The sequence below is a fragment of the Diospyros lotus genome, chromosome 2, assembly GCF_014633365.1.
Source record: "Diospyros lotus cultivar Yz01 chromosome 2, ASM1463336v1, whole genome shotgun sequence".
NCBI classification, from domain to species: domain Eukaryota; kingdom Viridiplantae; phylum Streptophyta; class Magnoliopsida; order Ericales; family Ebenaceae; genus Diospyros; species Diospyros lotus.
In genome coordinates, this window is record NC_068339.1 from 30,916,144 (window position 1) to 30,988,232 (window position 72,089).

A 72,089-nucleotide genomic window follows, 5' to 3' on the forward strand; every position below is an offset into this window, starting at 1 on the left:
ACAAGTTAAAATCAAAGCCTTGAAGAGAGAAAAAGAATGAAGCACAATCACTGTAAATACAAGTGAGAGTAACAGTAAGCTCAAATTATTTCATTCCTGTCCATTAGCCTTATCTTGATCTCCTTGATATGTATATATAAGCATCCCAAGAATCTTGCACAAAACTAGCCGTTATTGAGCTATTGGAGAATGAGAAACTAGCCATTGGAGATTGAAAAACTAGCCATTGTAAGTTTCTGTGAAACACATAATCGACAGATCAAATGGGTTAGTCGACTATTTCTTCAAATAAAACTAGGCATAGTCGACAGATAAGAAAGCATAGTCAACTATTTCTCAACCAAAACTTCTCATAGTCGACAGATCCTTTTACATAGCCGACAAATAAAAAATACAAGGAAAATTTTGAAATTCATGAACAAAAATAGTCAACAGATGAAAAGCTATAGTCGACTATCCTTACATGATAGTCGACAGATACAAGATATAGTCGACAGACTGAACAAGCATAGTCAACTTCCATACCGGGCTGGTGAGCCAGGGAAGTTTCACTAGGGCATATCATTGTTTATGTTATTGCATCATGTATTCATGTATCATGTTTCTAAACCCTCACTAAAAGATTCATCTTCTAATTGGGTTATACCCCTGGAACATTCAAACGTTCCAATTAGGATTTGTAACTTTGGCAAGGGGATGATTGAGATGTGACAGCACGTGATGACGTGGTCGATGGGTTCAACGAGTTATTCTGGTATATGCACATTCGTGATGATTCAGAATATATTTTTAGTCATGTTTAGAAGATTATACTATATTGATGATCATGTATAATTGATGCGATTTAATAGATTGTATTTAAGTATTTAAGTATTTGATGATATGATGGTACATATTCTTATGTTATGATTAATTGGATTCAAATATGTACCATATCAGGTTTCGATTTTAAGCTTCCGCATTTATGATGATTACCTATCGTAGCTTATTGATTCTTGTTTAGTATATATGCTGGGAAGGTAGAACGGGATTGTCAGGAAATAATTTATATATAAAAAAAATATTCCCGAAATTCTTAAGTTATTTAATGCTCGGAAAAGCAGGGCGTTACAGTGTTATAGAACCATATCATCCTAAGAGGGTTTTACAGTAGTTTGGGTATGTGTAGACTATTCCTCCACCTCTATTATCGCCTGTTGAAACTATGCGGGGTGCGGGTACGACATCATATCGGATAATTTATACATTTATTGATGATACTTGGAATTGGTGGAATATTCAATTATTGCCACCACATCGACGAGCTTTCCCAGATCCAATAGCAGTGTGCAAAAGCGTGGGGCCTACAGACATGATGATTAAGCAGTTGCGAGAAACGTGCGCATTAAATGGGCCGCATATAAGACGTGCTGCATGAAACAGCGTGATATGAAATGATTTGGTGGGAAGCTAAAAAGATGTAGTAATAGTTGGAGTGGCTGGTACGTGTCAGTTCCCAGTCCAAAGATCGCACTGCGAGCTGGGGGGCTTAATGTTACGGGTATTTCCTGCTCTATTTCGTGTTGGGTGGACTTAATTCAGTGGGCCGGCCCAACTGCTTAAGATCCAGTAAATCTCGAGTTGAGCTCATTAAAGCGAGCTCACATGCTGTTGGAGCCCAGGCTTATACGGTAAGACCAAGCGAGCTCTCGGTAATGCCTCTAACTTATCAACGTATTCGGGCGAGCTCTCAACGATCTTTGTATTTTGTTGGCTCAGCTGATTAGCTCGCATAATAGAATGGACGTATGCCACGGTATATCAATAGGCCAGGGGTCGCCCTAGATGGACTATTCAGACCCATTTTCTCGACCCATTTAACTAGCCCATGTCGGTCCTATCCTGGCCCCTTTGCTACAACATCATTACAGCTGCGTCTGGATTTTCGCGCGTTCACCTCAAATCCCATTCTCATTAATGAATGATCACATCCACATTAATAAGGGTCTCGTCGATGCGTTGCTGCTGCATGGACATCCCCGCTGACGTCGACTATTCCATCCCATCATCTATATACGTACAGTGCATGCAAGAGAGCACGTCCTTTTATATATCAGCCAGCTATTTTGAGAGCCAAGGTATGTTTTTTCCACTGACGAATACCATACATACTTACTTACTCGCTCACTGACTTGGGCATCGGAGTACTTTGCAGGGACGAGCCGGTGGGTCAATAGGTTGAATCAAGTATCCCGTTTTCTCCCTCTCAAATCCACCACACCAGTACAGGCCAACGAATCATCGTCGGCCAATTCCGAATGTCGACAAGAATATATTAATTAACTTGCAAATCATAATATATAGAATAAATACCTGATCTGGTGATAATGCATCAATCTGCTCCCTAACAGATTGTAAAAAATTAGTATTACGAACAGGCATCAAACGGAGAGCCCGTGGTTGCTCGTCATTGTAAGTTGTTGTAGAAAATAATAATAGTTGCTATAAAAAATAATTATTAAATTTATTTTAATTATGACTACAAAAAATAAAAACTTGATTGCGAATAGATTTTCTCTTATAAATTATGCCTTTTCACTTAAACATCAAAATTACTAAGTTGCGCGTGGTTTCTTATTTTGGAAACGACACTTGAGCCCCCATACTGTTGTGTCCAGGTTTCAGAAATTCGTTGACACGACCAAAAGAACGAACGTTGGAAGCGGAATCTCTTGCCGACAACAAAATCAAACGGGAAATGGTGTTATTTTAAAAAACGTGAGGGGTATTAGGGGCGTCGGCTGAAATTGCAGAGGATGTAACGGCCAATACGGGACGGAGCAGCTTTATCTCATCTAGCACGTGACGACAACAAGGATTACGCGGACTATTCAATGCAAGATTGCTAACATTTCACTTTATTAATTATGATAATAATAATATTATTATTTTAATCTTTTCTTTTCAAAATATCAAGATTATTATTGATAAATATATTTTACAGAATTATAAAATCCTAAGAAAGCATCAACTTGTATATATATATATATAAACATAGTTTCTGGAAAGTTAAAAACTTTAAAAATTGTGATTAATAATGTGAAGTGTATCCGAGACAGTGAGAGCGACGGATTTTGTCCTCTCTGTAAATGAATATATTTCTTTTCATTTGTACGTAATATGTGTCCGTGACCGTGAGGATGAGTCAGTGTTGAAATTTCTTTCTGCAGCAGAGAACCCCCAGAAAACCAAAAATTGCTGAAGAAACAACGGAAAGAAAATATAATTATTGAAGGGTTTTCGTTCTTTTCCAGGCTCTCACTCCTTTCGATTGTTGGTGCGGCTTTATCTCTCTCTCCCCTCTCCTCTCTTCTCTTCTCTCTCAGAGCAATAATAATACTCATACCGTATGATCTTTCCGTCGTGATAAGAATTTCAAAGGAACGCGTGGCTTCTGGATGGGCTGTCAATCCATTTTCTAGATCTGTAAGGTTAGGGGCTGGAAGATCATTTCTTTCAATTTCTGCAGGAAAAATCAATAATTTGAGGGGAGAGAGAGAGAGAGAGAGAGAGTTTTTGTGCTTGGGGCGGCGATTTCCGGTGGGGTTTGGGGAGAATAGTAGAGAAAAATGAAGCTCAGAAAGTCAGTGGTGGTGTTGCTGTTGGTGACCGTTCTTGCGCCTATTGTTCTCTACACCGACACACTCGGCAGAAGCTTCAAGACTCCCTCATGTAATAATAATAGTAATAATATATTCTCTCTCTCTTCTGCAGATTTTGGTGATGTTTGTTGCCTAATTCGTGCCTTTTCTTTTCTTACCTGTTACAGCTGAAAACGAGTTTATAGAAGATGTTTCCACTTTTGTAAGTCTAATTTCTCCTGAAATTACATTTAATCTCATCATAAAAAAACCCAAGTAGAGAATGAACAAAAAGAAAACCAAGAAAGTAACGTTTAATTTATTCCCCTTTGTTTTGTGCAGATGCTGGGTGGAGATGTCGGACACCTGAATCTGCTTCCCCTGGTATTTACTAACTCCCTTTCTTCCTTCTTTCTCCTAGTCTGGGCGTGTGATTTCCCTGTGAAAGTTCAGATCTTTTGTTGTTTCCATACGTTGATGGATTCTTCATTATCTGATATCTGCATTCTTGCCCCGTGTGTGCGTAGGAGCAATCTTCATCCATGAGAGAACCATTGGGAGTCATTTACAGGGAAAACTCTTCTGGCGTCTCTCTTTCTGATTCCGATGCTTCAGCTGGGGAAAGCTCACGCAGGATCAGACAACTGACTCAAGGTTCATCTCTTTCTTTCTTTTAATTGATTCCTTGAATATATTTATGTGAATCTAGTAAAGTAAGTAGGGTCTGTTTTTCTTTCTCTGTTTTCTCTTCATTCCTTTCCCAAGTTTGTAGCAGTCCCTTTTGATTAGTTTTGCTAATTCAGAACTGCAATGAATTGCCAGAAGCAACAGAACACCAATCCACAGTATCATTCACAAGCCATGGCAGTAAAGAGCATCACCCTGAGGATCAAAACCCCATAAGGCAGGTGACCGAAGGAGGACAGGAAGCATTTCGTAGCTACATAACTTCACAGAATCCCAGATCAGGTAGCAAAAATGAAAGCAGGGAACAGCAAAATAACAACGGAAAATTGGGGATGTCTAAGGATGCCTCCAGCAATGGCACCATGAGCACGGTAATATTTTATTGCTTGTGCCATTTTGGTCTGCTCCACCATTAACTTCTTCCATGCTGGCAATGTGCTGTAGTAGCTGGCTTTATTAACTGCATTTTAGGTTAGAATTTTATTTATCTATTCGTGTATCCTTACTAATTGAATAGTTTTCTGTTCTTCGATTGACTTTGTTGATTGTTTGGTTGGGTTGCCTTGCCTTTTCCTTTGCCTTGCCTTGCATTTCTAGTATTCTTGTGGTAATTATCTATTCATTGTGTGATGGTCCTCTTGGAATGCAATGAATATCCCTTTGTAATAGTTGGATATAGCTGACCTAGCATGCCTGGAGTCTGGACTCTTGCCTAGTATTTATAAGTAAGATGTTATCTCTATTAGATTCAGTATCATTGCAATCCAGATCTTCTGGAATTTGAAGTCTTTTTTTTTTTTTATTTTTAAATTTTGTAACCTGAAATTTGAAAATGTGGCAGCACAGACCATTCTGAACTTGAATACTTATTTACCTCGTCTGATGCAAAAGTTAATCCAGACTTTGAGCTGAACTTCTTAACAAGAAATTTTACAACAATATTCAAGTGGCAGGAGTATGCCAATGAAGAAAATTGAGATCATGCAGGAGTATTCAATATTGTGAAATTCAAGCTCATGCAAAGTGCAAACTTATAATTGAACAAATAAGAACCAGAAGCATAAATTACTTGTACACAGTCCAATGCTTTGAATCGAACAAATGTATAAAATACATCCCTTTTTGTAAGCAACTCTTTGCTGGTCCTTTCATGACCCAATTTAACTTTTGGATGTATTTAACCTGTTTTTTCATTAAATTTTCAACATCCACTTCATGATTTGATCTTTAACAATATATCATTTGCCTACATTTTGACAATGAAACTTGGTACAATTGGAAATGAAAGAGATATGATTTTCATATCTTGAACAGAATCATTGTATTTTGTTGTTATTTTTATAGGTCAAGTCAATCTAGTGGAATTAAAGCTTATGATGATGCTGATATTATCTTTTTTACTCTGCCTTAGGAAATAAAACGTGAAAGGCAATCTGCTAAAACCTCCATAAAAGTTTCTATTGGAGAACCCATAAAGGGAAAAATTGAAAACCTGAATGATCAACCAGTTATGCCAGATGCCCTTGTTAGGCGTCTTAAAGATCAGCTTATCCGTGGAAGGCTTTACCTTTCGCTAACGGCTACAAGGAACAATCCTCACTTTGTAAGGGAGCTGAGGCTGCGGATGAAGGAAGTCCAGCGAGCACTGGGGGATGCAACCAAGGACTCTGAGCTACCAAGGAAGTAAGTTTACCTTATCACCATGTAGTGTTCCTCATACTTTTCGTCCACCATAGCTTTTTGGCAAACAGAACATGATGTGTACTTTGGGTCTTTTTTCTTTATCTTTTTTTATATTGATAGTAACCCTTTTTTATTTATTTTATTTTATTTTATTTTTTTTTGGGGGGGTGGCGTTTGGATCAACTTCTATCTCTTAACTTCTTACCTGTCTTCTCTTTCACCCCTAATAGTACTGGACTTGATTTATAGTTCACATGAGAAGTTGAAGGCAATGGAGCAAACCTTGGCCAAAGGAAAGCAAATTCAAGATGACTGCACTGCTGCAGTAAAGAAGCTTCGTGCTATGCTTCACTTGACAGAAGAACAGCTCAGAGTGCACAAGAAGCAGACCCTATTTTTGACACACTTGACTGCAAAAACACTGCCTAAAGGTCTTCACTGTCTTCCCTTGCGGCTTTCAACTGAGTACTTTAGTTTAAATTCTTCGGAACGGAACTTCCCCAATCAAGAGAAACTAGAAGACCCCAGGTTGTACCATTATGCTATATTCACAGATAATATATTAGCAGCAGCAGTTGTTGTGAATTCTACTGTTTCTCATGCAAAGGTATGTGATATGTTCACTCATAAAATTTCACATGTTCTACTGTTTCTCATATTAGTTAAAGGAGACAATTCTGGCAAATATTGGAATTCTGCTATCCTTCTCAACAAACACTTGAATTCCAATATATTAACAACCCAATCCTCTTTATTCTGACATTGCATTTGTTCCTTGGCAGCACCCTTCAAACCACGTTTTCCATATTGTCACTGATAGGCTCAATTATGCAGCAATGAGGATGTGGTTCCTGGCAAACCCACCAGGCAAAGCTACCATACAGGTTCAGAACATTGAGGAATTTACCTGGTTGAATTCAAGTTACAGTCCAGTTCTGAAGCAGTTGAATTCTCCAGCCCTGATTGATTATTACTTCAAAGCTCGTCATGCTGATTCTGATGCAAGTATGAAGTTCCGGAACCCTAAGTACCTCTCTATGATGAATCATCTACGCTTTTACCTTCCAGAAATCTTCCCAAAGCTCAACAAAGTGCTGTTCTTAGATGATGATATAGTGGTGCAGAAGGATCTGACTGGGCTTTGGTCTCTTGACCTTAAGGGGAAGGTCAATGGTGCAGTTGAGACTTGTGGAGAAAGCTTCCATCGGTTTGATCGTTATCTCAACTTCTCAAATCCTCTCATTTCAAAAAAATTTGATCCCCATGCTTGTGGATGGGCGTATGGAATGAATATCTTTGATTTGGAAGAATGGAAGCGGCAGAACATCACAGAGGTGTACCACTCCTGGCAAAATCTGGTAATACAAACACATTTGAACTGCCAATTTGATATGCACATCTCTTTTGCTTCACATAATTAATAGAACTGTAAGGTCAATCACAAGAAGGCAATACATTTTCGAACTGAGAATGGGACTACTTGTTATCTTTCCATACAACCACATAAAAGTGTTAACTATACATCCAACCAAAAATGTGTGTTAGTGTTACCGTCCCTAGAGATAGATCTGGTGATGGGACGAAATACTCTGGTTTTAGAATTAGAATAAGGGGTTGGGAAAGGTGTTTTCTTGCGTCTACCAATGATGCTGATTCCTTGGAGAGAGCTTGCAATCTCTTGAGATAAGTCCTCAGAAACTACGCATAAATTTTTCTCATAATTCCATTGAATAAGTCAAATCTCTAAATACAAGCTTGGTGGGGTAACCACCTCCTAAAAACAAGGAATACAGGGAAAGTGGAAGAGTAACCTCCTCAACTGCGACATAAAACAAGGAATACAGGGAAAGTGGAGGAGTAACCTCCTCAATTGCAACATAATAACTAATCAGCAAATAAATTCAAAATAAACACTAACTTAACAGAAAATACAATAATTAATTAATGATAACTAATTCAAAAAATTTAATTTCTGAATTTTCTATGTGTAAACCAATGGTACACTAGAGGTTTGCTAACATTACTTCCCTTCTCCAAATCATGCTTGTCCTCAAGTGTGAAGTGTGGAAAACGCTGCTGCATAGATGAAACAGTCTCCCATGAAGCCTCAGCTGGAGAAGTGTGCTACCAATGGATTAATACTTGAGGAATGCTGTGAACTAGGCGTCGGTCAAGAACATAAAATTTAATTTCTGAATTTTCCATGTGTAAACTGATGGTACACCAGAGGTTTGCTAACACTACTTCCCCCCTCCAAATCACGCTTGTCCTCAAGTGTGAAGTGTGGAAAACGCTGCTGCATAGATGAAACAGTCTCCCATGAAGCCTCAGCTGGAGAAGTGTGCTGCCAATGGATTAATACTTGAGGAATGCTGTGAACTAGGCGTCGGTCAAGAACAATGAGAGGTTGGGGAGATGGGACTGCTAGTAAACCTGAAGGAAGAGTAGCAATTGCTGGACAATCACCCTCACAAAATGCTTTTAGACAAGAGACATGGAACACTGGATGAAGTTTAGTGTTTGGTGGGAGCTCTAGTTTATAAGCCATAGCTCCAATACGTTGCAAGATAGTGAATGGGCCATAAAACTTAGGTAGTAGCTTGTGATGACGACGATTGGCCACAGAGAATTGCCTATATGGCTGCAACTTTAAGAGGACTTTATCTCCTACTTGAAACTCCATATTATGATGCTGGGAATCGTAAATAACCATCTTGTGTTGGGCTTGCAGGAAATTCTGTTTCAGAACCTGGAGAATTTCATTCCTGGTTTGCAAGGCTTTATCTACTGCATCAAGTTTAGAAATACCGGGGCAGTATGATAAGCAGGGGTGGAGCTAGAAAATATTTTCAGTGAGGGCGAAATTTATTAAAATAATAATAATAATATAAATATATTAAAAATTAATATAATTTATTTAATTTTTTCCTATTAAAATCTAACAAAGATTTTAATTTTAAAAATCTCTCCATAACTACTTCAAATTTAATATAAAAAATGATAATTAAATTTAATATAACAAGTAATAATTACTATAGCCATGGACCTATCCAACCTCCAATCTAGGGTTTCGCCCCACCCTCGTTCACTCCACCATCATCTCCTGCCCAAACCCTCGTCCTCCACCTACCACTGCGACAAACGCCTCATCGTTGATGCCTTCCTCCTCGCCATTCCCTTCCTCTTCTACCTCCTATCCACCGCCTTCGGACTCTTCTGCTCCCCCAGATTCGTTCGACACCAACCCAAACCCAACCTATTCGGAATCGTCATTGATGATGCGAAGAGGCAGTCAGGCAGGCGACAACGAGCGACGAAGGGCTGGAACCCGGAGGAAGGGCGAGCCGATGAGCAACAAAGCGAGGATGCGAGAGAGCTCAGAGAGGCAGCAGCAAGCGAGAGCATGAGCGAGATTGCGAGAGACCAAGGTCTGAGGGAGAGCCGGCGAGGGCAAGCGAAGAGACAATCGAGGCGGTGAGAACGAGGCTGAGGAGGCGCCGGTGAGCGACGGAGCCACCGAGCTAGACAGAGGCAAGAGCAAAGGGCAGGGCGCAGGGGGGTGGGCGGCGGCTGAGGGCTAGCGCTTGAGCGAAAGAGAAAATGAAGGTGGGGCATAAGAGGGTTTGCAGACTTTGGGCAGCCTCAGTGCGGGCCAAATTAATGGCGGGCCAAGGCCCAGTGAGGGCCATGGCCTGTACTGGGCCTATGCTGGCTCCGCCCCTGATGATAAGAGGCGTGGCGGCGGACATCCATACACAACTTCAAAAGGTGTAGCATGTAAGGAAGAACGGAAACTAGTATTGTAAGAATACTCTGCCCAAGACAACCAATCCATCCACTTAGTAGGGTGTGTACTAGTAAAACACCTTAAACACATCTCCATCGTCCGATTAACAACTTCCGTTTGCCCATCAGATTGGGGGTGATATGCTGAACTGAAGCATAGTTAAATTCCATTGAGATGAAAAAATTCCTTCCAAAAAGCACTTGTGAAGGTAACATCACGATTGTAACATCCCCTCTCCTAGAACTGCCCGAGAAGAGGTGCTACGGGAAATATAAAATAAACTAACTGATAAACTGAAATCTAATACCATGACTAAACATCTCAATCAACTGGAATAAAAACTCTGAGACAATATAGACTGAAAAGCACAAACTTTGTCTATGGGACAATTCCTCAACTGAAATATAAAATAGATCTAAACTGATAAAACACTATAAACTCAACAGACTCCCAGACATATTTTATCTTGAGCGGTTCCACATATACACACTACTGAACACTACTGCTAGGCCCCACATTTGATACTCCCCTGCTAGAACCTGGAGGGGTGAAGAGTACAAGGTGAGCTACAAAAGCTCAGCAAGTAATCAGCTAGAAAGAATACTGAAGTTGAATCGAAGAATATCGATACTAATAAATAACTTGCTGAACTTGTACTGAATAATCATTGTCTGATTGCATTCATAAAAATGTAATACACATAAACTGTAAACTAAATGCAGGTATGCAACTTTGGCTCATAGGCCTACATAATCTGATAATACATACCTTTCTGAACTGAAATCTGCATACATAAAAACTGTAAGCACATACTGTGGGCAAAGTCCCTAGCCCCCTGGTGGCCCCCAAGCGAGCAACTCATAAATTAAGCTGAAACTAAAACTGATGGGATCCCCGCGGACAAGCCGCCTGGCGCGCATAATGCAATGCAATGCTCACATAAATGCTAACACACGATACGTAGTGCTCCATATAAAGTCATGCTCAATGGTCATACCAAATGTATGCACATAATCTCATAAAATAATGCTGGTCATGTCATAATAAAGTAATGCTGAACATGATATGATCTTCATTTATATATTGGAATACAAAGATTCTATGAATTATGATTTATGGTATGGGCATGATTAACTTGATAGATTCTAGCATTTAAATTCAATATTTGGAGGTATTGAATACATTACTTTAATTAAAACTTGGATTAAACTATTCTGGAAGTTCAATTAAATTTCTGGAAAAGCCATCCGGATATTAGGGAGGATATCCGGATATGCTGAAAGACATCCGGATATGAATGAGGCTCATCCGGATACACTGATTCTCAAATAAGAAGCTGTCTGGAAGATATTCGGATAGATACTAGGACATTCGGATATGATACTAGTCATCCGGATATACTGGAAGCACAAAGAACTAGCTATTCAGATATGCTGGATAGTATTCGGATAAAGACTAGGACATCCGGATCTGATTCTGACCATCCGGATATCTCATTGAGGCATTCGGATGCCACAAGAGATTATTCGAATACGAATTTCAACTTTTGAGGGAGGCATCTGGATATCAGGCGAGACATTCGGATATTATCTTGACATATCTGGATTTATAAACAAACCATCCTGATATCATACTCGAAGAACTTTAGATACATCCGGATATGATACAAGGTATCTGGATATTACTCACAGAAAGTCTTAGACTCATCCGAATAAAACACGAAGCATCCGGATATCTCTCAGAACAACTAGGCACATCTGGATACGACTCAAGGCATCCGGATACTGCTCACAATCACTGTTGAACACATCCGGATACGAAAACGAAGCATCCGGATATTACTGGGCTATCCTAATATGAACAATAGCTATTCGGATATTACTCACAATAAGCACTGGACTCATCCGGATGTGATACAAACCATTCGAATATGTTGCTAAAGCCATCCGAACATGCCCAAGGGCCACCCGGATGTCACTCACAGAAAACTTTTGACTCATCCGGATAGACTCTATTCCATCCCGGATGCTACTCACAAATTTTGAAAAATCCATCCGGATATGGAAGAACTAATCTAGATATCTGCAACTATTTTTGATGAACACGAACGATTACAGAGACTATATTCTTCATCAAAACTCAATGAAACTATGCCATTTTGGAATAAATCTTGGAAACATGAATCCCAATTGGTATGAAACAACATTAAGGTTGATTCAACAATGCTATTTGGAAGAATCGCTGTATAACTATGCACATCTATCTCATGCATTCACTGTGAACGTATATATATATATTTATATACTCTGTAACTGGTAACAATCTGATAAAACAGACTGAATAAACTTGAAGAACTGAGAGTAATACTAAATCATAATCCCGTAAGGAAAGTTTACAGGGATAGATATTTGCCTTGTGATCTATTGGATCAATGAAACTTGCAGAGTCCCCTCTATTAGACATTGATGATGCTCCCAAGCTTCTCTATTCTTCAGGGCGTGAAGAAACTAAGGCTTAATGGGCTATATATAGGTATAAAAACCCTAAATCCCACTCCCGTTATAATATGGATTCCTTCTCCTAATATAACTAGGAGACTCTTAATCCAAATCCATCTTACATAGATTCTCATTCTCCCTTAAATACATAATCTCACTTAATTAATAATAATACAAAAATTATTATTAACACTCTCAAATAATAATAAAACTCCAAAATTACCTTTATGCCTTTGTATTTAATTTTTATAAAATAAATGCCATTAAATGCTATTTAAATACTATTTTCTCAATTAAAAATTACTAAATTGTTACCTTGGCAAATTCTTTTAACTCCAAAATTAAAAAGAAATAAATACTATTATTTTCCTTCAAAATCTCTAAATTGCCACATTAAATAATTAATTGGCAAAAATTTTTAATCCAATACTTCAACAATTAATTAAATAATTCTTAAATAAACACTAAGCCCTCTAATGGGTCGTTACAACGATCACTCAAAGACTATGTAATTTAAAAATGTTGTCGAAGAAGAGCCTTGCAATACTTACAGCAGAATAAGGGTGAGCAGTGGCCAATAAATGACAATATTTGCAGAAACCATCTACCACCACTAAAATAACATTTTTCCCATGTGAGGTGGGCAACCCTTCAACAAAATCTAATGATATATCAGACCAAACCTGTACGGGAACGGGCAAGGGTTGCAGAAGACCAGCAGGTTGCAAAGTTTCTGTTTTATGCCTTTGACAAACTCTACAAGTGCGACCAAAGTCACGAACATGGTGTTTCATTCCTGTCCAGTGGAAATCTTTAGCAATTCGGAAGAGTGTCTTTTGATACCCTTCATGGCCTTGATTATGTAAGGCACTTAGGATGGTCTGAATTGAGGGAGAGGATGGAGCCAAGTAAACGCGACCTTTATAGAATAATAACCCATGCTTAAAACTCCACTGTATTGCTGCTGTACCATCTTGCACATTGGTTATAACATTGCTGAATTTTTGGAGAGTTTTGTTGCTCATGTCGGATGACATCAAAGAGACTTAATTGGGCCATTGAGATGGCAAGTAAAACAGCTTCTTCGGTATCTCTGCGGGATAAGGCATCAGCTATAGTGTTGCTTCGGCCAGCCTTATATTCAAATGAGAAAGTGTAGCCCAAGATTTTTCCTAGCCGACGTTGTGGAGGAGGATCTGCTGTTTTTGGCCTACGACCTTCTTGTGATTGTGAACGAAGGGGCTGTACCTTCCGTTCATATAATCGAGAGATACTCATAGCTGTTCATGTAACTCCACTTTTACTGCTATATAATCAGCACGGCCGCTGATATAGAGCTCTATTTTTTGTGACTAGGTGAGAGTACTAGCTCAAGAGGCTAGTTGCTTGAATTTCTCTTGATAATCCGCCACAGACCCGGTTTGTCTTAATTTTGCCAATTTCCCAATTTATGAGTTCTAATTGGTGGGCCAAACCGCAAATTACATAGTTGTTTGAATTCTTCCCATGAGAGTTGAGGAATATCTATTTCTAACTGGAGGAACCATAATTGAGCATTTCCTTCCAGATGATAAGATGCTAATCCCGCCTTATCCTCGTCAGGTGTTTGTTGATGGCGGAAGAAGTGTTCACACCTGTTCAACCATCCCAATGGATCCTCTTGTCCCTTAAAAGTGCAGAAAGTCCAACTTCGAAAATTTAGGGACAGTGGGACTTCCTCTCACGATCTGTGAGCCTACAACTCCCTTCCCTCCACGGCTGTGGCTGCTTTGTTCAGTAGAATCAGTGGGAAGCTTTGAAGCTGATAGCTCCTTTGCGAGTACATCCAGGCGAGCATTGATTGTTTCTTGTCTTGCGAGATTGGCTGCGTGTTCTTCTTGTAATAATTGCACTAATTGTGCTAATTGTTGCTGAAGTTGATCTCCCATAGCCACCTGCTTTGATACCAAAATGTTACGGTCCCTAGAGATAGATCTGGTGATGGGACGAAATACTGTGGTTTCAGAAGTGGAAGAAGGGGTTGGGAAAGATGTTTTCCTGTGTCTACCAATGATGCTGATTCCTTAGAGAGAACTTGCAATCTCATGAGATAAGTCCTTAGAAACTAGGCATAAATTTTTCTCATAATTCCATTGAATAAGTCAAATCTCTAAATACAAGCTTGGTGGGGTAACCACCTCCTAGAAACAAGGAATATAGGGAAAGTGGAGGAGTAATCTCCTCAACTGCAACATAATAACTAATCAGCAAATAAATTCAAAATAAACACTAACTTAACAGAAAATACAATAATTAATTAATGATAACTAATTCAGAAAATTTAATTTCTGAATTTTCCATGTGTAAACCGATGGTACACCAGAGGTTTGCTAACAGTTAGCTATTCCACAGTTTCAGTTGAATTAACCATTTGGTGTTAGTCGTGCAATCACATTTCTCCATTCTAGTGCATGGTTATGTTCACATATATTATTATCTTAGAAACTTGAGATCTTCTGTGTTATTATTTTCTGATGTAAGTGAACTAGGTTCACAAGGGTTTACAGGTGCATGGAAATTTTTTTTTTTTTTCTTTGCTCGGGTAAGGCAGCAAGTGTATGGACTTCAAATACAGAAATGTTTGAATATAAAAACAAGAAAGATTTTGACTGTTATGAATCAGAAATTCATAATATGTTTAGTCAAAATCACATGGCCTGCAAGTGATGGACGGTGTGATTTCTGATTTTAATTGTCAAAAGGGCTAGGCATGACTAGTGTTCTAAAATGCTCTAGGCACTAGTCGGGTGCCAGGCTGGGGCCTAGCGCCTAGGCTGCCTAGGTGGGGCATAAAAGAATTATTTAAATAAAATTTATATTATCTCAAATACATACATACATACATACATATATGTTCATATATATATAAACAAATCATATATATATCGAGGCTATATATATATGAATCTATCTCTATTTATATATATATAAAGTTATAAATAGATATTATATGTATAATATTATGCATATATATATATAAAGTTATTAGCATTTCTCGGCTCTCATCAGAGCCTAGTAGGGTGATCACTACCATCGTCCACTACATTGTGACCACAACCCAAGCCGACCCATGCCAATTGGCCATCGTTGCCATTGCTTCGCCGTTGTTCTATCATCATCTCCTTCCTATAGCACCGCCAGATCCGGATGTTATGATTTGGGATGGAGATGGAGTCGAGCGACAGACGAGCCCAAACCATGGTCAGGAGAGGAGAGGATATAAAAGGGAGGGGAAAATCGGGCACAAAAAACACGTCTGGGAGGCGTCGCCTTGGCCGCATCGACCGCCTAGGCGCCACCCGGGCCTGATTAATCAGGCCCGGCGTCTAAGGGGGCGATTTGAAGGTATTCACGGCGGCCAGGGGCTGCCTAATGCCTTGCCGGTGCCCTTTTAGAACACTGAGCATGACTCACTATATGGTATTTCTACTGCACTACTCTGGTTTTCTGACAAGTCTGAAGCGCATGTGTTTTTTATGCAGAATCATGGTAGACAATTGTGGAAGTTGGGGACCCTGCCACCTGGTTTGATCACATTTTGGAACCGCACTTATCCCATCGATCGATCTTGGCATGTGCTTGGTCTTGGCTTCAATCCGAATGTCAACCAAAAGGAAATTGAACGGGCTGCTGTCATACATTACAATGGTAATTTGAAACCGTGGCTTGAGATAGGCATAGCCAAGTATAGAAGCTATTGGGCAAAGTTTGTTGATTATGATCATGTCTTTCTGCGAGAGTGCAACATCAATCCTTAAATTTGACCTTTCTGGTATCACCATTTGATTTCTACCCATGCGGACAACATTGTGGCCATCTATTTCACCGGTCAGTGTTCTGCTGCAAGAGTTGTCTTCATTTCCCATTCTTTGTTTAAAGTAAATTGCTCGAGTTATGTTCTTTTCTAAATTATTTTGGGAGCACGATAGGGTTGGATCAGCTAGTTGATATCTATGCTTGGAAGTCCTTATTTTGTAAATGATTGGAAGATAGATTTTTTTTTTTTTGTCATTTCCTTGTATTTTCCCCCCCAACAACTAATTGCAATAGATGATACGTTTTGAAGTTCATGTAAGTAAAATGATATGTTTGTATCTTCACATTTTAGTGGCATCATGTTATCTGCTGGTGGTCTTTTTGAATTTTTGTGTATTTGGCTTTTGTGTGTGTGTGTGTGTGTGTGTGGTGTGTGAATGAATGACAACAATCCATTGTAATGCGTGAATGTAACGTCTTCCATCGCTTTGTTTGTAGGTGATTGGGGGGATATTATTGAAATTTTTATTCATAGATATGCAGCAGAAAACAATCATATTCTGGAAATGATGATATGATACATTTTTGGGTTCCGTAGTAATTTTTGGCAATTGGGCGGTGGGTGGGTTCCATATTCATCTTGTCATGCTCAGAACAAGGCAAATATAAAAAGAAAAGAAAAGAAAAAAGAGGGTGAAATTGATACTTGCCACGCTACCCCACCTCCAGTTCTTTCTCTGTCTGTTAAGGTAAGCTGCAAATTGTACACAGGTCCTTAATTTGTTGGCTTTATAATAATAATTAAAATTGATTATGAATTTATGCATGCATTGGCGGCGTGTGTGGTTGCTTGCTTGCTTGCTTTTTGACGATGATATCCAACCGCTACCAATATATTATTATCCGACGCAGTGTGGCTTAAAAAGAGTTGGCGAATTTTGGGGGTAAAAGGGTACATATTTTTTATATTTCTGCTGCTGCATTTCTGAAAAGCTGGCAGCTACCCAAGTCACCGTGGCCGTGGCCGTGGCCGTGGCATAAGATTTCTGCTATTTGTGGAGAAGATAGAAATGAACGAATGGGATAAGCTTAGTATGGGTAGTGGTGGTGGCTTTTTTGCCATTGAGATAGAGAGTTCATTAATATGTATCATCATATCATATGGATGATACGGGTAACAGACAGCAGTAGACAGGCTGTTATTATTAGAAGAGCCAACCAACCGCTTTCATTATCAGATATGCATGCAGCAGCTCCTCCTCTTCCGCACTTATCATTAAGCCATATATGATATGATGCAGAATCGCTGGCTTGCTTTGGTTGATGGTCGGTCGCCTCCACCTTCCCTTTCCCTTTTCACCTTGCGCTATTTATTACTATTAAATTCCCCGCAATCAGTTGTGGCCAATGGCAATGGGGGACTAAAAGAGCGATGATAATAATAATAATAATAATAATAATAGGGATAATAAGAATAAATAAAAAAATTATAATAACTACTACTAAAATTTGACTAATAATCACCTTCTGTTTCAAAAATAATAACAATAATCTTTCTATTTACTTTAAATAAAGGGGTAGAATGGTCAATTTTTCCTTTATTCTTTATCCTCTCTTCTCTAACTAGGTAGCATTTGTTAAAATGAGTAAGATAAATGAGTATTAAGATAAGATTTGAATGTTTTTCTAATCAAAATATAGAATGATTAAGATAAGATTGAAAAGTATTTTATTAAATTATTTGTTAAATTTTTTTGAATCTATTTAGAATTGTAATTTTTTTTATATGTTTGTTAAATGTAATTAATAAGTACTGAGATAAGAGTTTTTTTTTTACCAAAATATCCTCATTGCCAATTTCATTCAAAATTATGTGTTGTTACTCGGTTACAACAATAAATTTGTAAAAAGGAAAAATTGCTGATAGATGACTCTCTTATGGATGATCCGAGCAATGGGTGACCCTCTTGTGGCGTATCTGAGTGATAGATGAGTCTCTGGGGGTGGAAACAACGATGGGTGAGTCCCTGGGTCAGGTTGAGAACGATGGGTGACTTGCTAGAAAAAGAATTGGTTGGGGGCGCGGGTGAAGGTCCCTACGTGGACTCTCCGATGCTTAAGTCAGATCACCGTAGAAGTAGAGTACTTGAAAGCAAGACTATAAATACGAGAGCAAGAGATTGCATGCCAAATAAGGAAAAGATACCTCTTATTTATAGCAACGAGAGGGGCATCCATGTGTTGCGCGTCCCGAGTTTCACGGTAAGAATCTCAGAGAGGCTTTGACCGAGTCTCGCGGGAGTAGTTTTAGGCCGATTCTCCTGAAGGTGTTGGCGCAAGAATAGGGGGCACACGGATGTGGGCGTGGCACCCCAGGTGACCCTTACTTTGGGGTATCTGCAAGCGCGGGCAAGGAGAGCACGAGGGGTCGTGTGCGCGGGTGCACGGGGCCGGGTGCGAAGAGGCCGCTCGCGGGGGCGCACACAGGCAGCCGCGTGTTGCCTGGCTGCGCATGCCGCGCCTGGTGCGCTCGCCAAGTGTCACTTGGGCGCGCACCTTTCTGCCACCCCCGAGTGACTCTCACTCGAGGGTAACGTCCCCCTAGGTGCTTTCCCCTGGTCACCCATGGGGGCTTGCCACGTGGCGCTCATTCGGGCTACTACATGGCGCTTACACCATTATCCTCTTTCAGCATTTTTTCTATACATAACAATTGCTCCCTACTATTTTTGTCGGGAGTCTCGGGAGGAAGAGTATTTTTCTTATGTTGCAACTCTATTTTTAGGAGACCACTTTCATTTTGAGAAGATTTTTTCTATATCTGTCTCTTCCATCTTCAAGTCTCTCGGGGTTATTCTTTCCACAGTGTCTCCCAAGACCTATAAAAGGAAGACTTGGCCTTTCATTTTTCCATTGCTCAACCACTCTCTCGTAAGAATTCTCTCAGCATTCCAGACTTCTACACGGTATACTTCCTCATCCATGGTCTTGCCATTAGCCTCATCCTTGCGTGAGCCCTTTCATGGGTCTTATTCCTACCTTGGTGTGACCCTCATCCATGGGTCTGGTCCTTATCTTTGTGTGACCCTCATCCATGGGTCTTGTCTTTACCACTGCTTAACCCTTATCCATAGGAGTCCTAGTTCACCTGAAGCATACATGCTTGTTTCTTTCCCTTAGGACTTAAGCGCTCAACATGGGCTGTTTTAAGAATGCTTTATCGCCTCCTCCCCTACTCCCAATGTATATATATCTCTGGGACGACGGTCTTTGATGAAGGGGAGAGAATTAGACGGGATCTAGCCTCGTTTTCAAATTCCCATCAACCACCATATTAGACTCCCTACACCTGAAGAGACAAGTACTACCATGGTAGGAAGACGTGGCTTCGGGGTATACCTGGCTTCTTTAAGAGCAGGTCTTCGTTTTCCCTTATCTAGCTTTGGCATGGAGTGGCTTGATTACCATTGTATTGCCCCAGCTCAGCTTCATCCTAACGGCTGTGCTTAGTTAGTTGGTTTCACCATTCTCTGTCATATGATCCAAGTACCTCCTTCCGTAGAGTTGTTTGGTTGCTTCTATAGGTTGAGAAGGGTCGAACGAAGGGGTGTCTTTTTCACACTTTAAAGGATTGTAGGTCTATCTCCCCTATTTCAAAAACTCTAAAATAAGGTGGACTTCAAGTCCCGATGGATTGTGATCGAGCCTCCCCCAGCTGGAAAGCGCCGCTTCATTGGTGTTGGGATAATGAGCGGGACTTCTGGTCGGAGAAGCTTGATGATATCGGGATTTCTCGGGTTGTCTATCGCTGAGTAATTGAGAGATTATGTGCCCTTAGCACTTGTAATCTGCCCGACCTGTTTACCTTAGAAAACATTACCGCTACAGGGTGGGGTATTCGGCTCGAAGACATGCCAGGGACCTCCACTCTTGCTTTTGTGCCACCATCAGATATGCTCGAGGATACCTTACAAGTTGAGGAGGAAGATGACGAGGGCCCCAAGAAAGAAGAAGAAGGGGGAAAATCTCTAGGGAGTATGGTCTTTCTTGGTTGTTCTTCCTCTGAGGGTAGACCCCCCAGAATCACAAAGATTGCCTTTTAATTACCCATGTCAGTGGTTGACTTTTGCTTTCATCTCTTGTTTTGCAGACATGAATCTATTCAAGGAACAAACACTCAAACGATGTGGTAGGAATTCACGCCAGTCTGGCGAGCAAGACCCACAGCCTCCTCCTCAAGCTCCTTATGGCTTGTTACATGGGCCTTCGTTTGACACACCAGATCCTAGCCTTCTTCCCCCGTCAGCTCCTAGCTCGTCTCAAAGGTGCCTAAAAATGAAGAGGTCTAAGGCAGGTGCCTTATCTAGTCTTCCTTGCCCTGAACCCTCGGCTCCCACCTCGGACGTTTCCATGTTAGACCCCCTACCCTTGAAGGCGCTCCTGTGGAACCAAATCCACCTGATGCATCTGGCTTGTAAAGGAGGGGGATTGGTAGCTCTCGTTCCTCTTTTGGCGGTGAGCTCGACCGAATTAGGGAAGAGAGTCGTCAACCTTTTGTTCCCTTTCGCAAGGATTGGTGAAAGTTAAAAGCTGAGCTCCCGAATTTTCAGCCTATTCTTCCTCCCATTGCTGAGCCTAGACGAAATCTCATGCCAATCCTTAACAGCACTCGGGTGAGGGGTGACCACTTCCATATGCAGCCTGGGCTAATTGATACAGACTCTGTAAGAGACCCAGGGGTTGGCTCCAGGATGATATATGCTACCGTGCTCCCTCAAGACGAGCAGGATTTTTTTGGCTTTTGGCTTAGTGTTGCCAACTCTCTTGAGCAGAAGATTATTGAGGTAAGTTATCTCCGTTGTGCCCATATGTCGCGTTTGTCGTCTGACTTGGTTGTTAGTCTTCTAATGCATTGTTTGCGCCTAGAGGGTCCAAGGGTTGGTGATATCCAACGCTATCGGGAGAGCTTATCATTATCGGGCAGAGCAAGAAAAGGTGGAGGCAAGAGAGAATATGGTAAAGTGGAGGGATCATGAGCGTTTCTACCAAGTAGATATTAGAAAGTTGAATCAAGAGGTAGAGGACATGTGCTCTAAGCTGGTGGAAGCGCATGGTGAGTCTTCAAGCATAAAAGCGGAGATAGAGGAGCTCCGGAAGAACAAATAATTGCTGACGAGAGAGCTCATAGGAGTTCGGGAAGCTCATGAGAATCTTTTGCAAGAACATTCCTTGAGGGTAGACGACCTTGCTTGTTAGAAGAAACAATATAGGTCGCTCAAGGATCGAAGAAATAAGGAGATTTCGGTGGCGCGAGAAGAGGCTGTGAGGGACTATCGCCTTTCAACAGACTGCCAAGAGAGGAAGATCCGTTATGGGGGTTGCTTTACTAAGTATGGATTCTACCTTGCACGCTCGTACCTTGAATCCAAGCGCCCAGGGGAACAGTTCCCTGAGTTGGTCTATATAGATAAGGCGGAGGAGTCTGAGGTTCCCGACTGGCGAAGATATAACGATCCTGACCCCATGAGTCCCAGGGCTTATTTGAAGGCCAATTTAGTTGATAATCTGGAGAACTTGTCGAATCCATGGGAGCCGTATGCCTTTGCCTCAGAGGAGGTGGAGATGACCGAAGCCTTCCCCATGGCTGATGACACAGTTATTTCATCCTCAGACCAGGAGGAAGGTGAGGCCCCATCTACCCCGAGTAGTAGTGCTCCCAGCTCTGGCAGGAGGAAGCGGACTTAAAAGAACATTCCCTTTTTTTTTTTTTAGTGTAGTAGCTCTTTCTTCGTTGAGTGTAATAGCTTTTATTTGCATAAATAAGATTTGTCTCTTAACAATAGCTACATCTCACTGGTTTTCTTTACTATTGCTGCCCATCGAAGGTTTAGTTTCAACCTTCGGATTTTAGGTTTTTCATGCCATAAGGTGGACTATGGGAGTTTAGGCCCTTAGTGGTCCTTTGGCAATTCCTTGACCTCTCGTTATCAAGTCAGGACAATTAAATAGGTTGGCAGGATAGCTCTTGATTTCAATATTGGCGAGTTGTGCTGGACATATTTGTTATTTCATTGGGTTGGGCCACTTGGCTTTGAGGCGGGATGATTATCACATTTGTCGGGCCTATTGAGCCATGCTTTTCTCATAGCGTATTGCGTGGCAGGGCCTTTTGTATTGCTATCGGGCTTAGTAGAGTATCCTACTAGCGGGACCTTAATTCACTTGCCAATGTTATTTGATTTTTTCACTTCCGGGCAAGATTTGTCATACTGCTTAGCGAGGAAGCAAAAAGCTCTCTTTTCCTCCTTTTTCTCCCCTCTTCTTTTTTTTTTTTTTTTTTTTTTGTGAGAGGAGACTCATAGTGGGTTGTTCTCTTTATCCTTTGCTTGAAAATGAAAAAAAGGAAAACACAAGCATTTTACGTGGTTCGGCAAAATGTGCCTACGTCCACGGTTCCTCATCAGGTTCATATTATTATTGCGTTATATGTCAGGAGGAGAGTACAATTTCAGGTGATTTATGCTCCAAGTCTTGCTCATGGTTTCACCCTGGAGCGTTTGGAGGATACATGTACTAGGGCTTATCATTTTCTGGATGCGATACGACCCTTCCTAGTTTGCCTGAAATTCTCTATCCTCTTGGAATGCATTGGTGATACTGACTTTCTGAGGATTAAATCTCCTTCCTTGAGAGGCCGTCTCTTTACTCGAGAGTTGTAATAGTTGGCAATCCTTTTATGATATGCAGCAATTCATACAGCTGCCCTGTCTCTTTGTTCGTCGATGAGATCAAGACTTTTTTTCAGTGAATCAGAGTTATCCGAGCTGCCATATTTATCAAAAGCATCCAATCGGGGTGATCTGCACGAGATTTCTACTGGAATCAAAGCTTATGTCCCATACACCAAGTTAAAGGGCGTTTCACCCATGCTTCCTTTGCGCCTTCCAGCCGAGTTTTCAAACCATGTAAGATTGTTCTGTTGCTGATTTCGGCTTGTCCGTTAGCTTGGGGATATGCTACTGAAGAAATCCTTAACTGAATATCTAGGCCTTTGTAGAAATTTCGAAAAGAATCACAGTCAAACTGCTTTCCATTATCAGTGTTAATGATTCGTGGGATTCCAAATCGGCATATAATGTCTTTCCACACCATGGCTTCTACTTTCCTCGCATTGATAGTGGCTAAGGCTTCTGCTTCAATCCACTTGGTGAAATAATCTGTTGCCACCAAAAGAAATTTCCTTTGCCTCGTAGCTCGTGGAAATGGGCCGAGAATATCCAAGCCCCATTGAGCAAAAGGAATAGGCTGGAATGTGGGCTGTAATTGCGATATCGGAGCAGAATTAATCGGAGCGTGCCTCTGACATTTATCACACTCCCTGATCTTTGTTTGGGCATCCTATTGTAATGTGGGCCAAAAGAAACCTGCTCTTAGGATTTTGGCTACAAGGGCCCTTCCTCTTAGATGCTCACCGCATACTTCACTATGAACTTCCGCCAAGGCATAATCGGTCTCCTGAGGACCTAAGCATTTGAGGAGCGACATAGTGTAAGCTCGCTTGTAAAGCATTCCATCAATCACTGTGAAACGAGCCCTTCTAATTTTAATTTTTCTGGCCTCCTTTGGGTCTGCTGGCAATTCTCCCATGGTCAAATATTTGTAAAAAGGGGTTCTCCAGTCATTACTATTCTCAATGCATGCTACCTCAAGTTCTTCTATACTTGGTCGCTGAAGGACTTCCACATACACTGTTCTTCCAATGGTTTCTTTAGTGGATGCCAATTTGGATAAAGCATCCGCATAACCATTAAGGGGTCTGTTGATCTGCACTAGTTGAAAACTTTCAAAAAATTGTGCGAGTGCCCTGACTTTTTGTAGATACTGTCCCATGACCGGCTCTCTAGTCTCGTACTGCCTGTAATATTGCTGAACAATCAATTGAGAATCACTGTGGGCTATCAATTGCGCTACTTCAAGTTTTCGGGCTAACCTTAGACTAGCAATTAGCACCTCATACTCGGTCACATTATTCAAGGTTGGAAAGGCGAATCTCAAAGAGTATTCAAGGGATTCTTCTTCTGGTGGGATAAGCACTACTCCAGCTCCACTCCCTTGGGAACTGACGGCCCCATCTACAAACAGTAACCATTCTATTTTGCTTTCTTTTTTAGCTTCCTTAGAGGGAGTACATTCAACAATAAAATCTGTCAACGCTTGCCCTTTTATGGCCTGCCTAGGATGAAATTGTATGTCATACTCGCTCAACTCAATAGACCATTTGGTGAGACAATCGGAACATTCAAGCTTTTGTAAGATGCTCCGCAGTGACTGTTCCGTCAATACGTTGATAGAATGGGCTTGGAAGTATGGCCTCAATTTTCTGGAGGCGTTCAGCAGGGCCAGCGCCACCTTTTCAGTGAAGGGATAACGTGTTTCTGGGCCTTGTAGAACCTTATTGACGTAGTACACCGATCGGTCCACTTGTCCTTCCTTTTTAATCAGCACTATGCTTGCTGCTTTGTCACTTACGCCCAAGTACAAATACAACATTTCCCTAGTTTCGGGTCAAGTCAATAGAGGGACTTCTTTCAAGTATTCCTTTAATGCCTCAAACGACTTCTGGCATTGCTCCGTCCACTCAAAATTTTTTCCCGCCTTTAACGTCTGAAGAAACGGGAGTTCCCTCTCGGCTGACTTGGAGAGGAAACGTCCAAGAACTGCCATCCGACCTGTTAGCCACTGCACCTCCTTAATTGATGTTGGGGGTTCCATATCCAGTATCGCTTGAATTTTTTTGGGATTCGCCTCGATGCCCCTTTGTGTGATCATATACCCTAAGAATTTTCCAGATTGAACTCCAAATGCACATTTTGCTGGGTTTAGGCGCATTTCGTATTGCCTAAAGACTTCGAGCACTTGTGCTAACTTTTTTACATGTGATTCCTTCTCCCGACTTTTCACGATCATATCATCAACATATGCTTCTATTGTATCACCCAATAATTCCTTAAAGACTTTATTCACCATGCGTTGATAAGTGACCCCAGCATTCTTGAGCCCGAAAGGCATAACTTGGTAAGAATATGTCCCTTTCTCTGTAATGAATGATGTTTTCTCCTGATCCGAAAGATACATCATTATTTGATGATACCTTGAGAAGGCATCTAAAAAGCTCAACAGTTGATACCTAAATGTTTTATCCACCAAACGGTCAATCCGAGGTAATAAGTGGGAATCTTTAGGACACGCCTTGTTGAGGCTGGTGAAGTCTATACACACACGCTATTTTCCATTGGGTTTTTTAACCATGACGACATTTTCCAGCCACTTTGGAGATAACACCTCTCGAATGAAACCTGCCTTTAGTAGCTTATCAACTTCCTCTTCTAACGTTGATAGTCTATTAGGGGCAATATTCCTCTTCTTCTGTCGAACAGACTTGAACTGAGGATCCACATTCAGATGGTGACATATAACGTCTAGACTAATCCCCGGCATATCTTGTGGTGTCCAAGCGAAGACATCCAAATTTTCTCTAAGGCACTCCACGATTTCTTCTTTTACTGGTTTCGGAAGCTGTGTGCCAACATACGCCAACTTCTCGGGATCTGTATCGCTTAAGTATACTGCTTCTAACTTTTCCACTAGTTGGGGCTTGCGAGCAATCTCTTCTGCCAAGGATTTGTGTATGGCTTTCTCAGCAATAGACAAAGTCTCTTTTGTTCTTTTTTCTTTTGTAGACGACACATAATAGGATCTTACCTTCCTCTGATCTCCACGAACCTTCCCTACTTCTAAGAGCGTGGGGAATTTCATTAATAAGTAACAAGAGGACACTACGACCCTCATATCATTGAGGTGCGGTCGGCCCAAAATTATGTTGTACGCTGCAGAAAGGGCTTTAACCACCATAAAATTTGTCTGTCGAGTCACACTTTGAGGGTTGGCGTCCAATGTGATTGGTAGTTGAACAGATTCCGCCATTGGGACAGCTTCCCCAGTGAAGCTGTATAAGGGAGATGACACTTTTCTCAATCGGTCATGGGATATATGCATTTGCTCGAAACAATTCCAATAGATCAGATTAACAGAGCTGTCGCTATCCACCAAGATTCTACTGGTGGGGTGTTTGGCGACAATTGCAGAAATTACCATTGGATCATCATGCGGGAGTATTATATATATCACCTCTATCAGTAGGGGTGAATGTGATTGGCTCCTCATCTTCTCTTGCCTCCATCACTGAATTGACTTGGTAGGCTGACGAGCATAGGCTTTTCGAGAAGAAGAAGTATTCATAGCTAGAGTCTCGCCCCCGGAGATAACATGAATGGCTTGATGTGTCGGCTCATTGTCAGGGGGGGCCACTATTCTATCATCCCTTATCCCTTCATTTTGTCGCAAATTTTGTCTATTTAGACCCTCGGGTCTTTCTTCCATTCTCTGACGCTCTCGGTCATTTCTTCCTTCAGTCCTTACATACCTTTGCAAGTGTCATTCACGAATGAGTGCTTCAATATGATTTTTTAACTCCTTATACTGATCCGTAGAGTGTCCCCAAGTTCAATGATACTTATAGTATTCTTCTTGATTTCTCCCCATGGGGCGGTCTTCCTTCTTCGGAAGCTGGAGAAGGCCCGACCCCTCTACTACTGCCAATATAGTTGATCAGGGTTGATTGAGCCTAGTGTAATGATGGAATTGTGGTCCAACTGTATCCGACCTCCTAGTCCGCTCTTTTCGCTGGTTTGATCCTTCTTCATTATCTCGCTCTTTTCTCTTTCTCTCTCCATCTTCATTTCCCCCTACCGTTCTCATCATCTCCGTATGGAGTATGTACTTATTAGCTCTGACAAACAGGTCTGCCAGAGATTTCGGAGGGTCTAGAGACAATGATTCTTGCAAAGGGGTTAGTTGTGTCCCTTGGAACATGGCGGACACTGCCATTTCAATAGGTAAATTGCAAATCTCAAGCGTGGCATTTCAAAATCTGTCCACGTAGTGACATAGGGTTTCCTTATGCCCTTGTTGAATGCTAAGAAGGTATGTTGTGTCCTTCTTCCTCTGACTGTTAATAATGAATGCCTTCATGAACTCCGTTTTTAACTGTCCGAATGAAGAAATGGATGCTTCGGGTAAACCATTAAACCAGGCCCGAGCGTGCCCAGTTAAGGTTAATGGAAATGCCCTACACATTATCTCATCATCCCATCCATGAAGTATCATTAAAGATTCATAATTTTGTACATGATCATAAGGGTTGTCCTTGCTTAAATAAGGGTTTATCTGGGGCATTTTGAACTTTCTCGGCAAGGGTTTCTCCATTACTTCTGCCACGAATGGTAGTTTTCCTCGAGATTGTTCCTCGGAAGCAGGTAATAACTTATTCTGTTGTAGCACCCGCTTTATCATTTTTTTCATGTCAGCTGCCTCCCATGCACTAAATGCGGTAGGGTTGTCATCAGGCCCATCTCTCTGTTGGGTTGCGGGTTTAGAATCCTTATCTCTTTCCATGGGAGTGCTGGCTACCATTTTAGAATATCTTTCTCTTTGTGGACTCCGCCTTTCAGTCTTTCGACGGTCAGTTCCTCCATGTTTTTCTCGCTGGGGAGAAGTCTAGCTATGAGCTCCTCTTAAAGGAGATCTTGGTTGATTGTTTCAAATAGGGACGGGTTGACTCGTGGGGAACCAAACTTTGCAAAATACTAGCCATCTCCCGAAGAACTTGGATTCCTTCAGCATGTTGTTGTCGTAGGGCCTCGTACTCTGCCCAAGGAACGACAGATGGGATCTGTATCCCTGGGTAGGGTCCTGAAAGAACATGTGAGGCAGTAAGAGGCGGCACCTGAAGTTGCACCCCCAATGGGTGAGAGGGCTCTGAAAGAGGCGGTTGCTGGTGAGTGAGGGATGGGTGACCCTTACGAGGGGATTGATGGGTGAGGGACGGCTGACCCCCATGGGTAAGGGGGGGATGTCCCTCATGGGTGAGGAGCAGATGGCCCCCATGGATGAGGGGTAGCGGGCCCTCATGAGTAGATTGATGTTGATATTCCGCTCGAGCGAGGGTTTCTCGTTGAGGTGATTGGGCACCACGGGAAAGGGTCTGACGATTACTACGGGTTTGAGCCATAATGAGGGAATAGTTCTGTAGCTTTTTGTTTGCGTTTCCCATAGACCCTAATTGTTGTTACCCGGTTACAACAATAAATTTGTAAAAAAGGGAAACTACCGATGAATGACTCTTTTATGGATGATCCGAGCAATGGGTGACCCTCTTGTGGTGTATCTGAGCGATGAATGAGTCTTCTGGGGGTGGAAACAGCGATGGGTGAGTCCCTGGGTCAGGTTGAGAATGATGGGTGACCTGATGGAAAAAGAATCGGTTGGCGGCACAGGTGAAACTCCCCGCATGGACCTTCCGATGCTTAAGTCAGATCACCATAGAAGTAGATTACGTGAAAGCAAGAATGTAAATACGAGAGCAAGAGATTGTATGCCAAATGAGGAAAAGATACATCCTATTTATAGCAACGAGAGGGGCATCCATGTGTCACGCGTCCCGAGTTTCACTGCAAGAATCTCGGAGAGGCTTTGACCGAGTCTCGCGGGAGTAGTTTTAGGCATATTCTCCTAGAGGCGTTAACGCAAGAACATGGGGCATGCGGATGTAGGCGTGGCACCCCGGGTGACGCTCACTCGAGGGTATTTGCGAGTGCGGGCAAGGAGAGTACAAGGGGTCGTGCGCGCGGTTGCACGGGGCCGTGTGCGAAGAGGCCACATGCGCGGGCCTCCGCACGCGAGGGCGCACACGGGCAGCCGTGAGTGGGGTCACTTGGGGGTACTTTACCCCCGAGTGACCCTCACTCGGGGGAAGGCTGCCCCCGAGCGCCCTCACTCAGGGGCAGGGCCAAGGGGCGCGGCTCCCGCCAGGCAGCCGCGTGTTGCCTGGCTGCGCACGTGGGGGGGTCGCACCTAGCTCGCCCACCAAGTGTCACTTGGGGGCGCGCCTTTTTGCCACCCCCGAGTGACCCTTACTCGGGGGTAGCATCCCCCTGGGTGCCCTCCTCTGGTCACCCATGGGGGTTTGCTGTAAGATCCCATTTTTTCGTAAGTTTGTCACGTAATTTAAGTGAGATTAGAATACCGAAAAATTGGCCGGATAGCAAAATAAATTGTCGAATCGACTGGAGGGAATGTTCTAGAGTGTAATTGGCTATGGAAAATGGTATAATGTGAGCGTTCCGAGATAGGATTTATGGGAGTAAAAGAAATTGGAATTGAGATAATTTTTGGTACATCTAAAATACAACTGTGATTGAGGCTGAAATATCGAATTGTCATAGAGGTTTTTCGGCAAGTCAACGGAACCCTGAGGGGGCTTCGATTTTTCATAAGGATCAACCCTTTAGTGGTTACGAGATGAATCAATGGCCCGGTGAGGACCCGAGGGCAAAATCGTCCTTGTTAAGCAAATTCGAGGTTATTAATTATGGGTTTTAAGCATCGTAATGCAATTTTAATTGGACGTTAGAGGGTATATTCGCAATTAGAGAATTTTCAAGTGTAATAAGAATGAAATATAGGGATTAGATTTATATTTTTTCATAATAATATTAGTATATAATATATATAAGATATATATAAGTATTATATATGTATAAGCACGTATAGGTGTGGGGAGCAATTCAGAAACTCCATGTTTCTATCCGTGCACATGGGAAGCAAGCTAGGAGCATGTTGATTTGGGTTGAGGGATTTGCAGAGAGTTGTCGAGAGATGGAGTGGTGCCCAAGTTTCTTCGGCCTATATATATAAATAGAGAGAGAAAGAGAGATTGAAAGAAGAGAAATAGGGAGAGCTTCTACCATGGCAGTGAGCTCGTGTGAGCTGGCCGAGAGATAGTGAGGCTGAGGGCGAGCTCAAGAGAGAGCAAGGACCGAGAGCTCGAGGGAGAGAAAGCAAGGCCGAAGATGGCCGCATATAACTACAAGAAAAATTAATTTTAGTGACGTAAATCCGTCACTAAATTTTTAGTGACGGGTTTAGTGATGGGGTAAAAATCTGTCACAAAAAAGAGCGTCACTGATTTTTAGTGACGGGGTTGAGCAATCCCGTCACAGATCTGTGACGGGCAAGCTTTTCCGTTGCAGATTTGTGACGGGTCACCTGTCGCAGATCTGTGACATGACATATTTCCTGTCACAGATCATTTTAAATAATAAAAAAATAAAAAATAAAATATTAAAATTAATTTTAAAATAAAATAAAATAAATATTTATCTAATTTATAATTTTAATTCTAAATATTTGAATTGAAATTTTATTTCTTCTTTTTATTGTTTTATTTTAGATAAAAATCTTAAAATGTATTAGTGTGCTCTACATATTTTATAAAAACAAAATAATATTTTTCTTAAATACTATTTTAATTTTTAGTCTTTAATTACCTGCATATTTGAATTAAAATAATTATCTAATTTATTTCATATGTTAGTTTTAAATATTTGAAATGAAATTTTATTTATTATTTTTAATGTTTTATGTCAAATAGAATTTTTTGTATTTTTTAATGTGTATATTTTATTTATAACAATAAAAGTAAACTGTATTACATTTAAAAGTAAACTATTAAAAATTACAGTATTACATCAACATTTTCTATGTATTTTATTTAAAATTACAGTATTATATTTTAATTAAAAGTAAATTTTTTTCAATTAAAAATAAAAAAAACACAAATAACCATTAAACTAAACTAAAATAAAATAACTACAACTAAACTAACACAAAATAATCATTAAACTAAACTAACACAAAATAACTAAAATTAAATAACACAAAATAACTAAAACTAAACAACACAAAATAATTACCTCATTGACTGAAAGAGTGGCGGCAATGGCACCGGAGCAGTAACAATACCGGTGGGAGACAACAGTTGCAGAAAAATCAAGAGAACCAAGGGGGAATAGAGAAATGGCGTCGGAATAGGGGGAAGGGGGCGAGAAAGAGTGAGAACCAGAGAAGGGAAGGGGGAGAATGGTTGTTTGGGAGGGGGGGTTTTAAACTTAAATTAGTGATGGGTGTGCCATTCCCGTCCCTGATCAGTGACGGGCATGGCAGTCCTGTCACTGATCAGTGATGGGCAAGGCACGCCCGTCACTGATCAATGACGGGCATTGCAGTCCCGTCACAAAAAACATGGCAGGAAATTTAGTGACGGGACTGCAATGCCCGTCACTAATCAGTGACAGGCATGGCAGGCCCATCACTGATCAGTGACGAGCATTGCAGTCCCGTCACTAAATTTTCTGCCATGTTTTTTGTGACGGATTTTCGTCACTAAACTCGTCACAAATTAGTGACTGGTGGGCCCCCGTCACAAATTCCGTCACTAAATTATGATTTTCTTGTAGATATATAGTCGCGGTAGCCATGGACGAGCAAGGCGAAGCAGAGCTTCCAGCAAGCTCGGATGGCCGACGAGGCGCAGCGACGAAGGCTCGGCAGCAGCGGCTGAGGCACACGGGAGGCCGCTGGCGTTGGTCGCAGCGAGCAGCTGCCGGGCGACGAGGGCCGGAATCAACCATGAAGCTGCTGTTGTAACTGGACGACGCGAGCTCCAGCAAGCTGGAACAGGCAGGGGCGACCGAGGTAGTTGGTGCGCGGTGGTGTCTCGCGGTGGCGGGCGGAGGTGCATGCAAGCGACGGTTGCCGAGCCGGAGGAAGTGGCGGCCAACGGAGCTGGTGCGCGGGCTGCTCGAAAGAGTTGCAGGTCGCTGGAAGGGAAGAAGAAGATGGGGAAAAAAAAAAGAAAAGGAAAAGAAGAAATAAGAAAAAAAAGGAAAATGGAAAAGAAAAGAAAGAAAATGGAAAAATTTATAGGAAAAATCCCGAAAATCCTGAAAAATAGGAAATAGTGATTTATTAATATTCCGGAGTCTTTGGAGAGAAAAATGGTCCGGGCACGCATTTTGAGGTGGTGCACGAAAATCGAGACAATGCATGAAAATTGATGCGATGTGCAAAAATTGAGATAAATGCTCGAGAATCGAGGTAGTGAGCAAGAATCGAGGTGATGTGAGAGAATCGAGGATTTGCACGACAATCGAGGTCAATTATGCATTTCAAGGTCAGGGCGCACATGCCAACCTGAGAGGCTAAGCTAAGGTAAATAAAAATTCCCTAGAAATTACTGTAAATTAGGAAATTTATTTTAGGAATTTCTATTGAGAAATATTTGTGTAAAATATTTGAAAAATATTTAGTTCAGATTTATTGAGAAAAAATAGGAAGAAATAGAAAGAAATTATGAGAAAATTAGGAAAAATGAAATATTGATATTATTGAATGAATATGATGGTCAGGGTATGTTGATGTTTCGAAGTGAGTACGTTAGAAGCCTGGTACAAGAATCAAGATGTTATGAGAATGTGTATGAAGTAAGTAGTACTACCCAAATGAATTTGGATTTATGGAAAATGCTTTGTTTGTAAGTAGTACTTAACAAACTGGATTTAGATTTATGAAAAATGCTTGATTTGAAAGTGGTTCAACCCGAAAACCTTGTTTGATGTAAATGATTTTATCATGTTGTCATGCCTTGATATGAAAATGTCATGTAGATTGCATTTACATGTATTGATGTTGAAATGTGCATACGTTCACGATGATATTATTGATCATGCATTGCATAAAGGGCTTGGGATTATGAACTGGCGTCGCTGCTCTACCAAGTGTGCACCCATACACATCGGCCTAGGAAGGGGGTTGTAAAAATGGGGAGCAGCAGTTGGGTGCAGTTGACTCAAGTCGAAAACGATAAGGACATTTTGCATTTTGCATACATGCATGAAAATGATTTTTGTACCCTTACTTAGATGGTTTATCATCTAATTGGGCTTTACCCCTAGAATATTCAAACGTTCCAGATGGAGATTGTAGCTGGTATGAGGATAAATGAGGCATGAAATGGCACTTAGCTAAGTGCATGATGAATGAACGATGAGATGAATGTATGTGATGTAGCCCATGTGTTTAAGTCCTGCTACTTTGAAATTTGAACGATTTAGAAGTCCATGATGTAAGATATGATTGATGATTGACGAACGATGATGTATAACCATATGGTTAACAACGATGTATAACCCTATTTAGGGTTCATGTTAGTAAGAACGCATGTTATGTGTTGATGTTAGTTGAGACGAATGTTATGTTTTAAGTCATTGATGAATAGCCTTGTATTGAGGATTAAGTTCGAGAAATGGTGATGTAAAGATTTTATTTATGATTAAAGTAACATGTCAGGTTCGATTCTAGCTTCCGCAATAGATGTATGTGATGATTCTCTCTTTCGAGAATAAATGTATGGAAATTCTGGGATGGATGCGAGGAATGTTGGGATTTAGTATTAGTTTGAAAGGAAAAAAAATTATCGTCCCAGAATTGTCACAAGAATTAAGGCGCCCGGGAAAGCAAGGCGTTACACTTGCCACGTGGCTCTTCTTCGGGCTGCCACGTGGTGCTTACACCATTCTCCTCTTTCAGCATTTTTTCTATACATAACAATATGTTAACATTAACAACAAATTTATGATTAAAATAGTATTTTGTGATTAATGTGAATCGTTAAAAAATAAAAATTAAATATAGTGTTTTATTTTCTAAATCTATGTTCAAAAATAGATTCTAAAAGGACTTAGAAAGTAGAAATAATTATTGGTAGTTTTACAATAATCTCACTTTGATAATTAAAAATTCTCAAAACATATTTTCATATTAGATAATAAAATATAAAATTAAATAAAATAATTTAAAAAGAATGTGAAATTATTTGAAGGAAAAATATGAAAATTGATTCCTTTGATTTGAAAATATCTTCCTTCCATATTAGATTTGTAAGATAATTTTATATTAGATTTGTAATTCCACTTAGAATGTGAAATATTTAAAAAGAATATGAAGGAAGATCAAATGAATGAATCTGCAATCACTAGGAGGGTCGAAGGAAGGTCGAACAGTTCGATAGCCAGAAAGAAGATGAAAGGCGAGGAAGATCGGTGGTTGGACGGATGGTGGTGAGCGTGAGGAAGAAGATGAACATTAATCGTGAGGAAGAAGTGGGAGAGGAAGAAGATGAAGAAATAGTTAAACAGGGGGAAAGTTTGGTGGTGAGAAAGAAGATGAATATGTGAAAAGAAATGGGTAAGGGTTTTATACAAAGACATATGGGTAATTTACACTTATTTGTAAAATGTCCGATAAATTTATTTGGGGGATCAGATAAATTTATTTATAAAAAGTCAAATAAGAATCACATGAGGGTTTTGTCGGATATTGTCAAATAACTTTAACAAACACGTTGGAAAACAAAAAAGTTCAAATTGCTTCCCATATCTTACTATTTCCACCCCATATAGTGATTAACAAACATTAGCTTAACAAATAAAAAATAAAATAAAATATTGACGAATCCACTAAGATTTGTGTTGGTGTTCAATGAACCTAGATGGTTAGTTAGATTTCGATATATATTGTAACGCCCCGCTTTCTTGAGCGCGTTACAACTTGGGACAATTTCGGGACAATAATTTTTTTCTTTTAAACACTAAAGCTAAATCACAGCATTCCTCAAATTCGTTTCAGAATTTCCATACATTTTATCTCGAAAGATAATCATTATACACATCAAATGCGGAAGTAATGATCGAAATCTGATATCTTAACATTGATTATAAATCAGTTCTTACATCTTCATTAACCATCAACATTCCTCAAAACGTTCAGAATCTAAAGTAGCAGAACTTAAATATATGAGCTGCACAACATACATTTCATTCTTCATACACTTTGCTAAGTGTCATTTCATGCCTCATTTATCCTCGTATCTGCTATAATTACTACAAGAAAACAACAATTTAGAGACGAATTTTTGAGATGGATTTTTTCCGTCTCAAATTTGAGACGAATTATTTTGAGACGAATTTTGAAACGGGAAAAAATTCGTCTCAAATTAAAGACGGATTTAGAGACGGATTAATTTCCGTTTTATATTAGAGACGAATTTTGAGACAGATTTAATCCGTCTCAAATTAGAGACGGATTTAGAAACGGATATTAATCTGTCTCAAATTAGAGATGGATTTTTTCTCCTCTCTAAATCGGTCTCAAATTAGAGACGGATTTAGAAACGGATATTAATCTTAATCTCTAAATCCGTTTCTAATTAAAAATATATAAAAAATATGTTAAGTGACAAAATAAAAGAAACTACAAAACTAAAAAACTCCAAAATATATAACAAATTTAATATATATATATTAAGATTAACATTATATTAAGTTAAAAAAATAAAAAATAAATAAAAAAATAAATAATTGATATAAATATATTAAGTTAAGATGAACCCAAAATATTAATTTATATTTATGTGTATAAAAAAATAAAAAACATATGAACTATGCAATAGTTAACTATCGGTAATATTTATTAAATGTAAAAAAAATTATATTTTAATATTATAAAACTCAATAAATAAAGTAATTGTTTAAAAGATAATTTGTATATATTTTACATATAAAATAAATAATCTATTGTTAATAATATTTAAACTTAAAACTATTTCTAACATAGATTTAGTAGTTAATGATAATTTTTTTAAATTTTACATAAGTATTTATTTAGCATATATTAATTAATATTTGTCATTTCACTCAATAACTTTGAGTTTTGGCATAATTAATTAATCATTTGCTTAAAAATATGAAATATTATTTTTTTTTTCGTCCACTATAGTTTAGTAGCACTTCACATGAAATACTAATTAATCAATTGCTTAAAAAATATGAAATACTATTTTTTTTTTATAAATTTTAGATATATAAAAAAATATTAATAAAATAATAAAATGTTTTCATAATTTAAAATATGTATTAAATTATGAACCACAACCAATCCCCCCCGCCCCCCCCCTCGAAAATTTTTTCCCTCCTAGGCAAGCGCATCATCCCCCTCCCCTGCAAGCCTATTACCCTCACCTTCTCCTAATACTCTCAAAATAATAAAATATTTTTTTAATATAAAATATGCATTAATATTTTGTTAAAATTTTAAAATATAATATTTCTTATAATTTTTTTTATAAAAAAACACTAAAAAATATTCAAATTTAATTAATAATTAATTAATTAAAAAATAATAAAAAATAAAAAAGCCTACCTACAAACCCATCCCCTCTTCTCTCTTGTTTCCCATGCACCTGCAAACCCATCCCCTCCCCCTGTCAAGCTCGAAATCCCCTCCCTCCCCCCTTAAAAATTTTCCATTTCCCTCCCTCCTGCAAACCCATCCCATTTTCCCATCTCCCCTGCCAAGCCCCTCTCTGTGTCCCTCACTACTTGCCATAGGCGCCCTCGCCCACCCTCGTCGCTCCCTCGCTGGCCGCAGTCGCTCATCACCGTAGCCTAGTCGTCCTCAGCTTCGTCGCTCACCCGTGCTTGCCGTCGCCGCCCTCGGCCTCGCCGCTCACCGTCGCTGCCCTCATCTTCTCCTTCGGCTTCTGTTGCTCGTCGTCGCCGCCCTCACCGTCCCTGTCGCCCCTGCCAACGCCACTTTCTGGTATATGTGTATGTATTTTGTGTGTGTTTACATACATATATTTCTGTGTATGTATGTATGTACGCCAGAAATGATGGTGTTCGCTGCTCATTTTTGTGTGTATACATATATTTTGTGTGTTTGCTGCTCATTTATGTATATTAAATGTATGTACCCTGTATGTATGTTTGCTGGAATACTATATCTATACAAATTACTGTATGTATATTAATGTTTGCTGGAATACTATATGTTTGCTCATTTTTGTATATTAATGTTTGCTAGAATACTGTTTATATTTTGATTTTGTGTGTTTGCTGGAATTAAATTTTTGTGTGTGTATAATTTGGTTTAAGATGTATGTATGTATATTAAGATTTACATACATACAGTGTTTAAGATTTATGTATATTTAATGTATGTATGTATATATACAAACATTCTTTCATCTAGATGATTTGGTTTAAGTGACACATTTTTATGTTGTTTTTATGAATTAATTTGAAATTATTGAATTATATTTTTAGAAAAAGGATTCTTTGTTACCTAACTTTCTATAAATTAGTAATCGATCTCAATCTTTGTTCGTTGTTGATGTTTCGGTAATTTAATATGTATTTTCAAATGTAAGTTAATTAGAGAGTTATAATAATTTATATTGTAAATCTCAATGTATTGTTTGGGAGACATCTAGTAATGAAATAAAATAGATTAAAATTAAAATAAATAGTATGAAAAATATTGTGATGAAATAAAATAAAGATTAGCTCATCAAATTGGTGAACTGATCAATTCAATCTATTTTTCTTTAAATATATAAATCTATTAAAGTAATTAATTGGGTTTGTTTGGGTGGTCCTAAACAAACATTCTGATTTGTTCCTTCATATAATTTTAACAGCAATTAGTGTGTGTGTATATCATGAGTTGGGTAGCTTTTTGAAAACTTTGTTTGGAGTAATCAAGAGTTTTAGTTACATATGAAAATGGTGGTTTCTTTTTTGTTTTTTTAGTTTTTGGTTAAGGCGAAAGGAACTCATAATCAACTATGTAGCTGTGGTCAAACACTTGGAAATTAGTTTTTTTTTTTTTTTATATGTTTCCAAACATTGGAAACTTTTCTATTTTTTTTTTTTTTTGGGGGGAGGTTGTTAAATGTTCAAATACTAGTATAGTAGCATTTGTGTATTTTTCAACTTTGAATGGAGTTTTTGACTTGTCATAAACATACGCACAAATTATGTAGTCAAATAATCAAAAAATACTTTTTGTTAAATGTAAAAGGAATGCTTTGGTTGAAGGGGTGATGCACTGGGATTATTTATAAAGTTATTGAAATTGGAGGACTAAACATTATCTGAAAATATATTGTCTACATAGGATATGTTACTGTCGCTTCTTCATTTGCATGTTCTAGTTTCATTTATCTGTTATTAATATACTAGCATATACTCGTGCCTAAAGGCACCATGTAAATAATATTAAGATTAAAATATAATTATAATTTATACATATTATATTAAAATTTGTGAACTTGTAACAATTTTATTTGTATTAAATGTTCTACAAAACTCAAAAAAGAAACAAATATATAAGATTTATAATGTTCACCAATATTGTAAATCAAAATATAAGAGTAAATAAAAAAAATTATAAACAAAGAACAAAAAACATAAATTAAAGTTATTATATATTTATTAACGTTTTATAATAAAAAGAAAAAAAAATTACTAACGCTATATGATAAAGCACATCAGTAAGTGGTCTACAATCTAAAAAAATTAAATTGAAAACAATATATACCGGCATGTATTCTAAAATTATTAAAAATAAATAAATATCAAATAATGCACAACAGCCAATATTCTGTAATATAAAAGAAATTAAAATTAAATTGCACAATGGTTAGTGTTACTGACATCAACAGGAGAACATTGGGTGGTTGGGGAAGCCTTGGGTTTTTGACCGTGAGTGGTCGAAAACCCTTGTGTTCCTGAATCTTGGCTTCCCCAACCATGCATGGTTGAGAACTCTTTAATTTTTATATTATTTTAATTAAAAAAATTATTGTAATAATACAAATAAATAAATTCTTTTTAAATATTTGCATATTTAATAATGATATCAAAGCTTCCTACTTTGATATCATTACATTAAATGCTATAGAGCCCACATCCAAATGCATGAGAGAAAAGAGGAGAACGCATGAGAGTGACATCCGAATGTGCTCCATGTTCCATCTGAATGTTAAGACACAAAGGGTGAGAAACCCATGTGAGTGACATTTGAATGGGTGGCCTCTCCATCCGAATGCTTCCCCAAGCCATCCGATTGCATCATGCCTCATCCGAATGGCTCAAGTCTCCTTCAGATGCCTTAGGTTAAACACTACCATTTTCTTCCTTATACACTCAATCACACCCACACCACTTACACATAACACCCAAACAACTTATACCTAACATCAACATTCCAATCCATTAAATCCCACAACATTACATTATAATTAGATTAACATCAAGGCATGCAAAGTCATTCTCGAGTTCCAACATTGGGTCACTAAATAAATTTACTATTTTTTTTCAAATGTCACAAATTACAAACAAATATATAATCAAATACACAAATTAATCAAAATATAACTAAAACTCAATACTTTAATATATGCAAAATTTATATAAAATACATAAATAAAAATTACAAACCCAAATTTCGCAAATTCATATTAAAGAGGCAGTCGCTGGATGTTGGAGGAGGGAGCCGTCGCCACCACCATTGCTAGAGCCGTTGTTGCTGGTAGTCGTAGCTGCTTCTTCTCCAGTGTAGTTGCACTGCTTCTCCTCGCTGGATCTGGTTCTTCTCGTCGCAACTGCCCATTGTCACTCTCTCTCTCTCTTTCTCTCAAACCCAACACACTCTCTCTCTCAAACTGTCGCCCTACCACTTCTGCGAGCACCGCCGCCCCACCTGTCACGTACAACATTTGTCGTTCTTGGCCCCTTGCCGCAAGCATCATCCGTCATGCCCCTCTATTAGTCGCTCGAACTGCCTCACCCCCCCCCCCCCCCCCACACACACACACACCTCTCATCTCGGACCGCCATCGCCCCCTGCCAACTTTAGGATTAGAGAGAAGTGAGAATTCTAGCATGTACCCGTGCCTAAAGGCACAATATTCGCCGTCACCACCAGTTCATTCGCCACATAACCATCCATTCGATCATCTTTCGTCATGCCAATCCATCCTCCAACTTTGTTTTAGTGAATCCAACCGAACAGAGCGCTTTACTTTTGATTCAATTTGGTAAATTAGAAAAGCGGACCACTTCAGTGATAAATTATTAATATACATAGTTGGTTAAGTTGTGTATATTAATTAATAATAGAGAAATAAAATATCTGTCTGCAGACACAGGTTGAGTACAGGGGATTAATTAATTAATTAAATGAAGCAGTAATAAACTTTAAATTATTATCGTAAATGAAAAACGAAAGCTGTACTAAACATTTTCTTAATAATAAATGTTAAAAAAGAAAAAATTATTTCACAATAATCAAACCCCAGCGTAGGCAGAAAAGATAAATATAATAGACAAATAAACATCAAACTAAAATAAAATAAAGCCTCTGTAATCTGCTTCACTATCGTCTCTCTCTTCTATCTATATAATTATGCATATGTGCAGTCAGGTTTTGTAGGCCTCAAATTTGGCAGCTAAGGGTGCTACATGCCGCGGTTTCAAATAATGCACAGAAGCAGCAAAGGCGAAAAAACAATACATATTACTTTAATAATATAATTGAAAGAGCCTGTAGAATAAAAATTAGCAAAGGCAAAATAATAATACATATTACTTTAATAATATAATTGAAAGAGCCTGTAGAATAAAAATTAGCAATGTAATGTATAAATTTATATGTAATGGTCTCAAGACTCAAGTCAACCAATGCATGAAAGTGAATTAATTTTTTTTTATTTTTTCTACATTTTATTTCCAAACAAACAAAAGGTAAAAGCTAGAAAAACCACAGCAAAATCATCAACTTACAAATAAACTGCATGTAGGAAAGCAGAGGATAAACACATGAAAAGTTTAATCCAGTTAATATAAGTTAATAGAGTCAGCTGAGCGGATGCTTTATTCTCCAAGATAAAGAGTATAATAAATCCTCCAGTTATTCCTAAATTTTCTCCAAACAAACGCATCAAAAGAAAACCACAAACAAAACCATAACACAAATGGATCGATAGGCTCAGCTGAGAATATAACACTGAAAAACCCAAACACCGGTAAACGGAAAGGAATTTTGAGACTGGACAAATGCAAAGGATTCAATAAGTTTCAGTTTGGATAGACATTTTCCAAGATAGAATAGACCAAGCATAGCAGCAGAATCCACAATCAAAAGCAACAAAACAGAGACCAAAGAGAAAAGTGGTTATGGTTGAGCGAGGATACCTCGAGGCCTGAAATGCGGTCCCAGCGGGAGAGGCACTCGACGACGGCGTCCTCGAACAGGTTCTGGCGGAGAGATGGCCAATCCAAGGGTCCAAAGCAAAGAGGCGATTGGCGGAGAGGTCCAACTCGGTGAGACTCGGAGGGAACTCCACCTCCGCCTCTGCAGTCCGATCTGCCTGATTGGTCTCCGATGATGGGAGCCTTTGATCCTCCACCTCTTCCATTTGAACGAATGAATTAACGTTCCGCGAGAGAATGAATCTTGAAGACGAAGCTTTTCTTCGCACATTTATACGGGGAGAACGACGGTGCAATGGACACACGCATACTGGGTTAGATTCATCGATTCCATGATTTCCATCCTCGCGTCTAGAACCTGCAAGCGTGGATGTCCAAATAACCCCAACAGAGAAGCATCATACAATTCACGGGAGTGGTGGAGTGGCTGTCTGGCCGAGGAGGCCACGATGGAGCTTCAGGCGGCAGAGAGCTTTGACTGGAGTATGAGAGGGGGCTGGAGAGGGGGATGGGTGGGAGGAAGAGAGAGAGAAAGAAAGAAAAGGGCTGGAGACGGGATGGGCGGGCGGGTGGGTGGGAGGGAGAGAAAGAAAGACAGAAGAAAAGGGAGAGAGAGAGAGAGATTGAGATGGCTGTGCGCTTGGGCGGGAAAAATTTCAATCCCAGCCATCAAATATATCATAAATGATCTCAGCCATTAAAATGTCTCAAGTGAGACATTTTTCAAAAACCATCCTCCCTTATTATATAGATTTTTTGTTATAATATCACTAAAATGATATTTTTTGTTCGATGAAATTATAGTATAATGACTTGTTGAGATATATGAGATGAAATTTGTTGTGATTTTATGAAGTATCTAATGCATTGAGAATTGATGATGTTGCACATATTGAATTGTAATATTTTTGTGCGATGTTTTTTTCTTATAAGATGTTGAATTGTAATTTTTCTATTAATTCAAAAACACAATTTTAAACACGAGATCATAAATATAATATAAACCATTATTGTACATGATAAATCATATTTTATTTTGAAAGTATTTAAAAGTTTTCATCACATGTCTATTAACTGTTCTTTGCCTTGTATGGCAGAATATGACACACAGATCATCATATGGTCAGTCTATGCGTCGTCGTCAGTTCAGAGACACTGATGAGGAGGACCACATTGGTACACTCTATCTTTAACTTATTCATTACTTTGCATGTTAAATCCTTCACAATTATATGTTTTTGCAGGGGGACATTCATCTCCGTCCACTGATATGAGATTTGATTCTCCTAGCCCACAAACACCTCACCCCAACTATTATGGGCTTTCTTCCACGCCTACTGAAGTCAGGGGTTCATCCACACCCACTGCCACCCCTGATAATCGTCCGATGATATGTCCATTGGGTTTTTCGTAAGTATCCCTTATCTTACTAATCAATTTTAACTTAAACAAAGAAATTTTCATTTTAACACATTACTTTACAAATTAATGTGTGTTTTAACATGTTTGATAATAATTTGTGCAAACGAGATATTTTCCAAATTATCCAAAGTAAGTTTGAGGGGCCATACCCGAGTTGGAAGAAGACAGATCCTGCTGTCAGGGAGATGTGGTATGGCGAGTTTAAGATAATGTGTTTCTTTAGTACATCTATAGTTGATGGTTTGCTTTAGTAATGTCTAAATTTAAATTACCTATGGCTTATAATCAAGTGAATGGTATGGAGATAGTTTGGTAAAAACTGATCCATATTCATAATAAAACAATACTCATGTCTTTTATTTAAACGTTTTTTTATTATCTGTATCCTTGTATTTTTTTAATTATAGTATCCATTTATGCATGTCTAACTCTGCTATTATTGCTTAGAAAAGATTTTTCTTAGTACATGTATTTAACCTAAAGTCTCGAGAATAAAAATGCTTAAAAATAAATGTCCCACAAGTGCAGACAAGAATATTTTTTACCATGTGTATTATATGAGTTATAGATGCTTGCTATGAAAAACCCTTGCATTTTGATATATAATTGATTTTTTTAAACTTTTATTTTGTCTTAACATTACAGAAAAATTGGTCTTGGGACAGTGCTTTGGAGCATTAAATTAGGGTTAATTTTGAAAAGACAGCTTCCGATTGTATGATCGATATTTTTTTTTGTGTCAGAAAGGATTTGAATAAAAAACCCTCGTGGATGCCGCTTTCTGTATTTGAAGCCCTAAAAGAGTATTGGAATTTTGCAGAATTCAAGAATAAGTCTGAAAAAGGAAAGAAAAACATGGCTTCAGACGTAGGAGGTAGTATGCATACATGTGGTTCCGTACCCATGTCTGAGCATAAAAAGAGATTGGTAATATTTAATGTTTAATATTATATTTTATTTCATGATTTTTTAAGAAATAATAATTTTTGCATTAACACTTTCTTTTTTCTTTGTAGTCAAGACAATTTGGTCGCCCACTTACACAAGCTGAGTTGTTCCTCGCGACACATAGAAGGAAAGACAATTTCGGATTCGTTAATAGGAGGTCCGAGGATACTTATGTAAGTATACATTACTTGTGTCTTTATATTATTTTATTATGCTTAATTGGCCTTGTTATAGTATAATGTATTTCATACATGTATCCATGATGCTTACAGGCTAACTTTTAGACGCGACAACATGAGGCATCATCACAGTCATCGGCTGTTGGCCATTTAGAAGATAGTGATGCTAGCTAGCTTCGCACCCATCCATTGACGATAGATCCTTATGGTTGGAGGTTGCGGGCGGTAAGAAAAAGGGTCGTGTTTATGGAATGGGGTCAGAGGCACATATAATCCCCGGTTCTTACTATGTACCGACACCACAGCCACCGCCACAACCATCGTCGTCCGTCTCACTATCAGATCAAATACAAGAAGCTGTTCCGGTAGCAATAGAACCCTTCAACCAGCGAATCTCGGCTATTGAAGATAGACTACATCATCGTTCTTCATCTTCGTCTCCCCAGAACCCTTCGGATCATTAGCATGATCCATTATTTGTATGGATATGTAATATGGAATTGTAGACGATTATGGATTTATAGACAATTACGGATTTGTAGACATTATTTGTATGCATGTTATTTGTATGTATGATATGTTATTTGTAATTGTTATCAGGTTGAATTTTAATTTTTTTTAAAAAAATATTTTATTTTTTTAATTATATCTAAATTTGAGATAGATTTAGAGACATTTTCTTTGTTTCTAAAATCCGTCTTAAAATGCGATAAAATTTTATTTTAATTTTTTAATTTTTTTTTAAATTTGAGACGGATATTTCCGTTTCTAAATCCGTCTTAATATTCGCCTGAAACCCATCCCTAAATTCGTTTGAATTTTGAGATGGAAAAATCCCTCTCAAAATCCATCTCAATTAGAGACGAAAAAATTTCGTCTGAAAATCTGTCTCAATTAGAGACGGAAAAAATCTGTCTCAAATTTACCAAGGGGCATTTTATCGACGGACCAAAATCTGTCTCAAACGGAAAATCCGTCTCAAAATCCGTTGCTAATACACTATTTTCTTGTAGTGAATCTCCATCTGGAACGTTTGAATATTCTAGGGGCAAAGCCCAAATTAGATGATGAACCATCTAAGTAAGGGTATATAATGCTATATCATGTGTGTATGCAATGTCCTTCATCGTAGGTATCAACTGCACCCCTCATGCTACCTATCATTTTTGCGGCCACCTTTTTCTAAGTCGGGGTGTATGGGTGCACCCTTGGTAAAGCAACGGTGTCAGTTCGTACTCCCTACGGCCACAATGCACGTGATCAATGATATCAACGTGTACATATACATTTCATAACATGTCATGTATGCAGTCTACGTGATGGATACATATCCGAGCATGTCAATATGATGAAAACATTTTCGAGAAACATAAATCACTTATAAACTAAGCATTTTCCATAAAACTAAATTCAGTTGGGAAGTACCACTTACCTTCTCAAACTTATCGGGCTACCTCGATATTTGTGCCTTGCCTCGTGCATCACCTCGATTTGCGTGCCAACCTCAAAATTTGACAAGTCACTTCAACTTATTCCTCAAAGTATCCTAATCACCATAATTATTTAAATAAATATTAAAACCTATTTTTCCATAATTTCTGGTATTTTCTATCATGTTTTTCTATTTCTTCCTATTTTTCCTCAATAAATCCAGATTAGATATTTCTAAAACATTTTCTCAAATATTTCACTACGACAATTCATAAAATAATATTCCTAATTTTTTGAAATTTTCTAAGAAATTTTATTTATCTTAACTTAGCTTCTTCGGCTTCCTTGATATGTGTGCCACATCTTCGAAACACGTGCCCAAACAATTTTTCTAGCCCAAAATCTCTGGAATAATAATAAATCACCAAATCCTATTTTTTGGGATTTTTTTGAGAATTGTTCCTATTTTTTCTTCTTTTTCTTTTCTTTTTTTCTTTTTCTTTTCTTCTCCCTCTCTTCTTCTTCTTCTTCTTCCTCCTCTTCTTCCCGACTTGTGCATGAACCAGCCTCCGCCGTCATCGCCCACGCACCAGCTGTAATACCTGGTATTACATGATATTGAAAATAAATAAGTTTTGACTATTTTGGCAGGGCCTCGGGTGGTCCGGGAAGGCTAAAAGTCAAATTCGAGTAATTTTATTAATATAAATTGTCGAGTTGGCGACAGGGAGTGTCTCGGGGCTTGGATGTCCATGGAAGAGGGCAAGAGATTGATGAGCGTCTCAAGATGAGATTAAGGACGCTGGAAGCGGTCCGATCGGGAATAATTTTTGGAATAAATTCTGTATAAGCTCGAGTGGGTGCCAATACCGAATAGTCAGAGGGGACCTCCTGGAAGCTGAGGGGACCCTAGGGGTGGTTCGGTTTTTCGAGTAAGGCATCCCTTAAGTGTTTTCGGGTCGAATAAAGCTCTCGTGCAGGCGCAGGGACAAGGTCAGTATTCCCAAGTAGCGGTCGATTATTAATTTCGAATAAATCGAGATTTTGAGTGGCTTAATTATAATTAATTTAAACATTGGGAGGGCCCAAGTGTAATTATAAAGATCCTTAAGAGCAATTATTAATTGCTTAAATGGAGTTTTGAGATATATGGAGGGTTTATATGTAATTAGTGTAATATATATATAAATGTATATATGTCCCTGCGTGAGAGGAAGCTTTCTTGAAGCTTCCTATGTAATGATCTCTGCCATTTTGAAATGGCCGAGAAATGCAAAATGGGAGAAGGCCTAGTCGCGAGAGGATTTCGCTTGAAGTAGAGAGTTCGTGAGCGAGAGTGAGAGAGCTCGTGAGAGAGAAGGCCGAAGGCCGGCCTAAAACGATGGAGGTTGGCTGGACAGCGGCAATGGCTAAAGGCAGATCGGCCAAGGCCGACGCGTGATGAAGGCAGCAGCAGTCGCGGTGGCTCGCAACGAGGTGCTGCGAAGGAGGCCGATGGCTGCGGTGGTGGCCAGTGATGGGCTCGTTGCAGAAGGCCGAGGCAGCAAAGCGGCCAGGACCTTCGGTGGTCGGCAATGGCAGACGCGGGGGCCTCCGGCTGGAAGCGTTTGGTTGCGCGCGGGAAGGTCGGTTCCGATGGCTGCAATGGCGCGAGGGGGGCGGTGTCGGCCGATGGTGGTGCAGCTACCGCGATGAACGGAGGAGGCCGAGCAGCGGTGGCAGGCGCGCTGTGCGCCGAGGCTGCGCATGAAGAAGGAGGAAGATGAACAGGGCCAGCGCGCGCGGGAAAGAAGAAAAGTGAAGAAGGAAAAAAAAAAAAAAAAGGAAGAAGGAAAATCTGGAAAAATAGCTAAAAATTCCAGAAAATGGGGGAAAGTTCTGGAAATTAAATCGGGGCTTGAGGAGCGTGTCGGAAGCTCGAAAATGGGGTTTTGGGCGCAAGTGGCAGCTCGGGAGCCAACGCCGGTGTGGGCGTTTGACCAGTCTTCTTCTCCAGATTAATCAAGGTAATTAATTTAATTCTTTTCAAAATATTTTCATTATGTGAGATAATGAAATGTGATCAATTGAATGGTTTACGCCTTGGTTGGGGTTGTTTTTACTGAAGTTGTTGTCGGGGGTTTTACGATATACGGCGTAGTTGAGGGCATTGGTTAAATGCCGGATGTTAATGGAGTTGGGATTTTGTGTGTTTTGCATCTAGGTTTGACCGGGGAGGCGGTGATCCTAGAGGAACTAGAGGTTCGGGCTGGAATTCGGGCCGAGGCAGAGATGAGGCTTCGAGCCAGGTAAGGGACGACCCCATGTAGAGGTGGCCTTGCAAGTTGGTAAATATGTTTGATAATGTTTTTATGTTGCATTGGCATGTAGTGGTTATATCTTGTGTGATGCAAGCTCTAGTGGACCTATGGCCATATGGAGGACTAGTGTGGTGGGGGCTGATAGGTTGATGCCTCAAACCTTAGTGGGTTGTGAGGATAAGTGGGCCTAGCCTCATTTGCATGCATTTGGCATACATAAACATGATTATATTCATATTTACATGCATTGCACCCTTACTGAGTCTTTATGACTCATGAGGTTTTACCTCATGTGTAGATGATGCAAGTCCGGATACAAGCAGGGATGGCGCCAGGAGGCTGTTGTGGCAACTAGCTGTGTTGCCCGAGTTATGTATTTTTTTTTATATTGCTTGTATGTAGCCAGGGGGTGTTGTGTATGTATACCCCTTGTGAGTAAATGTATGTGTTATTGAGCGTAGATGTATCTAATTGTGTAATCATCATAGTGTGATAGATGATTGTGAGATTGCTTGTTGAATGTGGCATAGTTGGTAAAGCCAAGTTTCGGACAGAGTCAAGATCAGCAAGGTATGTTCTCATAAATCCCCAATACTCAGCGAAGTGTTTGTATGCTAGCTTTGTGCCTGGGTCACCTCTGGCTTGCTATGGGGTGAGCTGAAGAGAGGTGAAGCTCACTCAGGTTTCGGGTCTTGGTCCGCTGGATTTTTCTTTTTTGAGTTGAGACCGATTCCTGAGTAGAGCGAAGGGAAGGACGAAGCCTAGTTCCCACCTAGGGCGTTTCCTGTTGAAACATAGTCCAACCCTTCAGTTGTGGTTGTCAGGTGAGTAATCTGGTCGATTATTTACCGATGGCGCCCGTAAGTGGGAGCGGGTCGTTACACCAGCTGCCCCTCCCGCCGCTGCCGCTACCGCTGCCCACCGCCGGCCGCCTCGGCCTCGACGGACCCCGGCGCAACGCATGAAATGCCGCGAGCCGCTGCCCGCGGTCGCCGCTGGGTGCTATGGGTTGCAGCTTGCTGTAGCTGGTTGCGGCCATGGCTTCCATGGCCGCGCCAGCTTCTCCTGACCCTCTTTCGAGCCTCCAACCACCCCATCGACCTCGTCGGACGTCGCCTTGGCTGCTACTGACTGCCCCTTTGCTGCTCTTCCTTTCTCGTCTGCCATGGCCGAGCATCGAAGCTTCTGCTTCGCAGCCATGGCCGCCTTCGTCCGTTGGAAACGACTACTTCTCAGCCACTTGCTCTCTCTTGCGATCTATCTCCCATTCTCTCTCAATCCCCCGAGCCTTCTCCGCCTCTCTCTCAGCCGAAGCTCGAGCTTCCTTATTCATCTCTATTCTTGCTTTTTTTCCTTCATTTCTTTCCCTATTTATAGCCAATACACGAACTCTTCTTGCGGCCAGGCCATCCCTCTTTGCATATAACACACTCAATTTATTGCCACACGTTTGCAGAGCATGGAGGTTGGGAGATGGAGTTTTGCAGAGGCGCGGTCGTTGCTTGCCTGAACACGCATAGATATATATATATATATGTAATTATATATTATACTAATTTATTATACATTTAACTAAAGAAAATTACACATAAACCTCAATTTTCTTCTTAATTTCATTGGAATAATTCTCTAATTGCAATAATATCCTCTAACATTGAATTAATTGACATTATGATACCGAAACACAAAATTAATAACTTGAAGCTTAGTTAAAAAGGACCATTTTGCTCCAGTGTCCTCACCGGGACATCAATTGATCCCAAAATTATTGAAGGGTTGATCCTTATGCAAAACTGGAGCCCCCCTAGGGTTCTGTTAATTTTTTGGGAGTTTCCTACGACAATTCGGTTTTACAGCCTAAATGGCAGTTGCATTTTAGTTATACCGAAAACTGTTCATGATCCGATTTCTTTCGATACCATAAATCCTATATCGATACGTTCGTCAAAACCATATAATTTTTCTTAGACAATTTCACTCCGAAGTACTCCCTACAGTCAATTCGGTACTTATAGCTACTATCAAGTCAATTTTTCGATATTCTAAATTCACCGAAATGACGTACCAACCTCATACGAACATGGGGTATTACATATATGGCACCATGCACCTAAGATGATCGGTGAATTGGGTGAACAAAAATTTAGATTAACATAAAAAATATTCTCAGAATAATAAACAAAGTATGATTTTATATAAAAAAAGAATTGTAATGAAAGTGCTATGCACTGTTTGAGAGAGATTGAAAATGTAAATGACACAAAATTTTTATAGTGGTTCCACTCTTTTTAACTTACCTTCACTACTTTACCACTTAGTAAGAGATTTTGAAATCCAATAAAAATAATCTTTAAGTAACAAACCGTTAGCCAATACAACCAACTGGCTTCCAAAGTATTTCTTTAGCATAACTCAGTAGGAAAAATAATAAATACAAATTACAGGAATAAAAATATCTCTCTGATCTTTTGATGGAATAAGGCTGACATAAATAATCAACATTTGATAGAACTTTAAGAGATAAAACAAGGAGAATTTAATGCAACAATGAAATGAAATTAGAAACTTTGTAGACTCAAATCTCTTTCCTCTATCTCTTCTTGAATGTATTTGAATTTTAAATTAATATGCATTTATAGTCTCGAATGTTTCTTGCATTGGTGAACAAAAATAACAAAGAATCAATCCGTAAATAAGTAACCGTTAATAATTTTTTTAACAAAAATTATAGATTATTTTCGAAGACACTCTACAATTTATTTTGAAATTTGAAAAAGGGGTCGATAATTTTTACAGATTTGAAAAAGCAATGGATTGATAAACCTAAAACATTGATTTAAAAAGTATGAAGCAAAGTTGATCGACTTGCTTCGAAAAGCGGTCGATAATTTATTTACTTTGGAAAATAGTCAATAGTTTATTTTAAATTAAAAAAATTAGTTCACAGTCTTTAAAAAAAAAAAAAGTCAACATGAAATTTTTGTCATTATTGTAAACCTCAAAGGTATTATGTGTAATTTTTCTTAAGGATAAATTACATTTACGTCATTAACCTACATGAAATTTCTTTGTGGTTTAGAAATAGCTTTGGATGTTTACCTGGGTTATATATATATATACATTTAGCCACATCTCTGTCAATAATGATATTAATTAAATTTTACTTAGTTTAAATTAAGTTAATTAATTATAATTAAATTTTATTAAATCGAAATTAACTAAAAACATAACATAAAAAATGAAAAAAAAAATTAAAAAAAGACGCCTAGAACCATTGTAACGAAGTGTTGGTTTTGGTGAGGGCAAGAAATGTTTGTGATCAAAGAGCCAGGTTTGCCTGAGAAAGGGGTTCGCTGTTAGTTGCCACACTTTACGAAAAATGTATTAAAGAGAGCGACGTGAATCTTGTGGAACCCCCATTGGAGAATATGCCGCTTGTCCTGGCTATTGCTGCTAGAAGAGGCAACCGCCCCACCCCCCTCCCCAATGATAAAATTTGGTTGAAAATTAATGTAGACCAAGGCCATCACAGTCCAAGACCAAGTGAGCCAAGTGGGCTAAAGACATGGTTTGGGATTTCATAGGAATCAAAACAGACCGTAAAGTGAAGAGCCAAATGAAACTCAGTTATAACCAAGTGACCTAGGGGGTCACTAGGTCACTCGGTTATAATTGAGTGACTCCCCCCCCCTCCCCCTCTCGCTCTCTTGATTTCCATTCAAGCCACTTGTCATGCCATCTCACCATCCCAAACTCTGCCTAGTCACAAGTCATACAACCATACAACCTTGTACACAAGACTTAGGAGCCAATTGAGTAGCCTCCCACTTAGAAGTCTCTCTCGACATAATCGATAAACCTTTCTAGGGCATCTCTTAAGTCACTCGGTCTCCCTAAAGACATACGAGATACTCTCGCAAATCACCTAAGCTTGGGAACCTCTCTCCAAACCATGTTAGAGACTCTCTTCGGAGGCTGCGAGACTCAGTTAAAGACCTTTTGAGATGCCTGCCGAGAAACACGGATAGTGTGCTACCTGTCAGACTCATCCTCTATAAATAGAGGGCCTCCACCTCACTCAAGGTATGCTCACTTTTGCACTTAGACTCTCTCTTTATGCTCTAGCATTCAATACACTCAAAGATTGATTTAAGCATTGGAGGGTCTGCAAGGGGACACTCATCTGCACCTCTGCTGCATCACTCACCCTGCATTTGTCACTTTTTGTATTTTTCTTTCACTAATTCAGCTGATTTAGCAACTAATTATGTTCACAGATAGGATGAGGCGTTTAGACTCGCCAGTGCACGAGTGTGATTGTAGCAGAAAATTTATATGTAATTTTTCCGGGCAAGACCGGGTCGACTCACAGGGAGATTACTCATGGAAGGAGATAACCACACCAGTTCTTTTGATTAACGGAATAATGAAATGAGATCAAACTAGATGTGATATAACTGTAATCTGGAAATGGAGAGATCTTGGGTCAAGACAAATCTGGTGCCAAACCCAACTGATTCACCATATAGCTTTCTGTGATGTAACTAGCAGCTCAAACAGCTTGGGTTTTCAACCATTAAATGTACTACTGAGATGATGATAACTCTTTGTTCCAGCAACCTCCATACATGACATGGAGACTCTATGGTAAGAAGCTATCATAAATCAGTGTATAAATAATGTTTTGACAAAATAATTGCTCGGGGCTTGGGTATGAGAACGTTTCCAGGTCAAACAGCCTCCATACATGGCATGGAGACTCTAGGTTAGGCGTACAAACCAATCCAAGCCTGAGGTTTCCGTTAATAATATTTCCCAAACTGCTTTTGCTTTTGTTACTTTGACATATGGAGTTCTGTTATATTGATTCATCAGTGGCTTTGGGCACCATCTTTGCCTTAACCCAAGAATCGAATTAGCCACACATCTTCATAGGAAGTGCACGACTAAAACTAATCTCTACAGATGAATACACGATTCGTAAAGGAAATAACTGAGACAACAGATAAGAACTTGGTAAACTACTGCTGTATTGATTACTGAAACAAACTACAACTTGAAGCAGAAATTAAAATGAACTTGTAATACAGAGCTCAGAATTAGCAAGAACAACTAGTGTAACTGAAGTGCTATACGCAAAGAAAGAGATACAGACAAGAACAAAAATAGGAGAAATAGACAAAAGGAAAGGAAAAAAAATCTCCGCTTTCAAAATGATCTTCTTCTTTCTTGTATTGTTTTTCTTAGTATCTTCTGCACTCGCCAACCTCTGATTCCAAAGAATGTTGGTCCCTTTTTAAGCTTATGGCGCATGGAAGTGGGGACCATTTGTTGAAAAGTTGTTCAAAAAGTTGGTTGAATTTACCTTAGAGCCACCGCGTGTATTTGCGCATGTCAGAATTTTTGTTCGGCTGCTCATTCGAATGACTAGCAGAGACATTCGAATGCTTGCTGAGTTTCTTTTGGCTGATCGGCTCATTCGAATGAATTTTAGTCCTATTCGAATGAATTTCATGCTTTACTGTTCCTTACACGGCGATTTTCTCGGTCATTCGAATGCAACAGTACTTTCATTCGAATGAATTTCTAATTTTTCTCTTGACTTCTTCATTGCATTCGGATGACCTGGAGAGCATTCGAATATGGAGTTCCTTGGGTTGCTTCTCATTCGAATTACTCAGCCTTCATTCGAATAGATTTCCTTTCTTCTTCAACTTCATTCGAATGACTTGGATTTCATTCGAATATGTCTTCACTGATTCCAAACGATGTGCTCATCTGAATTTCTTCTTATGCTCGGCTCATTCGAATGACTTGGATCTCATTCGAATATGTCTTCACTGCTTCCAAACGATATGCTCATCCGAATTTCTCCTCATGCTCGGCTCATTCGAATGACTTGGATTTCATTCGAATATGCACAATTTGAAGATCTTGATTTTTGTTACTTCTTATTCGAATTAGGCCAAGCTCATCTGAATGCATACCCGATATCTTGCATATTCGAATGTCTGAATGATTTATTCGAATGTTTGAGCAGCTCTCTTCTGTTTTGCTCCATATTTGAATACCTTTGAAGACTTATTCGAATGGCTTTGACTTTCATTAGGACACCTTTATTTCTTGACTTTTTATTCCTCTTTCAATCATGCTTTTGGAGAGTATGAGTCATTCTTTCATCTCTTTTCCTTCTTTTGGACTGCAACAAGCAATTCTGGAGATTTTAAGTCGATCAAATGGATTAGGAGGTAATAAAAACATAACAAATATTGCATTTTTTTACATCAATCACACCCCCCAACTTAAACATTGCTAGTCCCTTAGCAATCAAATTAAATGCGCGAATGCTTCAACATTCACAAATTCATTGATAGTGCAAATCTCGTATGTGAAGCAAAAATGTATGGTCAGTAGCATAGGGACTTCGGACAATCAAAGGAATGTTTATTATTTGAACTTTTGTCTCAGGCATATTAAGTTAAATCAATCAGCATATTGCATTCAATTCTCTAAGCTTTGATTGCAAGTTTCACTGGATATGTTTCTTTTCAATAAAATGTTCACTCAAAGTTGCTCTCAAGGATGTACCTCAATTTGGAGTGGATGTAAATCAAGTTCGAAGAGGTATCATCAATCATAAAAAATGCTATTAAGGAAGGAAAGGACCTGACATAGCTTCATGATTAGAATAGCATCTCAATGAATAGCATTTAAAATTAACTAAGTCTCCTTACTCTTGAAATTATATCCTGAAATTGCATGATTGATAAAACAAAGAGGGATCTTTCTGGGAAGAAATGGGGCCATATGGTAATGTGGTATAGCAAAGGGGATGATGGAAATCAAGAGAGTTATTAGGTCCCGGGAATTTTCTACTAAGAACTGAAGATTTTTTTTTTTTTTTTTTTGGTATCAGAGAAAATAAACTGCACATGTGATGCATTCATGCATCAATAGCTGAAATCATATCAGGGCACCTAAATCCAGTTGGTCGTATCTGAACCTGAATCTAACTGCTATTCCAACTGATAGTGAACAAGCTTCCATTGCTTCACCCTCAATGGCTACGGGGGGTGTTTTTAATGTCCCAGACCTAGAGACAACCATTTATCTTAAATGGTAAAGTGGTCTTTTAACGTCAGATTCCCAGACGATTTTTTTTTTTTTTTAGTAAACTACTGAGTAATTCCCGAGACCTAATCAATGGATAAGAAAATGTCAAGGCTATGAATTGGACAGAGGGAATGATGCAACTGGTCATGAAGAGTTTTAATGGGCTATAAGTGGAAACTGATCAAAACAATAGGTTGATTGGCTCAAGTAATAGGAAAATGATCCCTCTATGATATTTCATAAATCAGCCTTATTCATTCAACTGGTTTCAAGCTTAGAGTCAGTTAAAATTAGCCGCGATCATTAAAGACACTCAAGGCAAAATGTTGTTTTGAAGCTATTGAAAGACAAGAGAATCAACAAAATATTTTATTGCATGAATAGATGTTATTTCACTCAAAGACAAGAGAATAAAATGTCATGAAGCTCTAACACTTACTTTGGTAACAAATCTCCACTTAATTTGAGAAATTGGGCAATTTGCTGATTATTTCACATGTTTTGTAAAAGATTATCATTCAAGTAACCAGTTGTGAATCTAAAGCATCGAGCACAATAATTTGAAGCATAGAGTAAGCAAAGTCATTTTTATTGACAAATGAAAATGTGGTTAAACTTTGTAGTTCATAGGTACAGAAATTAAATATGAAGCATCAAATCCTATGACTACTCAGTGCCATCCGTGGCATCGTCAGAAGTAGAGTTCTCCTCAGTGGAGTTTCCAGAGGGGGTCTTTGATGAAGGATCAGCAGGAGGAATAGAGGTAGAAGATGGAATGGTAGGGTGAGAAGGTGCTGCATGCTCCGGCTGCGGCTGTGCCCCTGATGTAGAAGGTGCACCCTCTTCCTCTCGCCACATGTCAATAGTCTTCTGTATGCAAGTCTCAGCATCGGCCAACTTGTCCTTTGAAGACTTTTGTGGAAGCTCTTCTATGGGTGTGCTCAGAAGCTGACCTACTCTTTTGTCCATCGCAGTGTAACGTTCATTCATGGTCATTATTCCTGAATAGATGACTCTCTGCCTCCAATGTAGATCTTCATAAATGGCCTCCTGTCTCTCTTGGATCTTCTTCAGTGATTGCTCTACTAGGGCTTCATGTTTTACTTGCCTATCGTGCATTTCCTTGACTATCTCATATAAGCCTCTGATAGTGTGACCCTCCTCTTGTCTCTCTTCCTGATCTTCATGTAGTGGCAGTTCTTGAGTTGGTTCTTCTTGTGCTTCAACCTGCCTGCCTGATGCCTCTCTCTTCTCAGGTGTTGTTGCTTCAAGCCTCTTTAACTGCCCACTACTCCTTCGTGTAGATGCTGGGCTGATCCTTTCCATTGGCTTGATGACTTCAAAAGTTGCCTTTTCTTTTACCCCGTGCCTTAGTACAAAATAGGTAATCAACCCTCCAAAGGGTAGTCCTCCGCCCCCTTGTGCATGCTTGGCCACTAAGTCGATGGTATCAAAAATGTGCTTGGCCAAGTCTATGTGTACTCCCAGGATCATCTTTCCCATGAATGTGGCTTTCTTAACCGAGACACTGCCAGTGAATGCGTGGGGCATGAAATGAGAACAAAGAAGCCTATGTAAGATGATGCATTTAGGGGACAAATTCTTCTTTGGGAGGGTAGGAGCTAACCACAAAACATCATCTGCCTCTATCATCAACCTAGCCAAGTTTTCTTTTCCTAAGTCTGCACTTGCCTCCTCAATGTCTCTTGGTGATGCCTCTCTTGGGATTTGGAATGTTTCAGCAATATCAGAGGGCTTCAACTCTATTTTCACCTTTCTCACTTCAGTGATCAAGCACCTATTCCCCGAGTCATCTCTGTCACTGGTTATATTTGAGTAAAATTCTTTGACTAAGGGAACTATGGCCTTGTGTTGAAACTTAACCCAAGTTTGCCATCCTTTGGCAGTAATCAATGACAACAAATCACATGGTGGTTCTTCAAATCGTTCAAGCATAATTCCCCTCTCACAAAGTACTGGCCTCTTAGCATACCCCTCAACATAGTTCTTTTCAGCCGCGGGGCTAATGAACCTGATATTGGAATAGGGAGGGTTCAAATCAATGGTTGGGATGGTAGCGGGTTCTTTTCCTTTCTGCCTCTTCGAGGCCCTAGAGCTTTCTCCTACGACCTTGGGGCGTTTTTGCTTTGGAGACATGTTGATTTGAGAAGTGTTTGGTCTAGGGAGTTGGTTCGGGGATTTTATCGAACAGTTGGTAGGCACAAACAGGTTCCTCTCTTTTCTTCTTCTTTCAACTTCCCAACCAATCCTCTCTTTGACACACTGAACTCCTTTACCCCCTCTTCACAACAACTCCTTCATCCAATCAATTAAACTCGAATTTAAACAATGGGAACAACTCTTACCTCTCGGCTGTTCTCTTCCCAGAATATTCGAATGAAGCGGCCCCCTATTCGAATGCGAGCGGACTGTTCTTCCTTGTATGAAACCGGATTGATCTTCGGGTGGATGAAATGGATGATGAATGAGGGTGGTTAGAACAAGGTAACAAGATTTATAGGAAGGGTTCGGGTGGATGAATGAATAATCGCACTGCTTAAGGAGGGGTTTCGATCTTTAAAAGGGGGGGGCGTCGATTCGGATTTCAGGGACGGTTATGCTGTTAAGAGGAGCATCATTCGAATGATACTGGGGTTATACGAATGATAGAGGAAGATTCGAATGGAGGTTAAGCAATTCGAATGATAGCTCGGGTCTTAGAACAATGGGTAAAAGAGGATTCGAATGAGAGAGAGAGAATGCGAATGTTCGCTGAAAGCTTTTAAAGGGCCAGACGCCTCATTCGAATGAATTTTAAACAGTAACTTGGCTTATCGAAGGATTTGAGCCACTCATTCGAATGCAACAGTACTTTCATTCGAATGGATTTCTTGTTCATTCGAATGACTATGAGTGTCATTCGAATGAATCTGGCAGCACACTCTCAAAGAGGGTATTGAATAGAATGATCATTCGAATGCAAAAATCTTCATTCGAATAACCTTGAACACACTTTTTTTTTTATTATTATTATTATTATTATTATTTTTTATTTTTATTTTTATTTTTTTATTATTTTATTATTTTTTATTTTTATTTTTTTATTGCGCAAATTAACTAATTGAAACTATATTCGGATGTTAGAAATGGATTCGGATGAAGGGTAGGTTATTCGAATGAACTTGAGGATATTCGAATGCTGGCTTCAATTTTTTAAGAAATAGCAGATTCATTCGAATGAATTTTGAGTATGGAGAAATTCATTCGAATGAATTTTAAACAGTAATTTCATTTGTGAAGGAATTTGGCCGGTCATTCGAATGCAACAGTACTTTCATTCGAATGAATTTTGAACATATTCGAATATAACAGAGGCTATTCGAATGCTTTCTTGCTTTCTTTTAACAGCTCACCGGTCATTCGAATGGTTTACAACTCATTCGAATGACTAAGCTCCATCCGGATACAGAATTCGAATAACAGCAAAGAATTTTTTTTTTTTTTTTTTTTACATTTCCAAACACCTAAACACAAAATTCAAACCCACACAGAATGTCATTAAATGAGCAAGGATCAACACAACAGTTCAGGCATACCTTTATCCCACCCAACTTGCTTTGAACAATTCTTAAAAACGAGGATATAAGGAATACCTGGAGATCTTCAGAAATGACTTTGAACACAAAGGTCCAATTGCTTACTTGGATGTTGCTGGTAGCCTTTATTGCATGGGTGGATCCATGAGCTTGCTTCAATACTTTAAATCAAAATAAAAGGTGATAACAGTTTATGAAAGCAGAACACTAATTAAATTATTATATATATATATTTTCTTTTTCTTTCTTTTTTTTTTTTATTATTACTGACCACTACCCAATGGGTGGATCTGTAAGATCCATGCTCTCTTCCTGTTTATTCAAAAATTCATAGTATGGTTTCAAGCGTTGTCCATTCACTTTGAGAATTTGACCAGATTGAAGATTTTCAATATCACATACACCATGAGCTGAGATGGAACAAATTTTGAAGGGCCCTGTCCACCTTGACTTGAGTTTTCCAGGAAACAGATGGAGCCTTGAATCGTAAAGTAACACATGTTGACCTATACAAAGAATTTTTCTGTTAATATGCTGGTCATGTAATTTCTTCATGTGCATCTTAGAAAACTTAGCATTCTCAAATGCCTCGTTTCTAAGTTCCTCAAGCTCATTCAGTTGCAACTTTTTATTGAGTTCCAACTCTTCTAAACTTTCATTCATCTTCCTGATGGCCCAGTAAGCTTTGTGCTCAACCTCTACTGGCAGATGACATGGTTTTCCATAAACCAGTCGATAGGGAGACATGCCCAATATGGTTTTATGTGTAGTCCTATAGGCCCAAAGAGCATCAATCAACCTCAAAGACCAATCCTTTCGGTTGGAATTGACAGTTTTTTCTAAAATGCGCTTGATCTCCCTATTTGCCAATTCTGCCTGGCCATTTGTCTGAGGGTGGTATGGGGTTGAGACTTTATGAACTACCCCATATTTTTTCATTAGTTCTGCCACTGGCTTGTTACAGAAATGAGAACCCCCATCACTGATGATGGCACGAGGCATTCCAAACCTACTGAAAATGTTTTCTTTGAAAAATTTTACCACTATCCTGTGATCATTTTTCCTTGTTGGAATTGCCTCAACCCACTTGGAAACATAGTCTACAGCAAGAAGGATGTATTCATGACCAAGCGAGTTAACAAAAGGGCCCATAAAATCTATTCCCCAACAATCGAAAATTTCAAGAACCAGAATGGGCTGCAAAGGCATCATACTCTTTTTTGTCAGACTTCCTAACCTCTGGCATCTATCACATGACAAGCAAAACTGGTGTACTTCTCTAAACATGGTAGGCCAGTAAAATCCACTTTGTAGGATTTTTGCTATGGTTTTCCGGGTAGAGAAATGACCTCCACAAGCAAGGGTGTGATAGAAGTTCATAACACTATGTTGCTCATGTTTTGGAATGCATCTTCTCACAATTTGATCAGCACAATATTTAAACAGATATGGTTCATCCCAGAAAAATGTTCTGACCTTCCTGAAAAACTTTTGTCTATCTGGCTTAGTCCAATGACTGGGAACTGTACCTACAGCTAAATAATTAGCTATGTCAGCGTACCAAGGGGCAGAAGTCAATGTACTCACATGAAGAAGATGTTCATCAGGAAAGTTATCAGGAATGGAACCCTCAGTAAGATCCTGACCTGGGATTCTAGACAGATGGTCAGCTACAACATTTTCTACTCCTTTTTTATCCTTAATTTCTATGTGGAACTCTTGGAGGAGCAGAATCCACCTAATGAGGCGTGGCTTGGTGTTTTGCTTAGTGAGCAAGTATTTCAAAGCAGCGTGATCTGTGTACACAATCACCTTTGAACCTATCAGGTATGACCTAAATTTATCCAATGCAAACACCACAGCCAACAATTCTTTTTCTGTGGTAGTGTAATTTCTCTGAGCTTCATTTAAGGTTCTGCTAGCATAGTAAATGACATGGGGCTTCTTCTCTTTGCTTTGTCCTAACACAGCCCCTATGGCATAATCACTCGCATCACACATTAGTTCAAAAGGTAAAGTCCAATCAGGAGGTTGTATGATGGGTGCAGTGATAAGTGCATGTTTCAGCTTCTCAAAGGCACTTTGACAATTTGGGGTCCACTCGAATGGAATGTCCTGAGACAACAGACAACACAAAGGTCTTGCTATTGTGCTAAATGAGGCAATAAATCTCCTGTAAAAGCCAGCGTGACCAAGAAAAGATCTAATGTCCTTGACATTTCTAGGGGCTGGAAGCTTCTGAATGGCTTCAACTTTGGCCTTGTCTACTTCTAGACCCCTAGATGAGACTATGTGTCCTAGGACAATGCCTTGGTTAACCATAAAGTGGCATTTTTCCCAATTGAGCACAAGATGAGTCTCCTCACAACGAATCAAAACCTTCTCCAGATTCTTTAAACACAAGTCAAAACTACTTCCATAAACAGAGAAGTCATCCATAAACACCTCCACAATATGTTCAGCCATTTCACTGAAGATACTCATCATACACCTTTGAAAGGTGGCAGGAGCATTACACAACCCAAATGGCATACGTTTATATGCAAATGTCCCAAAAGGGCAGGTGAAGGTTGTTTTCTCTTGATCTTCTAGTGCTACACCAATCTGGTTATATCCTGAATATCCATCCAAAAAGCAGTAGAATGCTTGACCTGCTATCCTTTCAAGTGTTTGATCTAGAAACGGGAGGGGAAAATGGTCCTTTCTAGTCATGGAGTTGAGTTTTCTATAGTCTATGCACACACGCCAACCTGTTTGGAGGCGGATTGGGACTAACTCATTCTTCTCATTTTTCACCACAGTAACTCCGGACCGTTTAGGAATGACCTGAGTTGGACTAACCCATTTTGAATCAGATATTGGATAAATAATACCTGCATCTAGCAATTTGAGCACCTCTTTTCAAACCACTTCTTGCATATTGGGATTTAGCCTTCTCTGCATTTGCCTCACTGGTTTTGAATTTTCTTCTAAGAAGATCCTATGGGTGCAAATTAGAGGGCTAATTCCATGTAAGTCTGATATGGTCCATCCTAAAGCCTTCTTGTGTGCTCTCAGTACTTCCATCAACTGCACTTCTTGTTGGGTAGTTAGGCTGGAAGAAAATGACTACTGGGTATGTCTCTCCTTCTCCTAGAAAAGCATACTTCAACTCATTTGGCAGTGGCTTCTTTTCAGGAATGCGTGGATAACTCACAGAGGTTGATGGTTTATGCAAAGGTTCTACAGGTTCTAGCTTAGGAATCCATTGAGTCAAAGGCATCTCACTTTCCTTTTTGATATCTTCCAAACGATTATCTCCTTTCACAGTTTGAGTGACAAATTCTTTCTCAAAATACTCCTCAGACAGAGTTTGAATTAAATCCACCTCTTCTATCTCACTTTCAGTGCTTTGTTGTTTGGAAATTCTGAAGATATTCATCTCCACAGTCATGTTTCCAAACGACAGTTTCAAAACTCCATTCCTACAGTTAATGATTGCATTGGAAGTTGCTAGGAATGGTCTTCCCAAGATGACTGGAACTGGTGGTTGTGGACCATGATGGGGTTGAGTGTCTAGAACTATGAAGTCTACTGGGAAGTAGAATTTATCCACCTGAACTAAGACATCTTCCACAATACCCCTAGGAACTTTGACTGATCTATCTGCCAGCTGCAGAGTGACTCTGGTAGGCTTAAGTTCTCCCAAACCCAACTGTTGATAGACACTATAAGGCAATAGGTTGACACTTGCTCCTAAATCTAAGAGCGCCTGGTCAACCTTCTGGCTTCCTATTATGCATGAGATGGTTGGACAGCCTGGGTCCTTGTATTTGGGAGGAGTCTTAAATTGCAAAATGGAGCTCACTTGCTCAGTCAGAAATGCTTTTCCATGCACGTTTACTTTTCTCTTTACAGTGCAAAGATCTTTTAGAAATTTCGCATATGAGGGTGTTTGTTTGATCGCATCCAAGAGTGGAATATTGATCCTTACTTGTTTAAACACCTCATATATGTCAGCATTTTGTTGTTCTTTTTTTGTAACACTCAGTCTTTGAGGAAAAGGAGGTTTAGGATGATATTGACTTTCTCTTTCAATGTTCTTACCTTTTCCATCTTCTTTTTGTTTTTGCTTGTTTTTTTCTTCATTGCTTTCATTTTTTTCTAAGGTTGGCTCCTGTCCTTCTGCTTTCTCTTTCTCAACAACAGTTTGGCTTATCCTAAGATCATTTGGTTTTTCAATCACCTTTCCACTTCTTAGGATAGTTACAGATTGGACTTGTTCATGTGCATTACTTTCACCACTAGAAGATTCCACCTGATTTGTTTGCCTAACTGGGTTAGGGTTGGTTTGTGAAGGGAATCTTCCAGGTTCTCTCACACTTAGTGTTTGGGTCAACTTTGTTATTTGGCTTCTCATATCCTCCACGGCTCTATTTGTTTGCTCTTGATTCTTTGTAAGCTGGGCAACCTGATTGTTGATGCCCGTTTGATTTTGAATGAACTGATGCAAGGTGTCTTCAAAAGATCTCCTATGAGGAGGTTGGTAGGTATTGGATGAAGAACCTTGATTTTGTTGGAAGGATTGTTGATGTGCAGGGAAGGAGTTTTGAGAATGACTCCCAGCATCATGTCTCCATGAAAAATTGGGGTGATTCCTATTATTGGGATGGTAGGAGTTGTAGTATTAATTGTTCCCGTAATAGGTTCCACTTTGATTTTGATTCTGTCTTCCCTCAAAATTGTGTGAATTATTGTTGTTAGTCTGCCCATACAATACCTCCTTGAAAGCAGGTAGAGTAGGGCATTCTTCAGTTGCATGATCCATTGTTTCACACACAGCACATTTCACTTCCACTTGTTTAACAGATTGTACCTTTTTGGGCTCCAGATTTTCAACCTTTTTTGTTAAGGCAGTTAGTCTTGCATTTAGATCATCATTCTCACTCAACTGGTATCTACCTCTCGGTTGTGGATTTTCCCTTAGATCAAATGAAGATGTAGGGCCAACTTCCCAATTTCTTGTATTTTCAGCCAATGTGTCAAAGAAGTGAAACGCTTCTTCTGGAGTTTTCTCATAGAATTCTCCATTACACATTGTAGAAACCAACATTTTTAATTGGGGCGTGAGTGAGTCATAAAAAAAACTGACCACTCGCCATTGCTCAAAGGCATGGTGCGGACAAGTGTGGAGAAGATCTTTGAATCTTTCCCATGCTTGGGCAAAATTTTCAGTTGATTTACAAGCGAAGTTCATGATTTGTCTTTGAAGAGTAGCGGTTCTGTTGGCAGGAAAATATTTTTTCAAAAAAGTTGCTTGCATTCCTCTCCAAGTTCCTATAGATCTAGGTAGGAGAGTGCCTAACCACATTTTTGCCTTATCTTTTAGTGAGAATGGGAAAAGTTTTAACCTTACAACATCCTCATTTACTGTATGATCCATGCAAGTGCTACACACTTCCTCGAATTCCTGCATATGAGTGTATGGATTTTCAGAATCCATACCATGAAATGTGGGCAACAATTGGATTGTGCCAGGTTTGAAATTGAACCTATGGTGATTTATGGGAAGGATGATACACGAGGGTGTTGTTTGCCTTGGAGGGTGAAGGTACTCTCTAAGAGGTCTAATCAATTCTTGATCAACAGGATCAGGATCGCCATGGTCACTCCCATGTTCAGACATGTTGTTTGGTTGAGCCATAAATGAGTGTGGCAATGAAAACTCAAAATCAGATGGAGTACTTTCTGAATGTAACACTTGTTCAACCACTCTACCGGATCTAAGTCTCATACACCAGACCAAACAGATAGAGAAGAGAAATTAAAGAACAGAAGTAAAAAGAAAAAGGACTAGGGATGATTATTTGGCTTACCTTAATCTCCCCGGCAACGGCGCCAAAATTTGGTGCATCACTCACCCTGCATTTGTCACTTTTTGTATTTTTCTTTCACTAATTCAGCTGATTTAGCAACTAATTATGTTCACAGATAGGATGAGACGTTTAGACTCGCCAGTGCACGAGTGTGATTGTAGCAGAAAATTTATATGTAATTTTTCCGGGCAAGACCGGGTCGACTCACAGGGAGATTACTCATGGAAGGAGATAACCACACCAGTTCTTTTGATTAACGGAATAATGAAATGAGATCAAACTAGATGTGATATAACTGTAATCTGGAAATGGAGAGATCTTGGGTTAAGACAAATCTGGTGCCAAACCCAACTGATTCACCATATAGCTTTCTGTGATGTAACTAGCAGCTCAAACAGCTTGGGTTTTCAACCATTAAATGTACTACTGAGATGATGATAACTCTTTGTTCCAGCAACCTCCATACATGACATGGAGACTCTATGGTAAGAAGATATCATAAATCAGTGTATAAATAATGTTTTGACAAAATAATTGCTCGGGGCTTGGGTATGAGAACGTTTCCAGGTCAAGCAGCCTCCATACATGGCATGGAGACTCTAGGTTAGGCGTACGAACCAATCCAAGCCTGAGGTTTTCGTTAATAATATTTCCTAAACTGCTTTTGCTTTTGTTACTTTGACATATGGAGTTCTGTTATATTGATTCATTAGTGGCTTTGGGCACCATCTTTGCCTTAACCCAAGAATCGAATTAGCCACACATCTTTATAGGAAGTGCACGACTAAAACTAATCTCTACAGATGAATACACGATTCGTAAAGGAAATAACTAAGACAACAGATAAGAACTTGGTAAACTACTGTTGTATTGATTACTGAATCGAACTACAACTTGAAGCAGAAATTAAAATGAACTTGTAATACAGAGCTCAGAATTAGCAAGAACAACTAGTGTAACTGAAGTGCTATTCGCAAAGAAAGAGATACAGACAAGAACAAAAATAGGAGAAACAGACAAAAGGAAAGGAAAAAAAATCTCCGCTTTCAAAATGATCTTCTTCTTTCTTGTATTGTTTTTCTTAGTATCTTCTGCACTCGCCAACCTCTGATTCCAAAGAATGTTGGTCCCTTTTTAAGCTTATGGCTCATGGAAGTGGGGACCATTTGTTGAAAAGTTGTTCAAAAAGTTGGTTGAATTTACCTTAGAGCCACTGCGTGTATTTGCGCATGTCAGAATTTTTGTTCGGCTGCTCATTCGAATGACTAGCAGAGACATTCGAATGCTTGCTGAGTTTCTTTTGGCTGATCGGCTCATTCGAATGAATTTTAGTCCTATTCGAATGAATTTCATGCTTTACTGTTCCTTACACGGCGATTTTCTCGGTCATTCGAATGCAACAGTACTTTCATTCGAATGAATTTCTAATTTTTCTCTTGACTTCTTCATTGCATTCGGATGACCTGGAGAGCATTCGAATATGGAGTTCCTTGGGTTGCTTCTCATTCGAATTACTCAGCCTTCATTCGAATAGATTTCCTTTCTTCTTCAACTTCATTCGAATGACTTGGATTTCATTCGAATATGTCTTCACTGCTTCCAAACGATGTGCTCATCCGAATTTCTTCTTATGCTTGGCTCATTCGAATGACTTGGATCTCATTCGAATATGTCTTCACTGCTTCCAAACGATATGCTCATCCGAATTTCTCCTCATGCTCGGCTCATTCGAATGACTTGGATTTCATTCGAATATGCACAATTTGAAGATCTTGATTTTTGTTACTTCTTATTCGAATTAGGCCAAGCTCATCTGAATGCATACCCGATATCTTGCATATTTGAATGTCTGAATGATTTATTCGAATGTTTGAGCAGCTCTCTTCTGTTTTGCTCCATATTTGAATACCTTTGAAGACTTATTCGAATGGCTTTGACTTTCATTAGGACACCTTTATTTCTTGACTTTTTATTCCTCTTTCAATCATGCTTTTGGAGAGTATGAGTCATTCTTTCATCTCTTTTCCTTCTTTTGGGCTGCAACAAGCAATTCTGGAGATTTTAAGTCGATCAAATGGATTAGGAGGTAATAAAAACATAACAAATATTGCATTTTTTTACATCAATCAACCTCTTAACTAATTTCTTTCTCAGTAGGTTTCTCCTCACGTTAGGACTCTCTCGTCATTCAATAAATCTCTTGTTAACTTGAGACTTTTTCATCACTTAGTAGCTCTCTCATCACCTTGAGACTCTCTCATCACTCAACTCAAAAGAACTCATATCCAATTTGTTGGGATTACTACTATAACACCTCGCCTCGCCGAGCATGTCACTATAAGGGATTACCGGGATTTTGTTTTCCAAACATAAGTTCGACACACTTAGTGTTTCAAAAAATAATCTTCACATGCTTACAAAAATCTTAGAACCCCAGTTCTACCTAATTAGCTAACAAGATGAATAAACTTAAGCTAAGTAAGGCATATCATTACACAACGAAAACCAATAAGATCAAATATCATATATTACTATGGTAGTTCATACATAATCTCTTCTAATAACAATAAGGATTACATGACTTTGAAAATGAAAATAACAACTGTCCTGCTTGTTCTCCTTTTATCCCTAACTGACCACTCATTTTCCCTCATTGTAATACCATTGATGAGTTATGATAAAATTATCAATTAAGAGAATATTGGTATATGAAAATTTTCATAATTTCCCTTGAATTAAAGAAAAGGCACATAATATATAGGATGCCTTAGGAGGGGCAAAACGGTAATTTGGAGTTCTATCCCATAAAAGGGTAAATTATTTTTGGAGAAATTATTTATATTGGAGAATAGATTTTGGGAGAATTTAATTCTTGTTTAAATGCATGGATAATTAGAAATTAAAATGGAAGCCAAGTAGGTTAGATTGGTGACACTTGGCAAAATCTCATGGAATGGGATTTAATTAAATTTGGGAATAAGAAATTATTTGATTAAGTGTAATTGGTGACACTTGGCATGATCTTGTGAAGCAAGAGCAAGATATAGAGAAATTCAAAAAGAAAATAAATTAGTCTCTCAAGCATTAAATGAGAGTCATTATGGAGAGAATTAAAAGAAATTCCATATTAAATGAAAATTAGTCATGCATTTATGTGGGAAATTGGTGGATTAAATTAAATGCCAAAGAAAAATGAATTATGTCTTTCAAGAGCAATTTAAATTAAATCAAAAGGAAAAGATAATAGTCTCCATTAATTGCTTGAAAAGTTATGGAATTTAAATTAAATGGAAAATGGAGAAAATAGTCAATCTTGAAATTAGTCATTATTTTCTTAATTTTGAAAATTGGAGAATTATGGGAAATGTAGCCTTGATCCAATGGTGGTGATTAAGTCTTGAAATTTGAAGAAATCCAATGGTTGGGATTTAAGCCTACCAATGGCATGGATTGCCACATGGGTAGGATAATTTCAAGAAGAAAGATAAGGGAGGGTGAGGATTTAATCTCCAAAGAAAATCAAGGGATGAGATTTAAAGGGTGTTAGGTCTCTTGGATTGTGTTTCTCTAGAGACTAGAGATGAGTTCTCTTAAAATCAAAGGCTAAGATTGACTTTAGGAGAAGTACAAGGATTGTGCTTGTATTTAAGGGTTGAGATTGAGTCTCTTGAATTAAAGAAAAACCAATGGCTAAGATGTAATCTTGAGTTTTGGCATGGATTGAGTAGGAAATCTCTATAAATGGGGAGTTGAGATTTTAGTCCAAGGTTTTCCCACATGTTAAGAGAAAGAAAGTAAGAAGAAGATTAGGAGAAGGAAGAAGAAAGGCAAGCAAGAGGTAAGCCGTAGTTTAAATCTCTTTAAGTGAGTAAGAAAGTCTTCATTCTCCTTTCATTCTTTAGTCTTCAAGATCTCTAATGCTTTAAGAATATTTTTCTTAAGGTGGTTGAAAGCCAAAGAGAGAGTCTTGGCAAGTGAGGGTTTAAAGCTTCAAGGATAAAGAGGTAAGGGATAACCCCAAGTGGTGGGGTTTGTTTGCATTTGTACATGTTTTGAATGAGTTGCATGTAATGGTCTTATTGCATGTTTTGTGTTCTAGTGGACCTATGACCATAAAGAGGACTAGTGATGAGGGAGGGGTTAGTTGGTGCCTTAACCTAAGTGGTTATAAGGGCATGGAGGACTACCCATAATATGCATTGCATTTGCATTACATGTTTATATTCTCATGTTACATTTACATTTGCATAGCACCCTTACTGAGCATTGGCTCATAAGGTCCTTTGACCTCTATGTAGGTGGAGAATCATCTAAAGGAAAAAGAGTTTTGGAAGGTTGAAGGTATTGAAGCAAGGAGAAATGCATGTGAAGTATATGTATTTTGTGGTTTAGTGGATGATGTTGTATTTATTTTAGTTAAATATGTAATGAATGCTTAATATGGTTGAATAGTGGCAAACTTGAATGTTTTGGAAGCCATTTGAAGTGTAAAAGCATTCTGGAAAATTTGGGTTTAAAACGAAAAAAAAGATATATTTTTTATTAAAAAAAAGGGTGGCAGTGTGCTGGGTGTGGCCAAGGGCGTGTCTGGGCGCAGCTGGCGCGGCCTGCGTGCCTGGCCTCGCGGCTAGCGCGTGCGCGCGAGGCCCGTGCGGCCTAGGTGCGCTTGGGGGCGCGGCTGGTGTTGCCCGCCCCCCCCTGCTGCTGTTGAGATTCTTTTTTTATTTTTTATTTTATTTTATTTATTTTTCTGTTTATTTAATTATTTCTGATATTCTGGGAAATTTTGAAATAAATTATGTTTAAATAATTAAATAAATGAGTATTTTAGCCTCCAAATTAATTATTAAATTAATATAAATTTGAGGCAATTGTGGGGGGAAAATTCCTATATTTTGGAAAATAAATAATGGAGTATTTTCCTTAAATTTTGAAAAATGGATGAAGATGCTTGAGGTTTGAATTTCAAAAATTAATTTCCTAAGGGTTGGAAATTTGTGGTATTTTGAAATAATTAAAGGGAAAATCAATGGAGATTTGATATGGAAAATTTTATTAAACTTTTCCAAAGAAATATTAATCCAAATATTTTCTAAAGGAAATGAAGGTGAGATAAATGGGTTAATAGTTGGAGCAAAGAAGAATTTATTTTCTTAAAATTAAGGCTTTATGCCATAATTTATATGAAGCAAGTGAGTTAGTTTATTTCTTTCAATCCTGGGAAGTCATCCTTAGCTCTTCATTAAAGAGCTTGAGAAGGGGTGACACTTTGCGAGGTTTCTGGTTTTATCTTCGAATGGTCGTTTCGATATTTCCCGGATCCTTGAGTGGAGCGAAGGGAGGGAAAAGCCTAGTTCCCACCTAGGTCGTTTCTCATTGAAACGTAGCTGTCTCTTCATCTTTGCCTTAGATTGTGAATAGTAAGCTAGATATTCGTGAGTAACATCCGTAGGTGGGAGCGGGGCATTACACTTATTGCAACTCTCGTCTGGAACATTTGAATGTTCCATAGGTTTAGCCCATATTAGATGCTGAATCATATAAGTGGAGAAATGGCAAATGGGTTAGGTGGTCGGCCCGCCTCCCAGCCCAACTAGGTACTGTAGCAAATGGGCGAGGCTGGGTCAGTGCTTTGTGGCCCAGGGCCATGCCTGACCCATAAAAAATGGGGGTGGCCCACCTTGGCCCATTTATTAAGGATAGGGTCGTGCTAGGCCTACATTTCTCATTGCCCCACCTGGCCTGGCCCAGCTCACCTCCCTCATAAGCCAAATTTAGCCTAGCCCACGAAATAGGTGGGCTGGGCCGACCCACCCATTTTCCATCTCTATCTAAGTGATAACCTAAAACAGTTTCATAGAATGCATGTTTGATCATGAGAATGGCATATAAATAACACAACACGTCAATATTGAGAAATCTCCCTACACTACAAAAAAACGGGTTTATTGCGGCGGTTTTTTTGCGGCGGTTTTCAAAACCGCCGCAAAACATGAAATTTTGCGGCGGTTTTACAACCGCCGCAAAATAGGTTTTTTGCAGCGTTTTATCCTACATTTTGCGGCGGTTTTGAAAAATCGTCGCCAAATTAATTAATTTAAAATAAAAAATTAAATTTAGCGGCGGTTTTCTCAAAACCGCCGCCAAATTTATTAATAAAAAAATTTAAAAAAATTGAATTTAGCGGCGGTTTTGAAAAACCGCCGCTAAATTCCTTAATAATAAAATTGAAAATTAAAATTTGCGGCGGTTTTAAATAACCGCCGCAAAATTTAGAAATTAAAAAATAAAAAATTAAATTTAGCGGCGGTTTTATCAAAACCGCCGCCAAATTCATTAATAAAAAAATTCTAAAAAAAGTGAATTTAGCAGCGGTTTGAAAAAACCGGCGCTAAATTCCTTAATAATAAAATTAAAAAGTAAAATTTGCGGCGGTTTTAAATAACCGCCGCAAAATTTAGAAATTAAAAAATAAAAAATTAAATTTAGCGGCGATTTTATCAAAACCGCCACCAAATTCATTAATAAAAAATTTTAAAAAAATTGAATTTAGCGGCGGTTTGAAAAAACCGCCGCTAAATTTAGAAATTAAAAAATAAAAAAATAAATTTAGCGGCGGTTTGGTCAGAAACCGCCGCCAAATTCAGAAATTAAAAAAATCAAAAAATAAATTTCAAAAAAATTAATAATTTAAAATTAAAATTAAATTAAATTTTGCAATATAATCTAAATTTTTTAATTTTTTAATCAACTAATTTATTTAATTTAATTCAATTAAATAATTAAATTAAATAATTTATTTATTTTAAATTTATCAATTAAATAATATATAAAATGTAAATTTATCAGTTAATTTATCAATTAATTTTTTTCCCTCTCAAATTTATAAAATGTAAAATTTTAAAATATTAATTTTTTATCTATAAATATAGAAATTAAATTCTAAATATATAAATTATTATATTTCATGTTCATAAAATATAAAAGAAAATATATATACATGTAAACTAATTTATATAAAAATTTATAAATTAAAATATATATTAAATGTATAATAATTAATTATTTGTAATAGTTATCAAATATATACAAAAAAAATGAGAGGAGAGAGAGAAAGGGGCGTTTTCATATTTTAAAAAAGAAGTTAGTATATGAATTATATTTTTTTAATGGGAAAAAGTATATTAAAACTGAATTGAATAATATTTAGAGAATATATATATAAATACTATTCTTATATTGAAAAGATGATATAAATATTTTTAGATTGATGATAGAGTCAAGAAAAACACATCAAATTTCAAAAAACTTGTTATATCACATAATTTTATAATAACTTTTTGAATTAAAAATAACAATACATCTAATATGATCAGAATATACATTTCTCTATATAATATACAAGAATCTCTATATATATAGTATACATCAAACATGACTTTGATTAATAATATATTTAGTATTATCTTTATCTATATTGTGTGTTGATTAATCAATAAATGCAATGCATTGTGTTGTGTTTGATTAATTAAGCATTACAATGTTTGATTAATCATAAATATATATGAATTAATTTAAATTCATATGGTCGAGACATGAAGTTTAAAAAAACACCAATAGTGTCAATGGTTGAGATCAAACGACAACATATTTTCTCCCCGAAACCATCCCATCCCCCATCACCTCACAAGTATCATAACCACTATCAGAGAGACAGGTGGCGAGACAGACAGCCGGTCACTTCCCCAAATCCATGGCATGGTCACTTCCTTTTCGATTTTTTCTTTTAACTCCCTCTTTATTTCAAATGTCTCTTGTCACAACCATAGCCACAACCACTGAGTTCTTTGTAGTCAACGCTCAGATGGCTTGCAATAGTGTAAGTTTTAAAAAACTTAATTGGGCTTAATCCAAAAGAACTTGACCAGGCTTAATCCGTGAATTAAGTTTTACACTCTTTTAATAAATTTTTAATCTTTTTTTCACATAATGTCTAATATGAATTAAGTTTTACACATAATTAAATTTAATATTTTTATATTATTTAAAAATATAAATTAGTCAACAATATTAATTTTTTATATTAAATTATGTATATTAAA

At 38.7% G+C, this 72,089-nt stretch overlaps 2 protein-coding genes and 1 long non-coding RNA gene across 4 annotated transcripts; 1 reads left to right on the forward strand and 2 right to left on the reverse strand.

The window, feature by feature from the left end:
- Positions 1-3,194: 3,194 nt before the first annotated feature.
- LOC127794464 (probable galacturonosyltransferase 4) lies at positions 3,195-16,427 on the forward strand. 2 transcript variants are annotated; one of them, XM_052325565.1, is made up of 9 exons: positions 3,195-3,711; positions 3,809-3,843; positions 3,963-4,004; positions 4,148-4,274; positions 4,443-4,678; positions 5,719-5,990; positions 6,240-6,597; positions 6,773-7,348; positions 13,878-15,790. In XM_052325565.1, exons 1-9 carry the CDS (start codon positions 3,609-3,611, stop codon positions 13,944-13,946), a joined length of 1,818 nt encoding a protein of 605 aa, XP_052181525.1. In that variant the 5' UTR covers positions 3,195-3,608; the 3' UTR covers positions 13,947-15,790. The 2 variants fall into 2 exon arrangements, with proteins under 2 accessions (XP_052181525.1, XP_052181524.1); XM_052325564.1 differs by lacking the exon at positions 13,878-15,790 and adding an exon at positions 15,797-16,427 and having other exon boundaries at positions 3,199-3,711.
- Positions 16,428-22,952: 6,525 nt separating this feature from the next.
- LOC127794767 (uncharacterized) lies at positions 22,953-24,620 on the reverse strand. The gene is made up of 2 exons (XM_052326013.1): positions 23,550-24,620; positions 22,953-23,468 (listed from the first exon to the last, which is right to left on the reverse strand). The coding sequence occupies exons 1-2, from the start codon at positions 24,618-24,620 to the stop codon at positions 22,953-22,955; spliced, it is 1,587 nt and encodes a 528-aa protein (XP_052181973.1).
- A 14,656-nt stretch (positions 24,621-39,276) lies between these two features.
- LOC127795320 (uncharacterized) lies at positions 39,277-41,702 on the reverse strand. The gene is made up of 2 exons (XR_008021778.1): positions 41,126-41,702; positions 39,277-39,953 (listed from the first exon to the last, which is right to left on the reverse strand). It is a non-coding gene; the product is annotated as an uncharacterized LOC127795320 (long non-coding RNA).
- Between the last annotated feature and the right edge of the window lie 30,387 nt (positions 41,703-72,089).

What these genes read in the sequence shown, in the direction of transcription:
- LOC127794464 (XM_052325564.1), top strand. Translation starts at nt 3,609, where the DNA reads ATGAAGCTCAGAAAGTCAGTGGTGGTGTTGCTGTTGGTGACCGTTCTT. An exon ending in TAGAAGATGTTTCCACTTTT is followed by an intron (nt 3,844 to 3,962) that starts GTAAGTCTAATT and finishes TGTTTTGTGCAG; the next exon opens with ATGCTGGGTGGAGATGTCGG. An exon ending in ACCTGAATCTGCTTCCCCTG is followed by an intron (nt 4,005 to 4,147) that starts GTATTTACTAAC and finishes GTGTGTGCGTAG; the next exon opens with GAGCAATCTTCATCCATGAG.
- LOC127794767 (XM_052326013.1), bottom strand. Translation starts at nt 24,620, where the DNA reads ATGTTGTATTTGTACTTGGGCGTAAGTGACAAAGCAGCAAGCATAGTG. An exon ending in TGGCGGAAGTTCATAGTGAA is followed by an intron (nt 23,469 to 23,549) that starts GTATGCGGTGAG and finishes ACATTACAATAG; the next exon opens with GATGCCCAAACAAAGATCAG.